Source organism: Coniophora puteana (assembly GCF_000271625.1).
Source record: "Coniophora puteana RWD-64-598 SS2 unplaced genomic scaffold CONPUscaffold_7, whole genome shotgun sequence".
NCBI classification, from domain to species: Eukaryota; Fungi; Basidiomycota; class Agaricomycetes; order Boletales; family Coniophoraceae; genus Coniophora; species Coniophora puteana.
This window is the reverse complement of record NW_006913059.1, coordinates 2,323,284-2,378,393: the sequence shown is the minus strand read 5'-3', so window position 1 is coordinate 2,378,393 and position 55,110 is coordinate 2,323,284. Positions and strand designations below refer to the sequence as shown.

At 44.5% G+C, this 55,110-nt stretch overlaps 14 protein-coding genes across 14 annotated transcripts; 9 read left to right on the top strand and 5 right to left on the bottom strand.

The window, feature by feature from the left end:
* Positions 1–6,873: 6,873 nt before the first annotated feature.
* Positions 6,874–7,405, bottom strand: CONPUDRAFT_73881 (uncharacterized protein; the record flags this gene model as incomplete). The annotated part of the gene is made up of 2 exons (XM_007770961.1): positions 6,874–7,254; positions 7,304–7,405. 2 exons carry the CDS (start codon positions 7,403–7,405, stop codon positions 6,874–6,876), a joined length of 483 nt encoding a protein of 160 aa, XP_007769151.1.
* Positions 7,406–8,619: 1,214 nt separating this feature from the next.
* CONPUDRAFT_154853 (uncharacterized protein) lies at positions 8,620–9,075 on the bottom strand (the record flags this gene model as incomplete). Its single annotated transcript, XM_007771502.1, has 1 exon — positions 8,620–9,075. One exon carries the CDS (start codon positions 9,073–9,075, stop codon positions 8,620–8,622), a length of 456 nt encoding a protein of 151 aa, XP_007769692.1.
* Positions 9,076–10,478: 1,403 nt separating this feature from the next.
* On the top strand, positions 10,479–12,185 carry CONPUDRAFT_154852 (uncharacterized protein; the record flags this gene model as incomplete). The annotated part of the gene is made up of 6 exons (XM_007771501.1): positions 10,479–10,580; positions 10,749–10,996; positions 11,064–11,130; positions 11,181–11,243; positions 11,297–11,918; positions 11,968–12,185. 6 exons carry the CDS (start codon positions 10,479–10,481, stop codon positions 12,183–12,185), a joined length of 1,320 nt encoding a protein of 439 aa, XP_007769691.1.
* A 3,684-nt stretch (positions 12,186–15,869) lies between these two features.
* CONPUDRAFT_73880 (uncharacterized protein) lies at positions 15,870–17,342 on the top strand (the record flags this gene model as incomplete). Its single annotated transcript, XM_007770960.1, has 5 exons — positions 15,870–15,888; positions 15,911–15,947; positions 16,395–16,661; positions 16,883–16,945; positions 17,018–17,342. The coding sequence occupies 5 exons, from the start codon at positions 15,870–15,872 to the stop codon at positions 17,340–17,342; spliced, it is 711 nt and encodes a 236-aa protein (XP_007769150.1).
* A 497-nt stretch (positions 17,343–17,839) lies between these two features.
* On the bottom strand, positions 17,840–18,849 carry CONPUDRAFT_73879 (uncharacterized protein; the record flags this gene model as incomplete). Its single annotated transcript, XM_007770959.1, has 5 exons — positions 17,840–17,858; positions 17,923–18,118; positions 18,200–18,398; positions 18,457–18,620; positions 18,675–18,849. 5 exons carry the CDS (start codon positions 18,847–18,849, stop codon positions 17,840–17,842), a joined length of 753 nt encoding a protein of 250 aa, XP_007769149.1.
* Positions 18,850–25,607: 6,758 nt separating this feature from the next.
* On the top strand, positions 25,608–26,236 carry CONPUDRAFT_154850 (uncharacterized protein; the record flags this gene model as incomplete). Its single annotated transcript, XM_007771500.1, has 2 exons — positions 25,608–25,971; positions 26,076–26,236. The coding sequence occupies 2 exons, from the start codon at positions 25,608–25,610 to the stop codon at positions 26,234–26,236; spliced, it is 525 nt and encodes a 174-aa protein (XP_007769690.1).
* Positions 26,237–28,662: 2,426 nt separating this feature from the next.
* On the top strand, positions 28,663–33,192 carry CONPUDRAFT_73877 (uncharacterized protein; the record flags this gene model as incomplete). The annotated part of the gene is made up of 17 exons (XM_007770958.1): positions 28,663–28,867; positions 28,932–29,086; positions 29,160–29,306; positions 29,451–29,530; positions 29,553–29,618; positions 29,926–29,969; positions 30,107–30,112; positions 30,406–30,569; positions 30,880–30,886; positions 30,908–31,085; positions 31,159–31,232; positions 32,006–32,121; positions 32,509–32,556; positions 32,632–32,654; positions 32,841–32,854; positions 32,928–33,054; positions 33,135–33,192. The coding sequence occupies 17 exons, from the start codon at positions 28,663–28,665 to the stop codon at positions 33,190–33,192; spliced, it is 1,512 nt and encodes a 503-aa protein (XP_007769148.1).
* A 2,773-nt stretch (positions 33,193–35,965) lies between these two features.
* CONPUDRAFT_154849 (uncharacterized protein) lies at positions 35,966–36,211 on the bottom strand (the record flags this gene model as incomplete). Its single annotated transcript, XM_007771499.1, has 2 exons — positions 35,966–36,078; positions 36,133–36,211. 2 exons carry the CDS (start codon positions 36,209–36,211, stop codon positions 35,966–35,968), a joined length of 192 nt encoding a protein of 63 aa, XP_007769689.1.
* Positions 36,212–37,605: 1,394 nt separating this feature from the next.
* Positions 37,606–38,396, top strand: CONPUDRAFT_73876 (uncharacterized protein; the record flags this gene model as incomplete). The annotated part of the gene is made up of 4 exons (XM_007770957.1): positions 37,606–37,612; positions 37,688–37,845; positions 37,902–38,046; positions 38,266–38,396. 4 exons carry the CDS (start codon positions 37,606–37,608, stop codon positions 38,394–38,396), a joined length of 441 nt encoding a protein of 146 aa, XP_007769147.1.
* A 4,525-nt stretch (positions 38,397–42,921) lies between these two features.
* On the top strand, positions 42,922–43,695 carry CONPUDRAFT_73875 (uncharacterized protein; the record flags this gene model as incomplete). Its single annotated transcript, XM_007770956.1, has 4 exons — positions 42,922–42,958; positions 43,007–43,260; positions 43,322–43,485; positions 43,659–43,695. 4 exons carry the CDS (start codon positions 42,922–42,924, stop codon positions 43,693–43,695), a joined length of 492 nt encoding a protein of 163 aa, XP_007769146.1.
* Positions 43,696–44,557: 862 nt separating this feature from the next.
* CONPUDRAFT_154848 (uncharacterized protein) lies at positions 44,558–44,794 on the top strand (the record flags this gene model as incomplete). Its single annotated transcript, XM_007771498.1, has 2 exons — positions 44,558–44,564; positions 44,625–44,794. 2 exons carry the CDS (start codon positions 44,558–44,560, stop codon positions 44,792–44,794), a joined length of 177 nt encoding a protein of 58 aa, XP_007769688.1.
* Positions 44,795–46,251: 1,457 nt separating this feature from the next.
* On the top strand, positions 46,252–48,737 carry CONPUDRAFT_73874 (uncharacterized protein; the record flags this gene model as incomplete). The annotated part of the gene is made up of 12 exons (XM_007770955.1): positions 46,252–46,397; positions 46,515–46,549; positions 46,605–46,672; positions 46,734–46,744; positions 46,925–47,093; positions 47,220–47,338; positions 47,465–47,484; positions 47,717–47,887; positions 47,951–48,037; positions 48,059–48,117; positions 48,168–48,646; positions 48,701–48,737. 12 exons carry the CDS (start codon positions 46,252–46,254, stop codon positions 48,735–48,737), a joined length of 1,401 nt encoding a protein of 466 aa, XP_007769145.1.
* A 766-nt stretch (positions 48,738–49,503) lies between these two features.
* On the bottom strand, positions 49,504–51,873 carry CONPUDRAFT_73873 (uncharacterized protein; the record flags this gene model as incomplete). The annotated part of the gene is made up of 10 exons (XM_007770954.1): positions 49,504–49,518; positions 49,574–49,711; positions 50,062–50,201; positions 50,392–50,433; positions 50,528–50,612; positions 50,666–50,732; positions 51,069–51,273; positions 51,529–51,580; positions 51,642–51,723; positions 51,779–51,873. The coding sequence occupies 10 exons, from the start codon at positions 51,871–51,873 to the stop codon at positions 49,504–49,506; spliced, it is 921 nt and encodes a 306-aa protein (XP_007769144.1).
* An 834-nt stretch (positions 51,874–52,707) lies between these two features.
* On the top strand, positions 52,708–53,501 carry CONPUDRAFT_154847 (uncharacterized protein; the record flags this gene model as incomplete). Its single annotated transcript, XM_007771497.1, has 2 exons — positions 52,708–52,734; positions 53,379–53,501. 2 exons carry the CDS (start codon positions 52,708–52,710, stop codon positions 53,499–53,501), a joined length of 150 nt encoding a protein of 49 aa, XP_007769687.1.
* Positions 53,502–55,110: the final 1,609 nt, after the last annotated feature.

Genomic DNA, 55,110 nt, shown 5'->3' with positions numbered 1-55,110 from the left:
CCAAATAGAAAGTTATTATTTAGTTAGAGAAATATGCTTTTAATCCCTCACTTCACAAACAATATGAATCCTAAAGTCCCATAGTACTCCCTTCCTTTTTATCACCAATAGCTGATAATTAGTCTGATCATTTAGAGTAAATAAGTGGTTTTTTATTGCACATAAAAATTTGATGACCAGCCATTGATTGGCCATTAACCCGCCATTAACCCGCCATTAACCCGCCATTGACTGGCAAATGACTGGCAATTGATTGGCCATTGATTGGCCATTGACCGGCATATGATTAGTCATTGCCAGGTCATTATCTGGTTTCTGACCATTATGGGCCAGACTTTGATTGTTGCCATCCAAATGCAGAGTTTATCCGCATTTATGTTAACTCCATTTTCATTTAAAATAAACAGTTGAGCAATGACATGGCTGACGGCCGTGAGAAACTACAATTTAAGATAACTGTCAAAACTGCGTGTCCCACCTTTAGCATAACCTGTCAAATGTTATTTAAAATACAATGTGTATCCACACCCGGATAAATCCCGGCAAGTTATGATAAAGTTATTTTAACTAACTGGGTCAGTTATTTAAAGTAAATGGGCACAAGTTATGGTGAAGATTTTGCAGTGTGAGGTGGTTGAGCAGTGTGATTTAAGAGTACAAGGAAGGTCATCACTTTGCTTTGACGGGGGGGATGTCAGACGTTGGTGTATACCGCATATATACAGTAGCAACAAGGGGAGAGGAATCAAAATTTGAAGTCTATGTGTCTAATGAGGCTTAGGTTACGAGCGAAACACTGAAATCGGCCAGATGAAATAGAGCCACCACAATTCTCGGAGTGAACTCCAAGAACCCAAGAAATGCGAGTGTATTGGCAACTGCTAGCTCGTTGGCTAATACACAATAAGGAAAATATGTGAGGCTGCCTGACACATAGACTGTACAATAGAAGAAATGGGGCTACGTTGCTCTGTACGCGAAGCTCAAGGGGGAAGGTGGGTGGGATGTGAAAAGATGTGAAGCTTGTTCTGTTGAGTCAAAACACGAGAGTGAGGTGATCAAACACTCCAACAGAGTTGTCGGGAACTTAACAGGCAGAAAACACAAGGGTGAGCTGATGTCGACTCCTCACATTTCTGCCCGTGTTTATATATGCTACCGTTTTGCCAATAGGGTGCTCTGTCATTGGAACCCCTTCGAGGATCAGACTGATCTGGTCCTCAATGCAGAGGCAAACCCACACTTTGAAACTTGAGAGAGGTACAGGATGCCCCTGTGTGTAACACTCAATTCGAGCAATGCAGAAGGTGTCCAGCGGGATCATGCTTTGTGTGCATACAGACAGTAGTATGCTGCCAAGAGAGCCAGTGAGGAGGCGTCTCCTTGCACATGCGTACCTCTGAAGACACACTGATGTTTGTGGTGCACGTGTGACGTGCTCAGAAACTGCCAGCCATGATTAGATAGCCTACATAGTACTACACTATACTACGTGAGGAGATCAGGGGAAGCAGTAAGGCTCCAGAACAGCAGCGTGGGGAGTTTAAATATCAAACATGGAGTGCATACTCAATATAGTAAAATTGACATATCTGGAAAGAGTGGGGCGGCGTAATGAGCCACTATCAGAAGAAAAAAAATGGAGGTGAACAACCCATTGAAGGTGACCATTGAATAGAAATAAATGGTGGTGCAGCCATGACGCAAGGATTGGGTGGGGCAGTGGAGTGACAATAATTGCAATGAGGTTGAGAATGTCGGGAGATCATATAGACCCCAATGATGTCATCACTAACATGGATAGTGGAGCAGCCAGAATATGTTCGGAACTGGATATGAATGACAGAGTTGGCTGAAGAGCCATGGATTGAATAGACAGTGATTCAGTGAAAGGTAGGGTTGAGACATGATGAGAACAAAAGTGGAGCAAAACAAACATGTACAATTAAAAGTCGAGGATGTGCTTAATGATACGGAGAGATTCAGTGTGGTGTTAAAATTCAAAGAAATACCTTAGACGCACCAAGTCATGTATAGACAAATGAACACTCTCTATGAACTCCATGTGGCCCTTCCGGTTTCTTGAGCTTCTCCTCCCTTGTAGACATTTTGGGGATGCCCTTACCAGTACAATAGTGGTCGACAGTGAGAGGGTGAAAGTTGGTGATGTTGTTGAGATGAGTGCTGTCTTGATGGATTTTAAAAGTGGCCAAGGTAATCATTGTGGCATTCTATCAGTCTTGGATATCATGCACACCTCATAAAAGGTTAGGAATAGGGCAGAGGTTGACCAGCCAACCGAGGCCATCCACTGTTGGAAGCTGGTACAGTGACAACTCTGGTCAGGGAAGTATTGAGTGAGTGATAGTTGACAATTGTGAATCAGAGATGTACCAGATATTTAGCCATAGTTCATAAAGCAAATATGTGTACCAAGCAGTGACTGATCCATTGATTCATTAGTCACCTGACTGAACACACATTGCATACCTGGCTTTTTACATCCTGATGCAGACACATGTTATGAACTCAATCTGCACATGTCCAGCATTCTCCTTAATGTATTTTGGTAAGAATTAAGGTGAGTAGGCCATTGTGTGTATGATAAACTCAGTCAGCCTCCCACACTGTACATTGCAAATTCATGAACACGAGACATATCTTATCAAAACTTTGCACTATGCTATTCCATAAATTCACAAAATTCAGACCCTTGTATCTGGACAGCTTCAAACTTATGATCAGACTTGTGAGTTAGAGAAAGCTACTCTAAATCATTGATATGTAGCTACAAAATTGTATATGTGCTAATCCTCAATATGCATCCCATCAAAAAACATGCCAAGCTGAATATGTTCCTTGCTATCAAACTCAATATCCTCACAATGCAGCACATCTACCCTTGCTGAAGTTATGGTATCCCTTCAGGAAGACAGTTCATACCCGTATTCCCATGCCCAACCTACACACCAGCTCCTCAAGGCCCACAGTAGCCAGGGAGTGACTGAGTCTGATGGATTTGCCAGCTGGAACAAAAGCTGCACCAAAAAAGCAGTCAACATCAGCAGTTTTTTTTTTAGTTTGGAAGCATCATCAATGTCAATGATTTCAATGTTTTATCTGACAAAATAAAAAAGCAACACAGAGGTCTGGCCATCAGGACACGTATAGATAGGTACACGTAATACAGTTGATGCACCACTTTCAATATCAAGGCTTGAACCATCATCTTTTTAAGATCTGAGTCAAGAGACTCATGTGAACAATCTAGATATAGAATTAGGCAGAATAACAGACACAGAAAATTAGTGACTCACTATTGGCTTTTCTCTGAGGCAAGCATTACTCAGGAGCCTTATCAGGACCACCCTTACACTTTGCTGGGGCCAAAGGTCCAGGGAGTCATCACATGCAAAACAAGGACAAATCACCTCTTATCAATGTTTGATGAGTGCTGGTGCCACAATATTTTTGGCTGAGCAACATCATCCTTGTCCCTAAGTTTTTCAGAAATGCAGGCTGCCACTTTGCACACTCTGATAGCATAGTCCCCATTGGATAAATTCTGCAGTCAAGGGTTTAAGTTTCAGTATCACACTAACGGAAAAGGAAAGTTGATGTTTTACCTTAATTAGTTAAAAAAAAAGAAAGGAGTTGCTGAGATTTAAGCAGCTCAAGAATGAGCTTTTATAGTGTCCAGCAGAGTGAAAGATGTGTTTAAGCAGAGAACATGAGCAAATATAATAGAATAAAAGATGAGCCAGAATATTGCAATACTAGCTAGCTCATGTAGTGCTCATGTTCTTGTAATTATGATGTCAATTAAACACCATCAGTGCTACTGATTGGCAAAGAACGTCAAAGAACATCAAAGAACACCACCAGCTGTTGATTATCTAGCAGCACTTTGCACTGTCATCACAGATTACATACCAGTGCTTATGTGGCACTTTCATCGATCAAACCCTTACAAAACAACTGTATATTTTGTGTAAACACCATGGACATAGATAGTTTGATAAATGTTGGACACCTGAAAGCAGGTATGCTATACTCATCCTTATGTATTCTCACAGGGTTACCTTGAAGCCCTAGCTCAAAGCCCAGCTCAGGCTTGAGGAAAGATCAAGCCAGGCTTTAGCCTTTGTCAAGCTTTGCACAAAGCTTGGCCTGGCCTGGCTCAAAAATGACTGGCTCAGGCCAGTTCAAAGCTCAAAGCCAGAGCCTTGACAACACTAATCATGTTCTTGGGTGGTATACTCCAAGTAGTTTTGATGTACTGTTGCAAGCCCTTCTGATTGTGTGCATCAACCACTGAGAGCCATTGAAGCATAGCAATATAATTATATATCATCAAAGTTAAATCATTGATCCTAGAGAAAACATTATGAACTTACATTTGTTGAACAAAAGATTTAGTTGTGTGTGTGGTACATCCCTGCTCTGAGGGTTTACTCTAGGCATTGATTTTCAAACACCTTCAATATATCATTATTGAGACAAGTTTCCTTAGTGTTGATGTAGTTGGTAACAGCTGCAACTGCAATGCTGGGGAGTCTCCCAATAGCTTTTATATGCTGTGCTACCCATTAACAGTTTTCTGAGTGGGTTCAGTATTTTTCATGATGGTAATACTGATGGAATTTTACCATCTTTGACACTGGTTTTGACACTGTTAAGTATTACTTGTATCTATTGCTTTTGCTTTTTTAGATTGGTTGCTGTGTTTGTTACATAATAGAAGTTGGAAATGCATTACTGAGTAAAATTTGAGTAAAAATCTTGAATGTACCAAAGCCAAAGCTCTTATAAGGGAGCTTTTCCTTTTTCTTGTTGTTGGAATACTCTTTCTACAATACCCAACATTAATACCAGAGGAGAGAAAATAACCATTTTGAAAACAAAGTAAATAAACTTAGAGATGTTGGCAGGGGTCCTGGTAAGAGTTAATTTTTTTTCCCTTAACAGCCTAAAACCCTGAAAGTTGTTTGTTCAAAACTAAGATTTGATGTTTAGTAGAGCTCAACAGCTCTGTTTGGTCTGGTGTATTTTTGACAATCCTTGAAAACTCAAGAGAATGTGTTGATTTTCACACCTGGTCATACTCATAACTGCCACAGGTCTCCAAGGTAAACATGTCGGACTTTCTAAATGGGGATTATAATGCTGCTTCACAGCCCCACATTATCACAGATTTTAATGCCACTAGAATGCCGTAATAATATTGCTAGGGCAAGCCAACGGCACTTGCTCATTGTGCTAACCATTTGAAACTCATTTTAATACCATTGGATTGCAGTTGACAACTGGTTAATAATGCTACAAGCCCCCCATTACAACATGTGAAAATGAGCACTTCATTATAATGTGCTAGAATTCAAAATTTTGTGCCTGAGATTTTTCCGACACAGCCTCTAGTTGATAGAACTTGGCAAAATAGATCTGTAACTTTGGAAAAAGGATTGGCTCTAAGGGTTGTGTACATTGGGCCTTGTACAAGAAGCAGGCTTACAAGCAGGCTGGAGATCACAAAACCAATGTAAAAAATTGTAGGACTCTCAAAAGGCATTAAAGTTCTGTTTTGAAAAGTTCTAAGATGATCTGTTTTTTCACATACAAAAGATTTGTTGTACTTTGTTATAGCTACAATGTGTACTAGCAATTCTGACCAGCTAGATCATTGTTATATCATCTGCATGACTTTACAGCTGTGTTATCTTTTTGTTGTCTTCATAGCTCCAATGTTAGTATCTGGCATTTTATTTACACTTCTTGTTTATTCATCTGCTCTTTTGTCTTGGAGTCCCCTTGTCTTGACCCTACCTGTCACACCATGTTGGATATTTATATGCTAATAGCATTATGAATTATAACTCTATTTTTTTTCTTGTATATATGTTAGTATTTCCCTGTGTTTTTCCAAGGGAACCCCCCTGTAGTCCTGTAAGGAGTGCGTGCTGGCTGTGCCTGAACCATACCCATAACACCACTACTTTGATGCAGCCCTGATCAACATGCTTATGAGCCAATTAATTACAATACCTACCAGAACTATAACCATAGCTATGGATGGACCCCTCCCACAGAAAGGTCGGGCTGGCAAAAACATCCTCCTGTTTGTAGTCAATGTCAGGCCATTCAATTGCACCTAGGATGTGGAGGGCCCTCAGAGCGCGAGACCATCTAAGGTCAGAGAGTGTGGGTGTGTAAGAGGTGTTATTGACCGCATGTGAGTGGTGACCTGAGATGCCTATGGTTGCCATCCTTGTAACCAACAGAGATCCTCACCATCATGGACATTCTTTTGTCTCACTGTGCTAACCCACTTTGACTTGTTCTATTGTTTCAACCCTTGCACTATGTATACTGCTTGGACCTCATCCATGGATAGATGCTTACTCATCTTGAACTCACTACTCTTTACATTGATTTTCTAAAGTTTTATTCACCTCTTGTTATCTTACATGTATGCACACTTTAATGTATGTTCCTTACCTGTTTTTTTCTTTGACTCAGCCTCATCTCATAGATGCTCTCAAAAATATATAAATACCCTTGATATACTATACTCAAACTCCAGTAAAATCCACCTCTACTTGAGCTCACTCACACTGAAAACTCCCACTGTCACCTGCTGCCTTCTGCCAACTGTTTGCTGTTGACCTCTGAACTCACTTTCACTTTCATCTTTCATTGAATTCAACCTGAGCCTTACAGTCCTGTGTTATGGAAGCGCAGTGTTAGGCACCGGCGTCGGAATACAAACTCTGCTCAATTAAATAAACTCTAAAGCTTCGTCTCAGTGGCTGAAGCTCTCGGACGCTTGTACATCATTTCCGCGTAGAATATCAATGAAATAACAATAACATAGAACTACTCAGCCTCATTGGTATCTATATCAGGCTTATCCTCATCCTCGTACTCTGCAAAATTAGCTATGTCCATCCCTGGAGTTTCAACCATAAAAAAGCGAAGCTCCTCTTCTCCTGAGAGCAATGTCGGCTTGTGTGGTATCATCGCAACCACGTCAACAATCTGCTTCAAGCAGATCACGTATGTTGCATCATTACCAAGCGACTTGCAAGTGCACATAGTTCCAGCAGAAAGCCCGAGAAGACTGTGGTCTAGTTCTGAATAAAGCCATATAACAGCAACAGCTTCCCAACGCAACCCAGAAAGCTCATTTGCATCGTCTACGGCAATGTGTGCAAAATACTGAACCTCCCCAAGAAGGGTCTGGCCTCCCTCAACAAACTATATGGTGTAATTAGTATTATAATGACGCTCTAAACAAAATAATAACCTTGACATTGCGTGAAATGCAAATGTGCTCCTGGTCATAAGTCTTCTCCATCCAAGCAGAGCGAATGATTGCTCCGTTTGGGAGTCTGGCACATCCCCACATGAAGAAAGGCTCGGGGTTTCAACCAAGGAATGTTGCCATAGCGTCACGCTCCTCACCTTAGGGCTTGTCTTCGCGTCTAGACTTTTTATGAAGCAGTACATAACTGTCACCAAAGTCCATAGAAGGTGCCTTTGAAGGGCCAGGGTCAGGAGAAGGAGAAGGAATAATTGCCTTGAGACAGTTTACCTGACAGCGACGGACAGCTTCTCGAGAAAGATTGGCATAAACCTTTGATGGCTGACAAATTTCTTGCCCCAAGTTACCGATAGTACACTCCATAGTCCACTGAGAATAGATGATCAGTGGCCCTTTTTGAATCACCTCCGAGATGAGGTGTAGGAGTTGATGAAGGCTCTGTCAGCAGAAGTTGAGACACTCCTCTCAACGCTCATAATACATTAGCTCAAACTGCAGATAGAAATCATTGATACACTTCTTGGCCATTCGAAGGTCCTCCTGGCTGATTGAGTGCTGGCATAGAATACAAAACCCTCGGACTAGTAAGCAGTAGTTCTTCCAGTATTCGAGCGGCAGGACTTCGTAGAGTAGCCCAGGACCATAGCCATAGTAATAGACAAGCCATTCCCAAGATTTGTAGCCAGAAGTCAGAAACTCGGCAAGGTTCCATGGTTTCTTGTCCATTCAACAAGGTGTCCAGCATCCAGCATGCTCAATCTCAAGCCCATGAGCCTCCCAGAGTTCTTTGTCCATGAATACAGCAAAGTTCCAGTCCTCAGGCAAGTTGTTATCTGCATGGTCAATCATCCCGTGCCAGAAAGAAATAAACAAAGCACTGATTAAGCTTGCTAAGTGCATGATATTGGGTGTCATGCAATGAGGGACAGTCAAAGTATGCGGAGGATCGAGACCTAGAAGTATACTCGGCTTATTTATACCAGTTTCCTTGTGTTGCTTCTTGTATGCAGTGTCAGAGCATGCAGAGACAATCAAGAGCAGGTTATTGGCATATTCAGTTGACGCAGGGAGCAGTATATTGGGTACAGAGACGTCTGGATGATCAGAATTCTTGGAGGCGTTGTTGGGGCACAGCAGAGCAGGGTAGTAGTGATTTTTTTGGTGCTTGCTCGCCCAAGAAGGCCACAATAGAGCCTGCAGCTGTTCTGGCCACAGTGGCCACAGTGGCCACACATACCATTGACATGAACGAGTCCAGGGCCATCTGCAGTAGCCAGGAAGTGATGGAGATATTTTGTTCAAATCTCGCGCATATAGCCATTGTATACCTTGAGACCTTTGTGCTGCAGCACTGCGAGATGATGATAGCTTGGGAAAAGGAAAGAGTCGATGTCTTTTGGTGGATTAGGGCCAGGGATAATGCAGCCAGGAAGTACGTGCTTCTTTTTGTAGTGTTTGTCCGGGGAGTAGTTGAGAATCACCCAGACAAGAATATAGACTTTGGACTGCTGATATCTAAAGAGCTGGATGCCGTCAAAAGAGGACATGAGTAGAATGCTATCTTCGTCGATTGTACCGTTGTTTATAGCAGATAAATATTCTTGGTCCATAATATAGTCATCATAAAATGGAGGTTTGCCACCATTAGCTTTGATCAGCTGAAGGACCTCTGCAGTTCGCCGAGAGTGATACTGCAGATCCTCTGCAGTGTCTGGGTTGTTGAACTGAGGCTGGAGCAGGAGACTGAGCGGCATAGTGTCAAACTGCCTCGTCACTTTTTCACCAGTAGTAGCAAGGCAAAAAGGATCATATCTAGGGAGATGACAGTAAGGACATGCATCGAGTTCTGCATGAGCACTGGTAAAGCCACAGCACAACTTTCAGCACATATCCATCTTGATAGAGTCAACACCAGTATACCCTTTGATGAAGGTTTCGACTTCATGAAATGCTGGCATATTCTCAACCTGAGGGAAGCACTCTGCATGCGAAGAGTCAACAGCTTCATATGCAGCCTGTGACGAATGCTCGAGCCCTAGATAAGTTCTAATCCCATGTTTGATGCCAGGATCATTGAGGCCAAGTGGTCAATTTGTGGGGTTCCTGAGCCAATGCAGAGATGATTCGGTTAGCCCACAGCAAGTGTCGTCAAGAGAAGCAGCCTGGAGTTGATTGATATAATCCATAGATGTCTTCATGTTGTCTGTACTGGCAAGTCAAGTGAGTTCATCAAGATCAATCTCGGGATAGATTTGGGGTGGTGGATACTCAAGATCTGGAAGGCCTGCCTTTTTCATAAGATGGATAGCTCGCTGCAGTTTGGTCTGGAGTATCCAGTAAATCAGGAATAGTTCAGTAACATGGGGAGGATTGAGAACGTACTTCCTCGTCTTGAGGACCGTTAGACTGCCGATCATTTGGCAGGGGTGTTTGGCTATCAATCCGAGGGGGGGAGGGGGTGTTTGGCTATCAATCTGAGGGGAGCTTCTTCATCCTCAACTTCCTCAACTCGAGCTCGTTTATCTGTATGCTCAGAGTCTGTTAGTTCGTCCTCAGAGCCTTCTGGAGCTGTGTCGACATGTAGACCACACATTGGAATTGTTGGTACATCGCCAGTGTAGTCCAAGTCCCATGAGAATGACTTGATAAGCTCTTTTACTTCATCTTCAAATGGTGCCAGATGCTGGTGAAATTCCGAGTTAGAGACAATGTGTCGCCAACCATTATTATGGTTAGGACATATACAAAGACGTTTAGTACATGTTTGCTTCAGCATTTGCTGTGTATATGCATTCAACTATGCATGTCATAAGGACAGGGGGTATTTGTTACCTTTATGAAGGGAGTTCTGGACGGTTTGACTTGGTGATTTGACACAAGGGAGTCAGGAGGACATGGAAAAGTGACTTATTCTATCAAAACATAGAGATCTACCATGCAAAGTCATGTTCTATTCGAATCAATGTACATTCTATGTTATTCCATACAATTACATGCAGACGTGTCTTGCCTATAGATGTGTCTAATTACGTGTCTATGATATTCTTGATCACTCTTGGAAATCCACAATTGGTCTATTTTCTACATGATCCCATGCAGATCCCATCAAATCCTTGCTCAGTCTTGAATTTCGCCCGGGGGGTTCTTACTGGGCCTCATGCCTCAAGACCGCGCCATCCACCCTGACGCCAATGTTCCCCCTCCTCCACCACCTTGGTCGTCCGTCACCAGCCACCCTGTGCCCACCTCTGCCACCAAGGTGCAGCACTTCGTTGACCAGTTGCACCACCAGCTGGGCTTGCAAGTCCAGCTGTTCCCGATGTTCCTGAGCAACATCTGGTCGGGGGCCTCAGAGCCAAACTGGTGAGTCATTCCACCTTCCCAGCCTCTGCTGACACACATCTCTGGTGCCGCTGTTGTTCTCTAGGACTCTACGTTTGCAATGCTTGCGTACATCTACGTGCATATGCCAATGTGTGGCGGCGACTGGGACATCAAGCTCCTGCCCTCTATCAAGTGGCTCCGCACAGAGGAAGGCCTGGCGGCGATGTTTGAGACGTGGGGGCGCAACGAGGAGAGGATGACACCGCTCCTCAACTACCAGACCGCGTCTGGTCTTGACATGGACAATCATGGCGGCGACGAGTGGTGGGAGGAAGTCTTCCAGCTATACCAGTGAGTACTTGCCCATCCTCATTGTCCCTCCTCCATCCAACTATCCTAAAAATGAACGTGAATCAAGTGTCAGCTCCGGCCAGTCTCAGGGATCACAACAAATAGACCACATCCATGTTCCACTGGTCAAAGGGGTGAGTCTTGACGTCCTCTGCCATTGCCATGTCAGATTTTTCCACCACAGATCAACCTCAAATGCAAGCGACCACGCAGAAACAGCAATGAGCAGGCCGGAAAGGCGCAAAAGGTATGTCATCGTCAACTTCTCTCCGGTATGCTCACCTTATGGGCAGTTTGTAGGCGGCAGAGGGGTCAACGTTGGCGGACGGAAGGTCCAAAAGGACCAGGAAACTGACAGAGCGGGCGGGAGGTGGTGAGGGCAGTGGTGAGGGCGGTGGTGAGGGCAGCAGGAAGGCGAGTGATGAGCATGGTGTGAAGGGCAGGAAGGGGAGCAAGGGTGGGAAGAGCAGGAAGAGCAGGAAGAGCAGGAAGAACAGGAAGAGCAGGAAGAGTGCCAAGGGCAAGGAGAAGGCAGACGACACAGCAAGAGTATGCGGACCACCGCCTCCGCCCATGCCCAGTGATGAAGACCCCCTGAAGACCATCTTCGTCGGTGGCAACCGGTGCACCCCATGCAGGAGCCACGATCTGGCATGGTGCATCCAGATCAACAACCAGGCCTGTACCTGGTGCAAGGCAAAGAAGACCAAGTGCAGTCTCCCCAAGTCCCACAATGCGATGCGACCCCAGTCCAATGCCACCGCCGCTTGCTACTGTCTTGGGTCCACACCATCCAAAAAGATGACGCCAGTGAAACCTTCTGGCACCAGTACCTCAGCCAGTGCGGTGGCTGGCCCCTCAGGAAGCATGATGTACCGTCCGCTCCGTGAACCTCCCAAGGAGCGCAAGTACATCAAAGTCGGTAAGCTGGATTTGTTCACTGCTCCTCTTCCCCATCTTACCTTTGTTAGATTCTGATGACGAGGAGTGGGTTCCAAAAGATGCTCCGGTACCAGACACCGGAGACAAGGACGCAGATGGAGAGACAGACCGGGAGGAGGAAGATGAAGAGCAGCCGGAGGAGGCCAACACCGTCAACCAAGTGCAGCTCAATGCAGCTGAAGCAGCAGAGGTCGATGCCCAGCTGGAGGCATTGGCCAGGCTGACTGACGCCCTTGCTTGCTGCTAGGTAATTTCCCCCTCAATCTTCCAGAGCCGTAGTTAGATGATCTATGTTACAATCTTACATGTCAAATAAAGCACTAGTAGTCTACTAATCAATTGTGAAGTGTTTCATATAACTAACAATGTGTGATAAAGTTTAATCTGTGTCCTATTGCATATGTTTTTAAGTGAGCTAGCACTCTTCCAGCCAGCATGACCACAAGTCCTTCAATACAAGTCCCTTGCATACAGCCGGTTCTGGTCAAGCAAGCTGTTGTTATTGTTTATCAGGGCAGTAATGACACTGTAATGTCTTGCTATTCACCACTACAGTACTCATGTTACATACATCTGTTTCTGACACCTTCCAGAGTCAACACTAGCTGTGCCTACTGTGAGAGACAGAGATTTTGGCTGGCCTCAGGCCAGTATGTGAGATGAGTAGCTGTGTGCAGGAGGGCTCTTTGTGGGAACCCGGCATCCTAGTAATACATATTCCATACTGAAGATCATGTCAGGTCTAAGTGCTTTCAGAGGCACCTCAGCACCTCATATGCATGCAATAGCCATGTTAATTGTAAAGCCTTGGTCATTTACATTACTATCCCATATACTAATAAGCCATGACCATTAGATACATGTATTCAATACCAGCTGGTTGCTCTAACATATCTGGCTCCAGACATGATGGGTATCATCCTGACCCAGTATATGCTGGCTCTTAACATGCACCAACCACACCAACATATGCATGCAGCCTATTTGAGCTTTCATTAGGTTGACTCACTGCTGAGCTAAGGCTAAATGGGCTATCCAGAAGAATTCACCTCAGGTCCCATCACCCATCTGACACTGGCTACATAGGCCTGGTCAGAGCCTCCTTCCCTACTGCTATGACTGTCTTAACATGGGCTGGGCATCCCACTCTGGAGTCCCTCCCCTGTCACCCGTGGGCTACTCTGAGATCCACCAAATGCCCAATCCAGAACCTTCTCCTGGAGTCATAGGGCTGCCCTGACATACACTGCATGCACCACCCAGAGTGCTTCTCCTGTGGTACCATGGCTGTCCTGAGATGTGTTTTTCTTATAGTTTAAAGCCTTACAATTGCATACTTCTTATAGTTTGAAGTGCCCCATAGTGTACTTCTCATCATTTAAAGTGTTGTCATTGTGCATGTCATATCTTTTGAAGTGTTGCCATTGAGTGCTTCTTATAATATAAAGTGATGGCAGTGCACACTTCTTACACTTTGAAGTTGTGCAATTACATACTCCATAATTTGTTTCAAAGTCTACTTAGTACTTGCCTTGGGAAATAAAGTGATCAAAGCTGTCATGGACTTAGACACAAAGGTCCTCTAGCAAATGCTGTAGTTATTTTTACAAGATTAGGGCCTACCACTCCTGTTTGTTCCCCTTGAGCCTACATAGGCAGCACAGCACACTTTTCTTCCATCTCTCATGGCTGCATGTATAAATATCGCTGTTATGTTTGCTCATCATACATTACTGGATGGTATGATCACAAACACAAGTCAAAGGAGTCCATTTGGTCTTTCAAGCATGCTTTCTTCACCCTTATGGCCACACCATCTGGAATCTTGAGGTGCAATTGTTAAAAACACCTTCTGCTAGCCCTAACTTGGACAAAAAACACATTATTTATTACATTTGTTTTTGACATGGCCAGGCTTTGGCCTCATCTATTATGAAAGCAGGCGCGTGACCAAGCATGTGATGGGTCTGGACCATGACATCATATGATGCAAGGATCATGTAATATGGTGTGCTTGTATTACTAAGTACTTTGTATTCCTAATTAGGCAGGAGTTCTACCTTTAGTTACGTGGTCTGTGCGCAGCTGCCCAGTATTATGTGAGACTGCTATTGATGACCCAGAACTACAAGAGGGTTCTTTTGGGATTTCCCCTTAGCTCTGTTTGTAATCCTAAGTCTCAATCCTTCAAGTCGAGGCATCTACTTCTGCCCAAGCCCCATCTAGGGTTAGGGTTAGTCTTTCTCATCATCATCACTCCTTGTTTGCATGTGCAGTGACTCCCCTAGTTAAGAGTTGCTCACAGCGATAATTCAGGGGCTTCCACCCATGTTACGACAGCACCATCAGCCAAAACTGAAATCCAGCTTGACATAGAGCATGTGCATGTTGAGGTAGACCCTCAGCCTTGTTACACCGTCAGAAGGTGAGCTTATTTCTAACTCTTGCATTTCTCTAATAACATTATTGGGGAATAGAGCACAGCCCTAATCATCATATCCAGTACATCAGTAGCAAGTGTGTCAGTCAACATCCAGAATCGTGAGTTAACATCGCTTTTGTGCTGGTTGCAAGTAGTACCTGAACTGCTGTTCCCTCTGCAGTTGCCAACAATCAAATAGAATTGTAGCTGTATGAAACAGGTTAAAACATCATTTTGGAGCCATCCCTATTTGTCCTTGCTCAAGGCAACTTCCCATTACTCTGGAGTGTGCTTAGTGAAATCAATGGCTGCAAGGTATGTTCACAACATCCTGGTCCTACTTGCACTTGCCTACCTTCACACTCCAGCTCATGTATATTACCTCGATCACAACAATTGCGGTTGCATCAGCTATAGTAGCAATTTTGCAATCAATAAACCTTGTTGTTGGCTTGCGTGTCCTCCATGGAGCCAGGTGCATCTACTCAACAAACACTGTTTCTCCGCCCTTGTTATCCCTAACCTACATGTGTATTTCTACTTTCCAGTTCATCAACATCTACTAGCCAAACAAGTGTGGTGCCATGATGGGTATGCCAACCACCACCAGGTTGAGGAGACCATGCCCCAGGAGGTAACACCCACCGGCCAAGGTATCCAGTAGGTGTCAGGAGGACCCTAGGGTAGTAGGCATACCATTCAGGCTAGGGTATCTACTCCATGTCAGGGCAGCCCAAGGGTGGTAGGTGACAGGCTCCAAAGATGGATAGGGTATCAGGATGACTTTAAATAAAGAAAAGTAAGTCACAGCAATGCTTTAAAAAGAAAGAAGAGTTCTGTAGCACAACTTGAAAGAATAAGAAGTCAGCCATGACAAAACATCAGAATAAAGTGACACCAAGATTACTCGTATCATTAAACAAATGACCGTTCTTTTGTTTGTGAATATTTGTATTGAATTTGGTTTGGTGCGCAATGCAAAGCTACTGATATGAATATGGAAAAACGTAGCGTGTTAAAGGCGGTAATCCAACTTCTCCGGTTGTGGTATACCTATTTAAGGTAATTTGTCGGAATGGAGTGGTAGAATGAAGGCGGATTTTGATAATAAGGAAAAAAGGAACAATGTTGAGGGCAGTGTTTTTTGTCGATGGTCATCATCAGCATAATAATAAGTTGCTAATTAGGTGAATTGGTTGAGTTGAAGGCAGTGTTTGGCGATTCCTCTGGTACGAGTGGTTTTGAATGAAATCCGCTGTTATGCCTTAAAAGGGATAATATGCTTATTCGAATAGGGGCGTTGACTGTGATTATTCATTCAACTCGTTCATATAAATTGGCATCGATTGAAGTCAAGTTTTGGTATCGCCCTCCGTCACCGCTTCACAGTCGTATATTTCACTGTCTCTCGCAACATATCGTCAGCACGCCTCTTTCTTCATAATCATCATCATCATACCACATACCATATCACATATCATCATATATTGGCTAGTGGTGGTATCACTCATGTTTGCTATTATTGTCAGTGTGTTTTGCTTGGTAAACAGGCGCTGAGTTCAGCAGCCATCTGCCCCTGGTTCTACGGTCACGATGTTTCACTGCTTTTACAATACTGCCTTCAATTGCGACAATCAAAATCGACCTGCAACTGAGCTTCGCGTGTATAGTCCATTCAGGGATCAGCCTGTGGTTAACGGCGGACTTGCACTGGTGTTTGCGAAGCCCTTTTTTGTTCCAGGTTCTACTATACAGCTCGATTCGCAGCCGCAGCAATTCTTTTGGATTCCCGGGGACCCTAGTCTTTCGTCTTATTTCGAGCAGGCACCAGATTTGCAACATCCGTTCTTGCTCGCGGTTGGACAAGTGACGGAGTCTTCCGATGTTACAGATGGTCTGACAGTTTTCAATTTAACTGTCACCGAGTTTGTACGCAATTCTCGCTGTACTTCTGTTGTACAGTGTGTCATGATACTTTTGTTTCCGTTGTCTTTGCTGATTGTTGATTCTTATTGTTCACGTTTTATTTTATAGAATTTTTTACGATAGGGGTACCAGTCGTTGGGCGAACGTGCAATTGCCTCAAAGCAATAGCAATGTGGCGGTGTTAGCTATCGCAGCTGGAGTATTGGCCAGCGGTGTTATCCGTTTTCAGCTTGTTCAGCTCGCCAATGTTGCATCACCTCCTCAGGCTGGAGGCATTGGTGGTTCAGGCGTCAACAATGATACTGGGTCAAGTGCCGGTCCGAAGATTGCTAGGTTTTCCCCTTATCCGGTTACTTCTCCTCGCAAAGCTACAATGTGCGTTTTTTATTTTGTTTGTTCACGTGTTCACTACCCGATGCTTACTTTGCGTTTACCTTGAGTATATATGGGTATCGTGTCTGTGCGGGCTGTTCAAAGCAGTGGCATGTCTATTTTAAATGGTCCGGTTGTTGAAGATTCTGTGGAGTATGTATTTTATTCTTTTTGTTACCGTTCTGCGGAATTGCTGATGCGATATGCTATAAATTGCTTGGTAGGGTCGAATCTGTCGAGCCTTCGGGCGAGGGATCACTTCAATCCGGAAAACATGTTGCTGATGAGTACGTTGTGTCAAACTCACGAATATGTTTGGTGTTTTATGTCTTGATTTACTGATTGATATGTCATTTTAGTGCACCCGATGATGTAGATGAATGTGCCAGCAACGACGGTGCTCAGACATCCCAAGAGTCCTCTTCTGCTTCATCAAACACACTCAGGTCCGTAGATGCAACCCGTGTTGCTTCTGCTGAGGCGCCTGCGCTCGCATCTGTTTTCGCATCTCTTGATGAAGCTCAGATCATGGCTCTTCTCAATGCACGTACACTGATGCAGGGCGCGTCCATTGGTGTACCGGAGAGTTCTCGTGACGGGTCCTCTGCTGTTCCGCCCTTTGAAGAGGATCAGGGTGGCAGGACTAGGAAAACACGGAAGTCGAAGAGCACGTCCAAGAAGTAGTCTAAGTCGCTATTTGTTGTGTGAACATTATTTCCAAATTCTCTGTGTGTGTTGTTGTACGTCATTACATTGAATGTCTAGCTGAATCGATCGAGTTTGATGTGTTTTGTTTGTTCGTTGTACTTTCATATACAGAATGTGGTCTCCATATCTTACCATAGTAAACATATGTCGATTTGAATTAACGTGCTCCTTTTGTTCGATGTACCCTATAATAACAATATGCAAACAGTGTTACCTGTACAAAACGATTTGTACACGTGTATGTATCAATGCATTGCATGTGGTCAACGGCTGTTTACTGTTTTTGTCCTTGATCGGACATGTGCTAAGTAAATGTTCGATTGATCGTAATGCTGAGTCGATGTTAATATACTGGTAAGTGTTTTTCTTATTCATTCCTTATATTGTTCTTAGATTGGAACCTGATTGAGTGATATTGGCACATACTGTGTTATACCAGTGAAAGACAAATGAGGAATGTAGTTTCTACTATTCTAAACTAGATGTACATGCCTGTTCAAAGTGTAGATTATTCAATATGTATTATGATATTGTACAGCATGATATAGCAACTTACTCTGCAGCTGATAGCGATTCTTCAATGGCCTGATGGACTTCGTTCATATCAGGGCGTTCGGCGGCATGTGGCTTTGTGACGCAATGCGTTCCGAGCATGAAATAGCTCGGACTGTTCCGGCGATCCACGCCACTGCAGTGGAGTACGGTATCTCTAAAAATGGATCCGAATGACGTTTTGGCGAGTACAACGCTGACTGTATAGTCAGATTCGCATCCGGTCATGATGATGCGATCGATGCATTGCGACGGTAATATCTGTGTCAAGGCATAATTACTTTTGACATAGCAAGTTGCGAGTGCGTAGCTCAGTGCAGCCATGTGGAGGTCGACATTGCAATAATTAGACGAGTTGACGTGAAAGTAAATGCAGTAAGGTGTTCGTTCATCACTGAAATGATCGCCTTGAGGAGTTGTGCTCCATACAAGCGTGACATTCAATGGGAACAGAGATCGCGGCACGTTGAATGGGATGTACTACCGGTAGTCAGCATTCTTAGTCAGTTGAAGCACCGTGCAATCGCTACAGACATACCGTGTGAAGTGCGAGTAGTACAGATGCCGCGAAATCGAACCAATGCTTTTCGTAGCTAGGGTTCATGAGAGTATTCATTTCCCATACGAGGACACTGGAACGTGTGTTCTGGTCATCCATGAACCGGAGAATGCCCGTTGCTTCGACAGGGATCACACGTATTTCTGCATAAGAAGATTTGTCCATAATCGATTATTGTTAGATATGTTAATGCATACCTTCCTCCTGTGGGAAATCATGTAGTTGCAATTCGCTGACACTCTCAAGCAGGGGCATGCCATTGTCTGAGTTGGACGAGCGGCTTGAAATTGTAAAGTTCATATTGGAATGTGTTGCATCGTACTGTGGGATATTGGAAGACGGTAGTAAATGGGTATTCCATATCATAGGCATAACAGGTGAAATGATGTGAGTGTGGACTTTGCGCCGCGTGCTGATTACAATGGTACGGAAGAATGTTTGTGTATATTGGTGTTGGAATTGGCATCCGCTGATATATGTGTACGTTGAGCTCGGGGCATTGACTGCTATACTGGTGTATGGTACAGAATACGATCAAAATGGTGACAACCGGGAGGGAAGTCAAAATTCAGTGTTGTAGATTTACTCAATTGTGCTTACGTTGTTTCCTTTTTGCGTCAGTGCTGTTCGTATGTACATATATAGGCAATGTTATACTTTATGTCAATCATGAAACAATGTTTAATCTATTTGCGGGCAGTTCATTGATTTGTGAATAGTGCCGAGGACATGAACGGTCCATCGCATTTACATGATCATACCATTTCTAAACAATAGGCTTCGGCCAGTTACACTTACTTATGAGTTCGAGTCCGGTGGCTTTATAGTGAACCGACATTAGCGGAACACTGTAATTTGGAATGTATACATACCGTGTTACGTTGTTCACACATACTTCATGTAGGTATCTTTACCTTCATTGGTAAGTGGGTTGAATGGGAAGGTACACAGTCTGTTTACCATAACAAGTGGTAATTGATGGTGTGGTTAGTGCACGGATGTGTTGGTGCTAAGTCGGTGTGATGCTGTCATTGAGCGTTGCGTGATAGGGAATGCGCACTCAAGATATTGTGTTCTGTTGTGTTGTCTCTGGGATATGGTGATAGTAGTAGTTTTCATTATGTTGCTTATTGCAGTAAAATGCGATGTATTGTTTTGCGATCTAGTTGACAAACGGGGATGACATGTGACGTATGGTCAATGTTGTACATGTTGGCTGTTTGGTTGTGTTCCGTGCATTGATTATCTGTGTATGTACATGCGACCGTCATCAGTCATACCGCCTTCGTTCCTCCCCTGTGTTCGCTGAATCCCTATATTGATGCATCCATTGAAATATTTGCGTATTTATTCGCAGTCTACCGCATGCCAACATTGTGATACTGCATGTTTGAGTATTGTTTTTGATAGTAAGCCTTTTTCATGTTCTGTGTTTTGTCCTCTTCTGATGTAAATTGCAGTATCTTATCACAAGATCCTCAGAGTACATCGCGTGGTTACTGCATCTGCTGTTTTTGTAGCTTTTTATCCTCACAGTTTGGTCCACGAGGTCTGTGCAGCTTAGAGTCGACTATCTTCAATGTTTATGCATATACTTACCCTTATCCCGACCCCTACAGCTTTCTATCGTCCTTCACATCAACATCTTTATTGGTGATTTCTTTGAGTCCCTTGCGTATTGTTCTAGGCTCTTTCAGTAAGTCGATTTGTGTGTTTTGTGTATATTGTTGGCTCTTACATGTGTCAGACTCGCTATGTCTCTTTCGCATCCAGATTGGGCAACCGGCCGCATTTCCAGTACTACTCTCATTTGGGGTAACATACGGAATGGTCGCCGTCATGCGTGTCCTACGTGTGGAGTAGTACTCCTTACTGGGGAATGGTGAGGTTTCTGCTGTGGCCCTAACGGCTCTCGCTACGCCGATGTTCCTTTGTTGCCACCCCTTCCCAATGAATATGATGTGTTCCTCAACAATCCTGACATATCATCCAAGTCACGTATTTTTAATCTCATCTTCTCGTTCGCTGCTCTAGAAACTACGCATGCTTTTCCTGTTCATGATGGACCTCGTGGTTTTGTGGCCGTTCGTGGAAGGGTATATCATCGGATCAGGCCAAATCACACTAACTCTTCTGTGCACTGGCTGCTTTACGATAGCTTTATGGACAACATTCTGTATCCTGAATGGGCTTCTCTCATTCCTTCTACTTGGATAGATGCCGTCAGGTCTTCACTTGACAGGGTTAACCCTTTCGTATCCGGCCTTCGCCAGCTTGCTCATTTGAGCGCAAATGGGATGCCAAATGCCACACTTACGCTCAATGATGCTGGTAGCGCTCCCAAGATCGCGGCAATTATGTCGTATGATAACACGTCTGCGAGTGAAGTCAGAGCACATCGCTTGACTATTACCCGCAGTCATGACGCGTCCAACCAATCTATTCGGACCGTCAGCCGTTTATGGGAGCCACTCGCATACCCGCTTCTGTTTCCGCACAGTTCCTTGGGATGGGGGATAGTTGATTCTGGAATTTCCCGAGGGGAGCTAGGTTCTGATGTGGCCGATACTAATAATGTCACTTCTCAGATGTGGTTTTATCGTGCCAGGTTGTTGCGTGAACTGAGATTCAGCATTTTTGGTCGGCTTACGAACGAATATGCTGTAGATGTTTTCAGCCGGGATCTTGAATGCCGATTGCATTATATCAGCCGTAATCAACATTCCGTTCGTTCCAACGATGCCGCTCTCATGGGAGAGGATGATTTGGAGTTGACCGAGAACGTGTACCTTCCAGCTTCGTTTTTGGGTTCTAGGGTGTGGGCTCAGGATCAAATTGCTGATTCTCTGGCAATTGCTGCGGCTTATGGAAATCCTACTTTCTTCATCACAATGACTTGCAATGCACGATGGCCAGAGATACAATCCCAGCTTCGGCCCGGCCAAATATTCACAGATATTCCAATTGTTGTTATGCGAGTCTTCAAGCGTAAACTGGCAATGCTCATCAAAACACTTTATTCGCTCTTTCCGAGGATCGGTCGGCCTGTTTATGTCATACATGCAGTAGAGTTCCAGAAGAGGGGTCTTCCTCATGCTCACATTCTAGTGAAATACCGTCGTGACTGTGCTTCTCCTTCCGCCATCGATTCTGTTGTATCTGCAGAGGTTCCCGCTCAACCCAATAACGCTTTGCTCGTCAACGCTTATATGCGCCACAATCATCCTTCCAATAGCAGACCTCCTTCTAAATACTGTCAGCGCGAGCTCGCTGACGGAAGTCATGTGTGTCGGTTCAAATACCCACAACCCTTGCAGGATACTACTACAATTGATAATGATGGAAGAGTGCATTATCGTCGGCACCGTCCAGGTGATGAGATGGTCATGGCTCATTGTTTGCCTTTACTTCGCAAGTTTCAGTGCCACATCAATTTCGAAGTCGCTAGTGCGTCTCATTTGTTTCAATACTTATTCAAATATATTCACAAAGGTTCGTTGTTTGTCCTTCTCATGTTCATCCGTTCGCTGACTCTGTGTCTGGAACAGGACCTGATACTGCTCGCTACCGACTTAATGATCCTACTGCTCCCGTTGATGAGATCGCAGATTTTTGGAACGGTTGCTATCTTTCTGCGGGGGAAGCTGTGTGGCGGATTCTCAGTTTTCATGTATTGAAGAAGACTCCTGCTGTTACTTCTCTTCCGGTTCACTTGCGTGTCCATCAGCGTTGGCGGTATCATCGCACTAGTTCTGTTGCTTCACTATCCCTTCTCGAGCGGTACTTTATCCGGCCGTTGGGAGACTTCACCATGCATGGTGCGCGTTGAAGCTTCGATGATCTCTCTTATGCAGATTACTACACTATGTTTTGTTTGGCGAGTGTTGGTATAAGCACAGGGAATTCTGTTACGTTCCGCAAATCTGATTCGATTCAGGGATGTCTGTCAATGACTGTTGTTCAACATGAAGCTCTTCGGCTCCACCTTTCTCGATGGGAAGCTGTTTCTCCATCAAGGGGGGAGTTATTCTATTTGCGGTGCATCCTCAATGTTCGTGCAGTTCGTTCTTTTGACGATGCTCTTTTGGTCGACGGCGAATGCTACGAGATGTTTCAAGCGGCTGCCTCGGCTATGAGTTTGTTTGCTGACAAGAGAGAGGCTGAACTTGCACTTCGTGAATCTGTCACAGCGCGGAAGACACCGAAACAACTTAGATTGTTATCCGTTCATATGCTCGTCAATGATTGTGTGTTGGTGCCAAATGATCTCTGGGAAAAGTTTTCGGATGCTCTATCCTATGACTTCTATTTACGGCTTGGGAATAACAATCTTATGGCGGTTCGGTGGGCTCTTGACGACATTTCGAAGGTTCTAGAAGGACATGGAAAATTGCTCGCCGAATACGGGCTCCCCTCCCCCGAGTTCGTGAGTGGCGAAGTTGAACACGAGCTTTCAAGATGGAGCTCTGATGTCAACCTTCTTAGATCTTGTGCACACACCGCTTATGAACGAATGACATACGAGCAAAGGCAGATCTTTAACGACGTCGTGAATGCCGTTCTACAATGTCGATCTCTGTGTGCTTTCGTTGACGGTAAAGCTGGGCATGGTAAAACATTCGTAGTCAATGCGGTCGTGGATTATCTTCGTTCTGATGGTCGGATTGTGTTGCCTACTGCGACTGCTGCTTTTGCTGCGCAACTGTACCCAGGAGGACGTACAACTCATTCAACGTTTAAAGTTAGTAGGTTGTCATACATTCGTGTTACTATATTAATGTTAATTCACTTAGGTTCCTGTTAACAAAAGGTCCGAACTTCTCGAATCATCCATCAAATCAGGGAGCCAGCGTGCTGCATTGATCAGAGCAGCTGCGGTTATATTCTGGGACGAAGCGCCCATGGTAAACAAGGCCGTACTTGCATGTGTGGATGACATTTGTCGTCGTGTTATGGGCATAAACAAACCTTTTGGAGGCAAGCCAATTATTTTCCTAGGCGATTTTTGGCAGACGTGTCCCGTCATTCGGAGAGGATCTCGAGCTCAAGTCGTGGATGCTTCCATTTGATCTTCTCATCTATGAGCATTGTTCCAAGTCTACTCATTGACTGTTCCTATTGGGAACGCAGAGGACCCGTCCTTTGCTTCTTTTGTTGATTCGATAGGTGACGGGGCCGGGCCTATTATCGACCTTGGGGACCTTGATCGCGTTCAGTGCCAGGATGATCTAGTGCGCTTTGTATACCCTCGCCATATCATTGCAGATCCTGCTTCATGTCTCAAGCGGGCTATATTGGCTCCTACAAACCGACAAGTCGATAGTTACAATGACTCAATCTTGGATGATGTCGTTGGTGAAGAGTGCATGTACATTTCTGCTGATTCCCTCAAGGAAGCAGATGATAGCGGTGTAATACCACCTGTCAGTATTCTGGATTACATGGCAAAGCACTGTCCTCCGGGATTTCCTCCTCATTTTTTGCGTCTCAAGACTAACGGCGTGTTTCGGCTAATGCGTAATTTCTTGGTTGATAGGGGTTTAGTCAAGAACGTTCGCGTAGTTGTTGTGGATTTAGGTGCGAGGGTAGTCACCGTACGGATTCTCCACGGACTGGCTGGTGTCAATGCGGTCAATTCTGAAGATATACTCATACCCCACATCATATTCGAGACTATGCTTCACTCTGGTTATAGTGTTCTTCGAAGACAGTTCCCTCTGGCACCTGCTTATGCGACTACATTCAACAGTTGTCAAGGTTTGACTTTAGATGCCGTGGGAGTTGACCTTACTCGTGAGGTATTCTCGCATGGTCAGTTGTATACTGCTTTATCTCGTATTAGAAACAGAAAGTGTGCTGTTGTTCTACTGCCTCCTGAGAAAACGGAAACACTTAATGTGACATATCACAAACTTCTCGGTAGTACTATACCAGTAGGAATGTAGCTAAATGATTTCCAATTATGTACTGTCTTTTTCTCCTTATTCTGTTTTTTTTCTGTATGTGATACTGTGTAATGTCTTGAAATGTCTATTTTACTAGTTGATATCGCTCGATCAGAGCCGATAAAGCCCATCAAAGGAGCATCACATGGGTGTACATCGAGTGAGTGCGTAAACCATGCGTCGTGATTGGGTATGCTGCAGCAGCATAGGGTAAGGGCAGCGAGTTCTCACAGTGTGGTGGGTGTGCCTGTATAGTAGTATCGTGTTGGTCTGCTCTGCTCGCATTCAGCGCTAGTCTCAAGATGGTATGATACGTTTGTATCTAATCGGATTGTCCCCTGTTACTATGCTAATTCCTTGTTTTCTTTGCCTCCCTTTCCCAGGAGGGCGGGTACTCTTGGTTGCAACCTGAAAGATGGCTCCATTTTGCGCTTTTGGCGCTCTACTCTACTGGTGCTGACTAAGTATCTGCTGTGTCCCTATTTGGATGTATCCCTATGTCATTTGGTCTTCGGCCGTTTCTCTGAGTCCCACTGACCAATTATTCCTATCGCACAAGTCAGTTCATACGAAGGTTCAGCGAGCCAAAGATGTGAGAAGGGTCTTACCAGCCAAGGGATATCTGACTTAATTGTAAGGAGTTAGTTTCAGATCGGTCATTTTCCAAGTCAACTTTCTGAGTACCCGTGTACTTGGGAATTTTTCTAACGCCGCAGACTGTGTGCATGTCGCATTACGAAGGCTTCTATTGATACGAGTATGCAATTGATTGTGGCATATGTTAGTTTTGATAATCCGTTGACGTTCACGAACCCTTTGGTTCCACACTATGTCTGTGGTAATTAATAGCGTGCGAGATATATGAACTAAACAGTAACATTCTAAACTTCTATTACCACCTATTACCACATATTCCCATGTTATATTTTATTGCTTGCCTTAGTGTGACTGAAGAAGCAACTTATTCCCTATGTACTTCCGAGGGCCGCGAAAAGTCAACGCACGTGACCAGCTATTGATTTGCAAGCACTACCATTGTTCTCTCGTACACTCTTCGTACTCGTTCACTCAATCTCTGCTTTTCATATTTGATCCTTTTTTGAACACAATTGGACTACTTCCTCGGCTTGTCGCAGGCGTCCTTTGGACTCGGAGAAACCCCCCGCGGGCAAGCGCGCGAAGTGTATGGACACAGAGCTGGATGCTCCTGCCACTCCTGTTGGCCCTTTTGGGGGTATTCTCAATCTCCGCCTCACCATTCCAGCCCGCTGCAGCGTCCACTTCGTCTTGCTCAGTAGGGTCCCGAAGGTCCCGGCCCGTCCTGCCCATGCTCTTGAGGGGACGTCTCACCTGCGCGCTCATGGCCCGGCTCGCTCTCACTCTGACGCAGATGGGTTGTCGGGGGGTCTTCACCTTCAGGTGCCTGACCTATTGCAGTGGTCGGACGAGTTGCCCGCCCACTTGCGCCAACAGCTGGCCATGCGCCTCTCCGCACCATCCCTGATGGGCCTTGCGGCGTCGACGTCCGCGGCTCTGCAGTGCTCCACCTGTATTGAGTCCATTCTTTTTCCGGGGAGGTGTCGATGTTCAGACTGGTGATTCTGTTTCTCCATGTTCACTTCCGTCCTGCTGATACTTCCCTTTCCCTGTCAGATGCTGTTCGTCCTTCGCAGCGTCTCGGCGTCACGCCCGTTCCGCCTGCGCTGCAGCCCATTACTCCGCCGCTGCCTGTCCACCCGATGGCCTTTTGTGGTGACGGCGTCCTCTTGCCTCAAATTTTCCAGGCCGGGGATTCAGCGCATTCTCATGCCTGACGGTGACCAGTAGGTTCTCCTTTTCACGATGATCTGTGTATGATTAGATTATTATGTATTAGTTCTGGTCCATTGCATTCCCATCATTCGATGGAATGAACCGGCTGGTGAGTGTGGTCGCATTCTCCCGATGTAAGCAGATTTGACTCAATCGCTTTCCCCTTTGTTTTTCGAGATGGGTATAACGGATAAGCATATGGCTTAAAATGGACAACACGAACATGATTCGAGTCGCTTTGATATGACGTTGTCTCTGCTCATACTACTGCATATTTTCGTCGCTCGGTGTATGGAATGCAGACTCAATTTGATGTCTATACACTGCGTATAGCAACGATTGGATATGGTGAGCTCTTGATTCCTATTCTCGTCTCTTTGTGCTTCTGCATTTGCTGACTCTGAATGGCTGAAGGTATTGTGATTCCGATGTGTTGGCAGTGCGTGGTGTCATGGTTTGGTCTATTGTGTTATCTCTGGGGCATCGCAACTCGATTTCATTTGACTTGATTTGCTTCATTTCTTATTACAGCCGTAAATCTATATAACACTGTTCCCTACATCGGCATCGTGTGTTGTTGTCTTTTGTCCATGACTTTCTCATACCTGTTTGGGGTGTTTGTACTGCGTAAACCAATGAATGCTGATGTTATTCCTGTGTCTTACAGAGCTGAATTCGTCTATGCCGGCGGGTAGTTGGTTGTCGGGCAGCGCAACAGTCCAACTAGACTGTGGAGAATCTGTCCAGCACTCGTTTGCGAACATGATTGTTTTCATGCTGGCCAAAACCTCCTTCTTCAAACACGGTGTGGTTCTGGAGACATGGCGCCAGCTGATTCTTCCTGTTATCAGTTTGTCGTTTACCAGGTGGAGTCCTTTATCCACGTTTCAAATGCATCCACCTTCTCTGTACACTGTTGGTCGTATCATCGCTTTATCACCGGGTACGTCGACGCGGGTCCCTGAAGAGTGGTTTAACCTGGATGTTATGGGCCTTGGTGTACATGGATCGGTGAGTTCTATTGTCCAGTATGTGGTATTTCACTCAGTTTGCTGTGTCTATTAATCTTTTGCTAGGATCGTCTATGACAGGGCCTCACATACCAATGTTCCGTCGAGTTCTCTGTCTGTGTCTACTGTTGTTGCGGTCTTCGGGTCTTTGATTGGACTATCGCTGTGCGGGCTTCAGAAGTTCGAAGCACATTCAATTGCAATATGGCCCTCTTAGTACGTTTTGTATTTCGCATGAGGTGTTCGTTCTCATTTGTGAATGTGTGGTGCACTCAGTTCGATCTTGACTGGTTCTGATTATTCTATTAACATATAAGTGCTCAAGCATATATCAGGATTCTGCGTGTTGACGTTTTACTAGTACAATCAGTGGTACAGCAGAAACTCATGTTCCCGGTTACAATTGTCGTTTGCAATTGCCGTAAGTATCTTCATTGTTTTTGTGTTGTTATCTGTATGGACGAAATTCACTCATTCTTCACAGTAGTCCAGTTTACTTAGGTCCTCCTCCGTCATATCCGTCCGTTCTTCCCCCTGAGGCTTGGCACCCACAAACACCTTATCTATTCTTTCCCCGTGGCGAGCTAGAGGAAAATGCCAGAGCACGGACTTGTATGGAAGGGAAAGAAATGACAGGACAGATAACAGGACAGAGACTTATTAGAGAATACGGTATCAAATTGAAACGCGTCAAGAAATGAATCACTGGTGTACTTATGTGTTTGTGCTGGAATTGTAACGTTAGCATAGAATAGAATACAATTAGCTGTGATGTGATGTGTATATGCTTGGTTGGTCAGTGCTATTGGCTGCGTATTATTTGCCTTCGTGTTGTTTCCAATCTAGAATGTACACTGGTTTTGCCGATCAACGCTAGAACAGTTGTATGTTGTCTTATGTTGTCTTATATGCTGTGTTATTATGGATGTTTATGTATTTGCAGTACATGACATTGGTACCGAACATTCAGTCTCTATTTTGGTGTTTTTGGTAGTTCCCAGTTTAATCAAACACCGTGGATTCGATCATTCCTTTGTAGTATTTTGAATAGCTTGGATTCATATTGTTTTCCTTTACATGGCGATAATGTACCAATCCATTCTGTTTCATTGGATTTGTGGCGCTTGCTAATGTAAGATCACCGTCACCATCGCTATTCTTTTCCATTTAAGTAAACAATCTGCTAAAGCTAATGTGCGGACTTAGTTCGTATTTGGTAGGATAGTGTAGACCAAAACAGGTAGCATGTATTGGGTCGGATGCAGCATTTCCATATTACATATATGGTCGATTCTACTAGTATAGCATAGTACACAACGTGTTGTTCATTTCTCAATGCTATATTACCAAATACATTCTGGTGCTGTATATATGTTGCTTCCTTTACCACTCTTATTTACCACTCTTCCGCTGATATCATGCCAGATCGTGTTCGGGATTTGTCCCTGGGGCCTTATCAGCCAGATCATCCTTATGCTGTTTACAACATTTACGGCCGCAATAGTACCTCAAGCGTTGAAGAGAGAACAGTTTCACCCAACGTTTATACCGGCAATACTGCAATTAGTGAATCAAGTAGCAACGTGATTAACTCTACTCGTTCTTTAGCAGATACTCTTGACAGTATGTACGTTCTCGTTACTTGGTGGGGTCTCAATAACTGAATCCTTGCATATCATTATATTAGAAATCCGGATTACGCGTCTTAGATACGCTGCATTGATGAAACGTTTGCGAGGACCAGTCCTTGCTCAATGTATGGGCGTCACATTCGACCTCATGGCAGAAGGACTAGTGCAGTGGAACTCGTATCTCAATTTGATGAGCTTCATGACTGGTGAGGTACGTGAATTTACGGTGCCGTCGTGTCATATGCAATGGTATCTTCGGTACTTATCTGTCGGTTTGTTATTAGGAACTGCCAGTTCCTCTACCTTTGAACAAGGATGCTATTGGCATGTTTCTCGTTTGGCATGACACATCTTCTGACTCGCCATTGTTTGAAGAGAGCCTGATATCACTTCATTTTTATCTGACGTCCGCGGTTGGAGACCCGTTAACAGTGCGCTTGGCCGGATTGGGTTATTTTATTGGTTTGCGCCATTTATATACTCATTACATTGTCTGCGACATCGTTCCGAGTTCGTGCATCGCCCTGTGTAACGTTGCACACCAGTCGGTTTACCATTGGGATGATATATTGTAGAGAATCATTCCGATCTCAAATGGTCGCTGTGGTAAATGGGTGTCTGGCTCATCCATCCAATACTACTTTAATTCACTCTGGTGAATATATCACATTGAATAGCGGGTTCCTTGCGGTTCACTCGGATGAAATTACGGAAGTTTTGTCCTTTACCTTGGCAACACTCAGGTGGGTGATCTGTTCATGTCTTATAGGCAAGATGTATTGACTAAATTTGGCTCAGTACTTGATATATATCTGCATTTCCCATAGCGCGTTCAATCGAACAACTTCCACTGTATCATTTTTAAATTTGTCTGATGTCATTCAGTTGATTAGTAACTTGACTCACTGGTATTCGAATGTATAAATCAAACCAACCTTATAAATGATAGAGTGTCAAATGCTCGGTTACTTCTTAGCCTATAATAGATGATTTGCCGTATTTCACATATCGGTTTGTGTTGCAATAATGACCACTGTGGGAACATTGCAGGTTCTTACTGAGTATGGATTCTATGCAATACAATAATATGGAATGTATGACCAAGATTGCATACTGCTTTTTTTGGGAAAGATCGATCACGCAACGCCAGCATTGGTATTGATTTCTAACAATGTGCTACTTTATACTACTTTAGGCATGTTTCGTGTTATATTAAAATGTTAGTCCATAGTTCATGGTAAGTCATCTAGTATATAATCCCGTGTGTTGTCAACTATAACTCTGAACGAGATTTGCATTCTTCGCAGGTGAGCCGTGTTTTTCTTTGACACGGGCACTCAAATTACTGATTCTTCTGAGTTTCTTGCTCAAGCTCACTTTTCCATGGCGTTGAATACTGTTTCATCCGAAAGTACACGGGATTTGCCGGAATCGGGAATACAGTCTAACACTTCAGTCGGGCGTCCAGCAGTTCGTGGTACAGCTTTCCGTTTTAATCCTGGCCTTTATCACTTGCTGATCCTGTTGTAGATCGTTCATACATTCGCCGCTATCGCTTTTTGAAGCCTGCAGTAATAAGGCACATCAACAGTCTCGCTTTTAACAAGCGCTTGCTTCAAACATTTAATCTCATTGCAGATGGATTAAGTGATTGGATTACATATGTTATGCTATTGTCTTTGATGACACAAGAGGTATGTCTGCCCCGCCGTCCTGTGTCAATATCAACATCGGTGTCTTATTCCAGCAACAGCAGATACCTACTTCATTTCCTTGCTATGCAGAGGACGTGCAAGTGATGTTTGTCTGGCAGCGTGCCCCTCGTAAATGGACACAACACCGTCCTATCTTATTCAGTTCCAGTTAACCGGTGATGGAGTGTATCATATTGCAACTCGCATTGCGGGTTTGGGCTATTACCTGACTTCTCAGTTTCTGTTGTCTCTTTGGGACACCATGCACGTTCTACCCACTTCATGTGTTTGAGGCATATCCATCACACAGCATACAGGTTTGTGAACCATTGGTACAGTGTACTGCACGAGTGCCATCCAACCTTTGTGGGAGTGCATTACTGTTGCTGCAACAGAGTTCCCGTCTTCTACGCAATTCGTGCGGGATGGTAGATATGTGGTGATTAATAGCCCCTATATTGCTATGACCAATGCCACCGTGTCTTTGGATATATTACGCATCTTCACGGCTACGCGGTGAGTTTATTATGGTTTACTTTGTCGCTCTTTACTAGTCATTAATCCTGGCATTCGTTACTATGTTTGTTAGTTCATCTTTCCCTCCTGCATGGTCCGATGAATCGTTGTTTGGGATACCCACTGTCGGTCTCGGTTATGGGAATAGTGAGTTTACTATGTCATATTTGCTCGTTCAATTACTAATGTTTACATGTCTGTCTAGTCAACATGTTAAACAAAATAGATTGATCGCATATCAGTCAAATCGATCTGTTTCGTCGATTGCGGTTTTCGTTGGATATGTTTGTGGAGAGGTTCATAGATTGGTATGCTTGGTCTCTTTTTGTGTGTCTCTTGACGCGCGAGGTATGTCGTTGTGCAATTTTTCGTGTTTAACGCCGATGCTTAAAGCGCTGTAGTCTATTCCACAAGTGGTGCATGCTTTCCCGGACGGTGTTTGCTTAATGTTTGTTTGGAGAACTTACACTTCGGTTGCCACTTGTCATTTTCCATACGCTATCCAATTTTGGGTCAGCTGTGGCAATGGTAAACTATCTTCCCAGCTTGCCGCGCTTAGTTATCACCTCGCTTTTAATCATTTGCTATTATGTTGGGTCTTATTGTCCGCTTTGCCCAGCCAGGTGATCTGCAGGGTGGATCTTGCTTTCCATGGCACGGCTTTCACGTCGGGTACATTATGGTGCTCGCGCTATCTCAAGGATGCATATGATGACATAGTCATTGCGTGCTCTGACAGCACAAAGGCCCTTGCTTCAGTCCGTGATAGCAAATGTGTTACGATCAATTCCACTATGCAGTCACAACATGATTCATTCTTGCTATCGGCATTCACACAGATCTCGGATATCGTGAGGTGTGCATCCTCCGTGAAGTGTTGATAATGCTTGATGTTACTAAATATGACTGTTTGGATGTAGTGATGATATGTGGGAGTGACGGAAACGGCGCATCTATGGTGGGCGGAAGGCTTCATATACATTTCTCTTTAGTTCCTTCTTTAGATCACATTGCGGCGTTGAATTTCAACCAGTTAGTAAGGTTTACGTTCGCGTTCAGCCAAAGCATTGAATGTACATTGGATCCGCCTTTTCGTAACGGAGTTCGCGTGGTTTTATGTTGTGATGAGGTCCACCCATTAGTTACGTTAGATTCTCCGTAATTTGCGGGTATTGCGGCTCTGAGCGCTCGTCGCGATGCGGAATGTTATGCACGCGGCGATTCGGTGTTCCAAGGTGTCTAATGGTGCTCGTCCTATCTGATTCAATGCCGAAGTTGTACTAAATAAGAAAGTACAACCTGTCAGGATTGCGTAAGCTCAGTTTCCACCGAGTGCGATCTTCTCCTGAATCAGTGATATGCGGATTTTGCAGTCTGTAAACATTTTGACATTCTGCTCCGTTGTGACTATTTTTATCCGAAGCTTTCTTATGGTAGGCTTATCCTATTGAAGCACTCTGTTGTGTACTTTGTAAGTCTCGTGCATATTGATGATGCTTGGAATCACGCGTGCACTTGAAATTCTATTGAGTGTTTTTTTACATAGACATTTGACATGCCTGTTGTGGGGTGTGTGCCTCTTTTGTTGTTGGTTGTATGTCAGGGTCGATCGGGTGTACGTGTTCAAAAGGCAGCGTTGCGAGTATAAACAACGGATTAATTCGCTCTGAGTTGTTACCTGCTGACTCGTCGTAATCCTAGTTTTCCAGCTGCAAACATGGATACTCACAACTTTTCTATGATTTCTGTTCACAGTGTTCTAACTGATTGTAAGTGATCATACATCCGCGGCTTTACCGTGTACTTTTATTTTGTGACTGATGATGAATGCATTGTATACAGTGATGGGTGGTGACATGAGTCGAAGGCGCATGAGACTTGCGAATTGCCGTCCTTTGCATATGAACCTGGCTTTTTGGGCGGCTCAATCGACTGGTTTTACGGTGGATCCGTTGGCGGAATGGCCTATGTACGTTAGACTCTTTAACTTCGCCGTGACTGGGGTATGTTCATTATATTTCTCTCGCCGCATGTGTTCATCGTTTACAGGATTTATCTCCGTGCGGGGACGACCTCTGGGAGCCCGAAAAACTGCGAATCATATTAGATTGGTCCGTCGTGTCTGGCACGTCTAGGTTTCGGGAGCATGGTCCTTTTTCTATCAATTTTTGTGTGTCTGGTGGAGGCTATGGCCCGCGTGTTGGTTTACATCTCGCAGGGCTATTGTGGCATTTTTGTGTGGAGTATGTGCCCCATCGCGGTGGTGCATCGCTTGGTCTCAATGAAACCGCTCATCCTTCGGATTACATCTATGGCGTGTTCGTTACCCGAAGTTCTGCTTACTTTACCACAGGTACTATTGTATGTAAAGAGGAGTTTCGATCCCGCTTTGTGGAGGTTACATCACTTTGTTCAACGAACAGTTCCACTACTGTGTTTACTTACTGGACCCGTCACGTTACTGCGAACCGAGCCTTTAGCAATACACATTTCCCATCTGTTGGTGGTCATTTGGGTCGCACGTTGCGTTCAGCCAGGTATGTGGACGTACTCTGGTGCATTTGACTGGTACTCAAACGAAGGTCAATAGATGGTTCAATCTGATTTGATATGTGCCACATACTCTAAATTCGTACCATCAATACATGTTTCATAGCCTTCTATGAGCAATCCGTTATGATATTACTATGCCATCTCGTTCTCATGTCCACGGTGGCATGGGTATAGCTTACAAATATGCTATTTCCTAAGCTGTATGTCCCGCCAAAAGGTTCCTGGTGTTCAGCGCGGGTGGGACAAAGATTCTTTGTTTATCGACCGACTGGAGATGTTCGAAACAAATACCGGTACCCGTGACCCTGATCAGTGCTTTCACTGGGCTCCGCGCGCTCACCATCACCTCGCATTCACCCTGTCTCACTCATCCTCGCCTACCTTCCGGTTTTCCTCGTCCATTTGCAAAAACATGTGTGGTCTAGGGCTACTTCAATGTGAGTTGGCTGTGTTTCACACCAGGTGCTCATGTCACTAACGTCAATTGCTCTACTTCCGGGGCTGGGGTGGACTCATTTCGCAACGGCAATGAGTATGGTGGATGATTGCCTTCTTGGAGATTTCTGACATAAGATCGGAAAGGTACAGTATGACCCCTTACAAGGTACCGGTTGAATTTGTTATAGTATGATTGATCGTGTTTCCTATCTGAGCGTGTACATTGTTCATTATGTAAGTGATGTCATAGAAATGAGCGGAGGTAGATAATCGCGCACGAGTGCCAGGCATGTTACGTGTGTAAACATGTTGCTTTGGTTGAGTTCCATATTGATCAGGTTACGAGTTGCCTTGACATCGTTTCTGCGGTCTTTCCTATATTTGTATAAGATTGCATCCAATCCGTATAGCCCTCATTGTTTCGCAATCATCCCTTATGATCGGGATCTGCCGTTATATATATTGGCTGGCATACGGGCGGTTTCTAGTCTTCGCAAACACTTTTCAGTCCACATCTTGCTTTGTGAAAGACCTCCTGATAGACGATCTGAACCCGTACTACTTCGGCGAGTTCACTCGTAAGTTTTTCGCTTTTTTCTTAGTCAATGAGTTTAGCTCAATTGTAGTAGCGTCTTCTAACAATGATGAGTGGACTCCAGTCGAAGATCTCGCCCTCGGTCTGCCTCTGCCACTTCCTCAGCAGCTGGCAATCACTATGAATGTTTTGGGTGCCGATCCATCCTCTTGGTCTCCATATTGTGCTCTCATGCATTCTATTATGAATGAGGTACTGGTATCATGTTGATGTACGGCCTGTGTATACTGATCCATCTCTATGCAGCCAGTACCTGTCATGCCCACCCATCCTGATCATTTCCGGATCGTTCTTGTATGGGAACGTGTGCCTTTTGAGTGGGGCATTCCACAGCCTTATCCGTTTTGTGTTCACTTCCACGTCTCAGGTGGTCCATGGGGCTCTCAGATAGGTTCTCGTGTCGCTGCTTTGACCCATCACTTTGCTCTCGAGCATATCCGACCTATCTTGACTGACACCTACACTCACCAATCGCCATCTGATTATGTTCATGGAATATTCTTTTCGCGCGTCACAAGCTGTTGGTTAACAGGTGCTATTGTGTGCACTGAGCGTTTTAGAAGTAGGTTCAACAGCGTTATCCGTCTTTGTGCGATGAACTCCACTCCAAACACGTTTGTTCGTTGTGCTTCTTACGTTACGGTTAATGGTACCACCTTACTGCAAGAATCCTGTCGCATCAATTCCAGTGTATGCTCGATATTACGAGCTTATAACAGGTTAATCAATGTTCTTATGTCGTGAGCAATTGCTGATCCGCGACACAGGTTGATCTTATGATACGCGATGTTCCTATCGGATGTATACGATACAACATTACGTGTTCGTTCATGCCGTGTCACATTGCAGTATTACTAGTATAACTTGAATGAAGAGTTTGACTGATACATGTTTCCTCTCTTGGAATGGATTGGACTACTATATTCACGTTCCAGTTGCAATTCTTTCTATGGTGGACAGTCCAATATAAAATACAATATCGAGAGTATAGTGTCGACCATTTCCCTTAAAACTGTAAGATCACATTGATATGTGTATGTTATCCTGCGCTGTACGTGTAAAATGGGTTGGGTGCCATAGGTTGGAGCTCGCCAGAGTCAAAGGCATCAAATGTCCAGCAGAGTGCTGCATAGCGTACTTTTGTGCGCGTTGTTCTCGCCGCACACCAATCTCAGGTGGAAATAGGTGGTGATCGACCGTGACATGGACGGGAGGCGCTGTGCTCTCCTAGACTTTCCGTCAGCAAAAGCTCCGCGCAGGCGAGACACAGTCAGTATTTACAACCATCCAGGACCTATTTTGCCCACTTGGCGCCCTCCAACACCTCGCCTGTGTGGTGCCTGCAGCTCGAGAACCATTCTTCTCCTTGCACCACAGGCGTGTGAATATCTGCCTGCACACCAAGGACTTGGTTGGTTGGTTGGTGTATCATTCACACCAAGGACTTGCCAAGGACATCACGGTCAAACACTTCAACTACGTCTTCCGCGCTAGAAGTTGGGTCAAAGCATTCGGGGACTTCTTCCGCATTGATGGGCATCGTATTACTTGGTGCAAAATAACACCGTTAGCCCCGAGATTGTCCAACTAGCGGTAACATATAAGTCTCTCGCCCACCAAACATACATATGAGCGTTTGAACAGTTTGCTTCTAGCCATCTCAGCAACCTGCTCGCGATAACGAGTGTTCACTTCGACACCATGCAGGCTCAGGCTGATCGCATTGCCGTGAGCGTGTTGATTCAGTTAGGTAAGCGGCTGTGCGCGTTGCCAGTCTTCCCCAGTCTTGCCCAGGCTCCACCCAACCCTTTGTTGTTCTATGAACTGAGCGATTACATCATTGGTTACGCCCGAGAATCAGTAATACAAAGCTGGACGCTGTGTTCATAAATCAGCCATCATGACTCGAATGTATTGAAACCGCGCCATCCAAGTCTAAGCTCTCTCACCCCTGCCCCACTCCCGTCAATGTGAACCCCGCGCATTCTGATGCAATAGGCTCGGTGTTGCGACGAGTTGACTACAGCCTATGCTGAGCATTTCTTCTACTGCAATTCGCCTTATGTCTTTTGAAAACGACGTCTCTGTTTTCCTTCCTTCGACTCCCCGTTCAACCCACAGTCTGTAGATGGCAAGCGATGTACGGATCATCTTCCCCTCAAAGGCGGTGTGACACATATCGGACTCCAGATGTGTTTGTAAGGTCATGTAGTGGAGTCGCATTGTTCCGGTATATGCGTGCTTACTGTTCCCCTTTGCCCGCTTCCATTGTCGGATTGAAGAACCCTGACGTTTCTATGATCCGGTAATGGTCTGATTTGCTGATTTGGGTTGCAATTTCTATCTATACAGATTTTACTGCATTGGGTACTCTAAATAACGCATCCGCTGCTATGCGAGTTATCTTTTAGCGCTGTTCACGGTGTTTTCTCTTGCTATTGAGTTCCGGGCGCGATCCGCCCCTCGAGTACGTACCTGGCTGATCAGCGATGTGTTCTTATATGGTTATGGCACTATAGATGATCCTGCACATGATTCAACCGTGTGGGTTCTTTTGGCGCATTGTTTATGTGTTGTATTGTGGACTGGATTCTGTATTGTTGCTGTGTCTATTCTCTCCTCGCAACCTTATATGTCATGTCTCATTCATGTTGATTTTAGGTCATGTTATCATTTTTCAAACTGCGGTGGCATCATGTCATAGACTCATCGCCGTCGTTATTATCGTGTATCGTGTACGCAATTCTTCTCGAGTGGTTATTCTTTGCGGCTGCTTTGCATGTTCTGCCCGTGTTTCTTAATCTGTTTGCGCGGATCGGGAATACCTTATAGTACCTTAAAGTCACCGTTCACGCTCATACGGTGTTGCAGTCAGCGCTCTGTTTACTTCGTGTTTGATATCATTCGATATCATCGCAATTGTTGCAGGCGACCATGAAACGTGAGTACCTACATATCCAGCCAGTTGAACATGCTTGCCTCTTTGTTTCTATTCCTAACTATTAACATTTGACAGGACCTGTTCCCATGAGGAGCAATCACCTTTCTATTGTGAATGCCTGGCCTCTTCCTATGAGCATTGCTCTTCGAACCGTGTTCAGTCTAGATGAATTGTTGAGTGGCGCAGTGGTTTGGCAAGTTTACCTTCTGTGGTTGCACAGAATATGCGGCGAGGTGTGTTCATTATTGTTTAAAACCGCTTATAAACGTATTGTTCTAATGTGTTTCAGTCCCTTTCTTCTAGTGCTCGTTCCTTACCACCCAACAATACAAATGTTATGCTTCTGTGGGAGAATGCATTGGCTACGTCTCGCTTTCGGGATATGGGTCCGTTCTCGCTTCAATTTCATGCGAGTGGTGGGGGTCTGGAGCAGCGTATGTCGACTCAACTTGCCGCTGTTTGCTATCACTTTGCCACTCATTATGTTGAGCCTCTTTCTACTCGCGAACCATATGTGCTTCCTTCTAGCTATGTATATGGTTTCTTCCTCACTCATTGTGCACCGTCTTATATTACTGGTACTATAGTGTGCACTGAGAAGTTTTGTGAACAGTTTGTGGAGATAACTATGAGATGTGCTGCTCATACTTCAGCGACGGAGTTCATGTACGGTGACGCTAGTGTTACTGTTAGTGACGGGTACATTAACCATCACAGTTTTTGCATTCTAGATGTTTACATAGCTCGTGCATTGTATGAATCGAGGTGGTTTAACCTAGTTTGATATACATACAATTAATATTTTTCTCTTGTATTCTGATAGCTTGATTTGTGTAATATCCATTACACACAATGCATTGGCCTGGCTGAACTATTGCGCTGTCGTCTGTTGTTCTCGTGGCCAGTGGATACAGCAGTACAGTGGTCACTTCATATTCAAAGAAATCTGCTGATAGTACTCCGACGTCGGCTGTCTTGAGGTTTTAAACGTATTCTATCACTAGCTTAGTATCCAATCCAGCGCCTGTTTGCAAGCCATCCACATTCCGACACTAAATAATTGGAATCCGGAAGTGACGGGACAAGTTTCCGAATTCTGAGTACTTAATTTGGGCGCGTGTAAATGGTGACAGACTAGATGAAGGTAATGAAGGTTTCCTCACCATTCGCGACACTACGCTTGTAAAATCACAGTACTTACTGAATGTACGTTGTATCCTATTAGTGGCACGAGTACCCATGCAAATGTATGGTGTGAAACAAGCTAGGTTATGGTCTAGATGTGAACCTGTGCTAGTCTACTTTGGAATTTCTGTAAGCAAGATTTGAACATGTATGTATATAGGCTGTTTTGTGTCACCTGTTCTTATACTATGCAAAGTCGTAATTGATTAGTATTCGAGTTGGCCAGTATCAGTTAACATATAAGCTGTAAGCGCTTCAGTATACTAATCCTTGTGTTCTCATGTTGGTGACAATACTGCTCATGTTATTATCGACTATACTTAAAGCTTTTATCATATGTGTGGTCTGCAGAATTCAATATATTCCGCGTGTAGTTGTACAGATGTTGTAGAATGGTAACTTCTATTGTACTATAGGTACAGTAATAATCAACCGTGAAGTATTTGGTATTGATGTATACCGTGAAGTATTTGGTATTGATGTATACATTATCGGGTGGTTCAATGAAGAGCACTCGACAACAAATTAGTCGGATGTATGATTCTCTATTTATATGGTCGAATGTTCACTATGACAGGTGCTTACGGCTACCGCTAGATGAATTGTAGAGTATTATCATATAAATCTGCAGCAATTGCTATGATCACATGATTTGTAATGTCTTCTTGAGCTTGGCGTTCAATTTGTTATAGACTGTTCTGATTCCAAATTTGTTCCTTTTTCTTATTTTTGCAAACCAACGTAAACCGGATTACATTGTCTCTGGAACAATAAAAGCCGTGTATCAGTATGTATCAATACTTCTAAGACATCATGTACATTTAAAAGCCAATGACACCGCCTGAAACAAGTAAAGGGATGCGAAGCGAAGCAGGATATGGTTAGCGGTCAAATTGATGCCTTTGTAAGTAAAGTAAAGGGGCATGGTGTTTTGTGTGCACTCTAGTTGGGTAGCTGTGAATTGGGCACTGAAGTAATTAGTGCAGAAAAGGGACCCAGTGGTGTGAGTATCGCAGTGGGTTGTAACCCAGATATAGTACACGCAGTCACTTGGTTCGCAAGACCAATGGTCCATATGGTCTACGAGAAACTCATTAACGAAGTATTGAGCAAGTCCCGCTAGTGCAGATGCCATGGTGGTACCAACTTTAGAAGATATGTAGAAATCTAATGTGTACGGAGCTTTCGAGTAGAACGCAGAATCGGGGTGAGTTTGTCTCCACATGAGATATATGTGAAAGTGCAAAGCATCCGCTGGGTACGAAGCAGCTTTCTAAGGGCAATTCAGCAACGCGGGTATAACCAACTTGAAGATATCCTTGCCTCGCTAGTTGTTTCGTGCATCACATCAATAAGTTCGGTCCAAGTCAAGCCTTCCTCGTTGATACGGTCAAATGCCGATCTTAACCTTTTTGATAGTGCTTCTCGGCCATATTCTGTACCTCGTTCAGATTGGAGTGTATCCATATATTGCCTGGATGAAACCTGCGTAAATTTGAATACGGGACACAGACCGAAGGTATACGCACAGTAGACGCGTTAATTGCGCTTAATATTGTTATGGCGGTAGGTATATGTATAGTCGTAGCTCTGGTTGCCGGTGTTCTTGCAATCGCTCGTCGTGGTGTTGCGCCTGGAGCGTAGAATCAGGTACCTAGCTACGAGGATGCGTTCGTTGTGAGAGATAGCGAGGAAGAGGGATAGAGGCCGAGAAAGAGACTGAGGTATAGACATAGCTGATAGACTGAAATCTGCTTTATATTACACTTCAAGCGCTCACAAATTACCCTAAGAGACTGTTGAGTGTTGTATTGTATGTTGGGTCTATCTATGCATATGCATGTTTATCATGCCATGGTTGACCATTGATCTGATACGGTGTTGTGCCATGTATGGCGATGATTCAGCTTTTCTATATTTCTATGTATGGAAAATCACTGTCATGGAGAGAAGGCAAGCTCTGTGTTCAAGTTTGGAATCCGGTCAGTAAAGATTAGTTCCATTCTCGGAATGAGTAAACGGTACCGCTCGGTACGCATGTCTAACTCGGTACATGTTTGAACATCTGCATCAGAATCGGAAAATTCAAAAGAGGTTACATAGTGATAATAATAGAAACACCATCCATTTGCCGCGGCAGCAACTTCTATTTCTGCTGTATAGAACCTTCGATCACTGGGATCATTCGAGTTTTTCTATACTTAGTAAAGATGCATGCATTTCGTGTACATGATGTGATTACCATATGTGCTGTGTTGCTTCGACACACACGTGGAGTTGATGCTGTGTGGCGTCTATGGCATTTCTCACTGTGTTCGTGTAGGTGTCCGGCTGACTGATTTTATCGTCTTTCGAATTCTGGTACGATAAGGTTCAGTACATTTCTCCTTGCCGGTTTGTGAGTGACTTGTGTTCAGATTGTGAATGATACCAGTAGCTGAGCCTTTTCCTGTTAAGCACATGTACATTGGTTACTAAGCACTGATCCGCCTGTGTATCTCTTATAGTAAATCTATATTTGGACTTTGTCTATCAAAAAGGAAGTATTCCCGTTCACAAAGTCACCATCAATGTTGTGATGATGGTGTAATGAGTGGTTGATGTGCTTTCGTTGCCTGTTTCCTCTCGCGTGTAGTACATGTGGCAACAAATTACTATGTATCGACTCGGAGATACCGACCAGGTTTTCTATTAGTGTGCAGCGGTTTTCCTGCCTCATATAAAGGTGTGTATGTTCAATCATTTTCAGTACGAGACTTATACACTCGTACTCGCATTAGACTCGCCTCATTCTTCATTTATCTTCGATGCCAACTCCTGTTCCTCCCGGTTCTATTCCCACTGTTCCTGGTGTTGTTGATAGTGGGCTTGGTGCACATGTTCATCATCGCCTCAGACAAGGTACGTCAGCATATCTGTAACATGTCGAAACCATTGCTAATGATTTATTGATCGGTTGATGATCATACCTTTGGCTGCATTACATTCTTATGTGGGTTATACATGGGTTGCCGTCGTTTCATATAGTTCTCCGACTTGAGCCCATTCTGCACCTGGTTTATCCTCAGCTGACAGCTGATAAGATATCTCAACGATTCATCATGACTGTGGGCTTTGCTATCGATGCCCGCCTGAGATGGGAATCCTTAGCAGCCGTCATTTGCATAGCTCTTGAGTTTGTGCGTTCTTTCTTTCTTCATTTCTTTGTTGTTTCATATGATCTCTAACATTTGATCAGAGACTGCCGATTTCCATTCCAATCGATCCCGTTGAATATCCGTTTTTTTCGTCTGGATTCGTACACCGGATGACCATCCTATCTCTATTTCTGTGCCATATGTCATGCTCTTCCACGTTTCTGGTGGTAGTGGCGGGTGTAGCGCAGCTTTGCGTGTGTCTTCATTGGCAGCCGTGTTGTCTAAAATGCTAGATGCCAGCGTGCTCAACGAGGTTGTTCAATATCCGGATGAAGCAATGGCATTTGTCGACTTGAAGTGTAACAATGCGAGACGCATGGTTGGTATGATTCATTTTCGGGAAACTTTTGCCCCCACTTTTGCGCGGATTCAGGATGATTGCCGGTCGGAATGCATAGATAATTGCTATGGGTTTGAAGGCCGTTTCATTACTGTTACACCAGGTAGAAGCGCTCGTTCAAACCATTATATGCGTATTACGTTAGATGACATACACGAACATTATCCGCGGTACTTCATCGGTTCACGTGAATAATGTATCTGCACCATTTGTTTTGACCTGCTATAGACATGATGTATATGCAATTAATGGTGTCTGCGTACCATCATAGATGAATCATATATCCCGTTCTACATTTCATGGTACATGCTATTTTTGGTGGTATACGTGTGAATTGAGTGCTCCGAGTGCCACGGCTGACTTCAACGGATCATTAGTTTTGCCTGCTGGCTTTTGAATGTTCCTCTATTGCGATAAAACCGGGTGTTGTCACGGTCTGTTTCGGCATTGCGCCTCTCTAAAATCCTCTTGCATTCGTGCCCTTTTCAATATCCAGTATATCTCAGCTGCTATTTAAACAGCATTAGTTATCGCCCGGAATACAGTGTTCACCCCACCAGTTTACGTGGTCCACCAGATTACCAACAATGAGTTCGAATATAGCAACAGCATCGCCCCCATATCGTATGTTTTTATTTGGATTTGAAGTACAGAATTACTAAGTTGTGGCAGGTCTTGGTGGTGATATGAGTTCCGAACGTCGTGATATTGGAAACGCTCGTCCTCTTGATATGTGTTTGGCAACTCAGATCGCGTTAACACCGAGTGTTGTTAATAATCACTGTAAGAATCAGGATACAAGTAAGGATACCAGTGAAGATAACAATTACAATGACAGGCTTGAAGTTGAGGATGTGGGTATGCAGAATTATGGGTCTATGTCGTGGGTCATGTACAACAAGGTTATTCACAACTATACTGGAGAGGTGAGTTTTGAGTGCGCTTATGTTGTATACTATATTAATATCCATTTCTTTCATGGTATAGCCAATTCCCTCTCCTATTGATACTTTACCGTCCCCCGAAAGCTTAAGAGTCTTACTCGTTTGGGACGAGTTGTCTGGCGAATCTCGTTTTCGGGAGAACGGTGCTTTCTCCATCAGTTTCTATGTCCACGGTGGCGGTCAAGGTCATCGCAAGGCGTTAAGGTTGTCCGTATTGATGCATCATTTTGTTCAGAAGTATCTTCATTCAGAGTGTACGACTCATCGCGATTGTCTTGACATGGATTGCAGTTCGAGGATGTCGTTACTTGATACCATGTACGGTGTCTTCGTTACAAAGCACACTAGCTCTTATCTAACAGGTACTATTGTATGTACAGAATTGTTTCGTCAGAGATTCAATATGGTGACATCTGATTGCTCAACATTAACATCTGATTATCAGAACATGTATTGGGGTCAATTTGTTACAGCTAACACTTTGCTATCTGATTGTACTCTTCTGTCTGTAGATGTATGTTTGTTCCGTACCTTATATGCTGCTAGACGTCACAACTTACTGTAGTGTTACTGCTATGTACTGTATTGGTGTTGGGCTTTAAAGAGCGGTGATCACTGTTGATGATTCATATCAAATTTGTCTTGAGCGTTGTTCTGTGGGCATTCGGCTAATCCCCCGTGTGAATCACAATGCAAGCTACGTGCGAATTCTTTTGAAAACACGTGTCGCATTCATCTGACTTTTAAATTGTCGTGCCGCATCGACATTGCTGTACATTCCAATTTGGGTCTCACGCCGCGTTGGAATGTTAGAAGCCCAATATAATAGCCCCCGAAACCCGATTAGCCGACGCAGGAGGCCTTGTGCCTATGTACTGTGTCTCGCGCGGAAGCGCTCTTTAAAACTCACCTGGTACTGTTAACCGGTTCAGCAGTGAGTGGCAAGTTTTGTGTAGGTTTTCTGACACACCGCCCGCATCGTGAATTTAAATGGGTGTAACTACATTGTCGGGTTAATGATCACCGCTTAGAGTCATGTCGACGGTTGAAATTCGGCTCAAGTACATAGTTTCTTTGAGTTTCAGTTACGGTATCACCTATTCTCAATTTGGAACAGGATTGCCTTTTTTTACTGCTGACTTATTGTTCCATTTGTACCCGTTATCAAACTACGTCTCGTTATTCTATGCCGTTGTTTGTTGTTCAATTTGCTGCATCCCTCCATCACATCGTTAGAATTTCGTTTTGCGACAACTTACTTCTCAAGGGCCTTTGAGATATGAGCGGTATGCATGCTTTTTGACTTTCTTATTATCGTAACCCGTGTTTGTTGATTCTACTTGCAGAAGAAATGGGTCACAATGAGGCGTTTACTCGTGTTTTTCATGGTCTTCTGGACGCTCTTGGTGGGGACTCTGTACCGAAAGTGCCGGCCGCGTCTGGTGGTCTCGCCTTTAGTGGTCGTGCCATTCCTGGCTGGGAACATTTCGCTCGGTTTATGCACGCTATGCATTGAGAGGTTCGTCGACGAACGTACGCATGCGTTGTAAGCTCACTAACCAAGCATAAGCCTGCTGGGTACCCGTCGGTCTTACCGCCGGTCGACTCATTCCCTGTTTTGTTAGTGTGGAAATCTGCTGTGCTTCCTGGTCGCTCCAACGTACACTTCTATGTCGGATGCAATGGTGTACGCCTGCTAAGCGTACGACTTGCGGCTGCTATTTCCTCTTCACCATGGATCATTTCCAATCCATGGAGTCCAACCGTATTTTGAGTGTTGATCTCGACTCCGTGGAGGTTCACGTTAACCATACCGAAACTGATTGCTTGATGGGTACTGTTGTATGTTCGGATGGCTTACGAAGGTGGAGAGACGGTATATTGCCTCGAGGCGAGGCAAATCCTATTGATGCTGAGGATTTGTTTCGGTATGAGGGAAATGGTATTCTACATTGAATTAGAGCTTGGTGTTTTCCCCACGAGACAAAGCTCATATGTGATTGGCTGGGAACGAGACAAAACGGACATCTGATTGGCTGATTCCGCCACATCTCGGCTATTCCGGGCTGTTGCCTCTTTTGCACTTTTTTCTCACACTTTACTGCTGCGTCTTGCACTTCAGCTTCAGTGCTTCATCTTCCTTGATGATCCGTAGCAATATGATTGTAGCAAGTGTAGGGTGAGCGGCCGGGGTGTGGTATATATATACGGGTAAGTGTGTTCAATCCGGGCGGTACATGTACAAAATTTAGCAGTCCACGGGTGTTCTGAAACATATAGGAAGTAAAAATTCAAACATACTAAGGCCTCGGTGTTTGGGTGACTTGGGGTGTGTATAGGTGAATGGAGAGATGTACGAGTGGACTGAGAGCTGTACGGACAAGCTGAGAGATGCATGAGTGAGCTGAGAATTGTGCAGGTGAAGTGAGAGATGTGGATGGGTGAATAAATCATGAAGTGCTTGCGCGCAAACTGTTTTACAGTAACTGCCAGGCACTATCCCGCTGGAAACTTACTTGATAGCCAACTACAATAGCATAATTATGTTTACAGAACTGTATCGAGAGCTTTTTTGTCCCGTGGCTGTCCACGGGTCACACAGCTAGTACTCGTTAACAGTGCGTTCCGTAAGTATGCTGTATACACCACAGAATTGTATGTCCAAGCTACGCTTAATGCTGCTCAGTTCAAGGCTCTCTGATAATTAGCTTTCTCCTGTTTCTCTTATCGAGTTCATTGTTTTTATATATGTCGTATAGAAGCTACTCCTCATAGGTCCAGTTTTGTTTGAATAGATTTGAAGTATCAAACCGTTGCTGTTGAACGAACATGTGTGTGTTATTCTCCATGAATGCTCAGTGGACTGGACGTCCTTATGGGTCTTAACCTGGCAGCAAAGTGATAGCATACATCCCTGCATTAAAAATCAAAATTAAAGACAAGACAGCTTACCGGTCCTTTGGTTTTGGCAGCATGTTACACCGTGCCATTGACCGAGTAGGAATCCTTCCGTCGGAAGCATACAGCATTGGCGTGTTTTCTGCACTGAGTAATCTCATTATTCCATTTTTGTATTGTTACAGTTTTGCTTCACCTATGCCTGTAGGCCGTGACACACGGTTTGTTACTGTCACTTGGTTGGACTCTGACTCGAGTTAGCTGTGCATGTACGCGCATGTTTTCTGAGTCCCACATCGTCCGTATCCAATTCCCTTGAAAACTTACATGATGGACAGCTTTATTCCCCCGTCTTCGTTCCCAAATGTTGGTAGTAAGTTACCCATATCTGTGGTGTTTTCTTTCCTGAAATTTTAACCAACGTGTAGGCACGGACAACGTCGTTATTCCGAGTCAAATTATGGACTTTCCTACGTCAGAAGTGTTGGTGGTATCGGTCGGTTTTCTGGGCAAAGGATATATTGGATGGGTGTCGTATGCTAAGTTCCTGTATACAGCCTTCGGTGAAGTAAGTGATATAGTATCGGTTCTGCAAGAACGCTAACGCGTATAAGCTATCGGAATTTCCTCAAATACTGCCACCTCCTGAAGCCTTTCCCTTTCTTACTGTTTGGCAACATCTCTCTGCCAACGGTCCCGTTGATGTTCACTTTTACGTCGCTGGAGTTATTGATATTGAACACTTCAGCATTTGCCTTGCCGCCGCCATATATCTCTTTGCCAGAGAATTCGTCAATGTTACCGGCGTGGATACCTCGACGATCCCAGCAGACTTAACCCTGGACCATGTCCTAGCAAACTATGTCCAACACGTCCACGTCATGTCTTGCAATGGCCAGGACTTAACGGGTACATTCGTGTGTTCTTGTTTCCTGAGACGGCATGCTGCTGAAGTTCTGTGCGCGAGTGAAGAACACCCCACAGCTTGGATGTTTCGATACTTAGATTGTGCCGTTGTTGCCAATCGCTCATTCTTCGGACAGCCTTTTATTGGTGCTGAAGGTTGTGCGGCGCATGTTATAAATGCTGCTTGGTTCGTACGAATGCTCATTTCCTTTGTCACTGTTAGCTTAGTTTTCGCACAGGCATTTGTTCGCCGACAGTGTGCCCATAGAAAATGCCTAATCACTATCTTCTATAACTGTTACATAGTCGATGCTTAGTACCACTAATTATACAGCCTCTGTTCTAAGTAGGATTGTGATTAGCACGACTTATTTTCCTGTAGAATAAGTCAATTTGTCAAAAGTATATCCGCTCTCCTACACTTCTAAAACTTCATGAAAATTACAGACTCTAGTCATTCTGTTTACATTTTGAAAATCGAACGCTTGGGAAATGACTGAATGAATTTAGGGCCGGATCTGACAAGGTGCAATGCGTTCTGAAATTGGTATATGGAGCCCTGTACTAGATTGTTCTAGGTTGCTGTGGAGAAGTTCACCCTGAGATTGGCGCCTCTGCCCTTATTTATATCCAGCGGGGATTAAAGTAGGGGTGTTTCTTCGGCTCTCGCTTCTTTGTGCGCCCTCTTTCCTTGGTTTGAATTCCCTCCTCGATATTTTACGCGTACAACGACTGAAGTCTGAGTCACTAGCAACGCTCGGAATGACTGCCATGCACCCATTACTAGCCCTTCTGAACTGGTCTCGTACGTTCACTGTACCCATCGAGATGCATGCATGACAGCTTACCACTTCTATGCCGGCTTCAGACACAGGTTACACTAAAGCAGATGATGCTGTTCATCACACCTTCCCTCCTCAACTGTTAGACGACATTCCTGTTCATGAGGCTATAGGTGCGACCGTCGCATTTGTAGGAAGAAGTCACGAACATTGGCAACCGTACTCGGATTTCATGGGCAAGCTTCTGAAAGAGGTCTGTTATGCGCTCCGAGTATATAGCTTTGTTGCTTATTATGATCCTAGCCTGCTGTACATCCTTCGCCCCTGCCTGATGTAAACTCTTTCCCTTTCCTTACTATATGGTCGGATCCATTGCTATTGGGCCACCCTACTATCCATTTCTACGTTGGCGCTAACGGTTCACAGTCGCTAGTGCTCCGTCTCGCAGCGGCTGTATTCCTGTTTACTCAGGAAAACATATATCCCCTTGTTGCTAAAGATGCACCATCTTCGCTTAGTAACACGTCTTTCAACCATCATCTAGCAAACTACATGTTGGCTATCAACGTCACCCAGCATGGCGAAACTTACATGATGGGCACGTTCACGTGCACGGACAACTTTAGGACACGAAGCGCCGAAGTCTTCGAACGCTGTAGGTCGGAGGGTAGTACAATGGCGTTCCAATACAAAGGGTGCAGTGTTGTTTCTAACACCGTGTTCGCGCATGGCATTTGTACTGGAATAGAAGCCTATGTACAAGCTACAGTACACGCTGCATGGTACGTTTACTTGGTTTAAATTGCGCTCGCATGTATCTTATTAACAATAATCAGGCTTCATTTCGTAGCCAATGGTACTCAAGGGAAGTAGTGCAGATCTGACTGAGGTTAGTTGTTTGTCGTTTGAGTATAACAATGTTACATTTTGGTTTCGTTCGCGCATATTAGTCTGCATATATAATGTTACCATCATCCAAATCGATCGAATTGCATGCGCGAAATGTCTCTCTTTCCATAATGTTTACCATGTTTGCATCGTGGGAACAAACCCGTAGCAGAGCGTAGGTGCAGGCCTTGTGTAGATTAAGAATCATGCAATGGTCAGCTTCATAAATAGGAGATGGGAGCCAATGAAGCTACAAAATAAGCTTTCAGTGCAGGATTAAGTAATGAGAATAACAGGAATACAGAGAAATAAAGTAGACAGGTATGATTAAGCATGGTACAGTAAGTGGAAAGAAGGATATTGCAGGTATACTTCCCTATAAAGCAGGCACAGATAGCCTGAAAATGTGTGAGAGTGCATCAAGAAATTGTGTGATGGTAAAACTAGTATATGAAACCATCAGTAAGGATAAAATACACAACAAGGACTGGTACTTACAATTATTTGCTCTGATGAAGCGGCTTGACAGCCAAAACCTTGGGGCAGGAGATGCACCGCACTTGCCAAGCAACTTGGGAGCAGTGACAGCCAGCAACATGTCATCAAGGGACATTAAATAATGATGATCTTGGGGAAAAGCCCACTTGACATCCTCAACAGCCTCAAGAAAGGCTTCAGTCTCAAATGGGGACTTCTGGCAGCCAGACCACCATGTGAGGGTGAGGATGACCAAGAACAGGCTGTTTGTTAATCAGGAGTCACAGGTCTAATAAAATAACAAGTCAGCTGTCATCATATGAACCAAGTCAACAGATACATACTGGTAAGGTTTGGCCACCATTAACTGCCTCAATATACATGATCACCTCGTCAACCCACTCAGGGACCTCAAGCTGAAGAATATGTTTTGGCAGTGGCCAAAACGAGGGCGCAGGTGTGAGCAATGAGATGGGAGTATGCTGATGCAAGATTATGGAATCCAAAGGCAATGTAACTAGTGTCTGTGGGTGCAATGCTGTGGGAGCCAAGGGCAATGTGATTGGCATCGGCAGGTGTGATGCTGAGGAAGCCAAGGGCAATGTGACTGGTATTGGCAGGCACAAGACTGCAGGAGATGCAGGCAAACTGGGGGTACAGGCCTGATCTTCACCCACAGTGAGGGACTGGACCTGGCATGATGCTGCAGTGGAGTCCTTGTTCACTGAAAGACATGGGGCCTTGTCAACAGGTGAGGAAACATCTTTGTCTATAGCATGAGCAGAGCCCCCATCCATGAGTGCAGTGTTGTTGTCTGTGCCTGTGCTCACACCTTGTGCCATGGCTTTGACACTGGATGCTGCTTGAGCTGCTGCATTTGTTTCATGATACGTTCAGACTGTTGAATAGGAGATGATACAATTGGGCCCGTAGGCAGGAAGTGCCAGAAGCCACGGAAGGAGAAGTAGGGTTCTGCTTCAAAGTTTCATCATCTATTGACTGGGGATAAAAACACTCATATGCAGTGAGCCAGGGATGGGTCTTTGCTTTAGCGAGTGAGATGCCGCAGCGAGGAGTGTGTTGAAGCAGCCTGCTGATAAAATTCCTTGCTGGTGGCAATCTGTTAGGGAATATCTGATGCACAGAATGCTAGAGTGCGCACCTAGCTTGCTGGGGCCCAAAGCATCAAGGGCATCCCAGTCAACTACATGATTTTTGATATGGGAAAAAAGCCACAACAAAATATCCTCAATGAGTGCATGCTTGCCCGTTAACATCATGAATAATGCAACGCCAACAGGAGTCCACAAGATGGCTGTATCCCTTTTGCCTTTTCCAGGCCAAAATCTTGGGAGTGAGGTATAATGGTGTACTGCAAAAAGTCTATGAAAAATGTGAATCAGACCAAACATTCCTTTATAGGCAACCAAACAAACCTTCAAAACTTCCTTGTCACAAATAATCCTGGCCAGCCTGAAGTCGGCCACTTTGACTACTGGCGGACTATTGCAGGTAAGTAGTATATTTTTGGGCTTGAGATCACAATGAACAATGCCTTGATCATGAGCAGACTCAGCATTGATACAGTAAGGAGTGATCTAGGTCAGTGTTAATGAGAACTATACGCACGCTCATGCTGTTGACAATTTGGTATGTGATATGATACGCTTCAGGTTTGCCTACGAGCATGTTAGCATGCGCACAAATATACAACTATGTATGTGTACCAAGAATTCCATAACAGTGAATGTACTACAGAAGATTACTGCCATCAATGAGTTTGAGGACCAGATCTAGCATGCTTAAATATACACTCGCTCAAGAAATTAGGGCACATACTGATATCGGACGGATGGTAGAACACCTGCTTCAGTTGACAGATATTGTTGTGCTGAATCTTCGAGAATGCTGATATCCTCCATAAGCTGACAATTTCCGGTAGGGATGTGTTTGAGGTTATCACTGAGGATGACCTTGATGGTGTACCAACACACATTTGCGTGTGCGAGGCCCTTATAGACAGTACCAGATGTGCCATGTCCGACTTCATGACAGAGCTAATATAACAAATGCAGGCCACCTTGGAACGGCTTGTAAAAATAGGCATGTCAGGTGATAAAGAAAGAAAGAAATAATAATGTACAATGATCTTCCAATGGTATATCCTCTAGCAAACAGGGCTGCCAAAGGTGATCTCATCCCCGTCCTTCAGAAAGTCGACTTGTCTTTTGCCAATCTTGAAGCCATTCATCTGATGTGCATGTAAGTGCCAAGTGGCAGCAGCTACTGGAACGCATACCCAGGTTCCATTTCTTCCCTTCTATCCCAGGTAATTGTGCAATGATGCTCGCCTACATATCAAACATGGGGTTAGGATGTGTCTTTATTACAAGAAGAATGATACATACTAACCAAGGAATCCAAAAGGAAGATGCTCTCCTTAGCATCCTGACCGACAGAGATGGTTGGCTGCGTCTTGAAGAGTTCAAAGTGCCTGAGTGTGGTGTTGCATGGTTCAAGGACACCCCAAAAGCAAGAGGAGTGGTCACTGTTGCTGGCCGAGGGGTGAACTGTATTGGAAGTTGTGTCTACGATTGTGTTTGTTCCCAATGACCTCGACCCAGGTTTCTTTGGTGGTAAGCATTGTTGAAGTCACCTTGGAGCAGAGGCGTGGTGGGTAAGATAGTAACTCACTGGAGACAAGTGATGAAAACAGGTTCATATACGATGCCAAAACAATCCATAGCTTAGATTCCCATAATGGGAGACTCCCAAGAGAAAGTCACCTAACACTTTGTCCAGGAATTAGCCTAGCTCCAGAGAACAATGTGAACATGCTTACCAACAATCCAGAGCTCAAGCAGTGTTTGATGCAACCGGAGTGACCTGCTCAGTACAGTAATGGGCTTGTCAAGGGCTACATCATGGTATTGGGTGATGACTTGAAACTATACAATCCTTTGCTTACCTTGCCTTTCGCTCTTCTAGCAAATTCAGTTGTATGAGGTCTTTCCTTGCAACCAGAGAGCCAAGTTTACAGTCTATTCATTTGTGACTATGGAGAACCTGGTGAGCCGAGGGAAATGGTAGAGGTCAAAGCAAAAAAGAGACAGGCCAATGCACGAAAGAAACAGTCCAAAACAAGAGACATAAGGACTAGCAATGTTGATGTTCCCTTGCTGATCAACACTCTACACAATCAACTAAGTTGCAAAGTGTTTGCATGATAGGTTTTCCACACAGCACTTTGAGGACTAAGCTCAACCATGTCAGTCTTCTTTGGAAGGAGTGTCAGACAGATGTACCCATAATCAGCATTCCCAACCCAACCACAAATGCCTTCTATCTATCTGCTGAGGGTGGTGTGCTAATCCAAACCAAGTTTAATGGAATGTAGCCAGCAAGTTTAGGTTCTTCTGTTGAGTTTCCTTGTCTCCGCAATTGCAACAATTCTGTCTTTGGCCATCTTAATTGGACCATGGTTCTTCTGGTGATCCTTGCGCAGGTGAGTGACACGGGATTTTGAACCTTGCAGGTATTGAGGATGGTTCAGGGACAAGGAAGTAACAGTTCAAAAGGTAATGAGTGAAACAGAGTAGTACAGTGCCGCACAGTGGTCAAAGATGGATGATGGTCAACAATTTCTCATGAGCTTACCACCCACTGAATGCTGAGCATGAGCGCTGAGCCTGCATGTTGCTGAATTGAACACTTATATGCACTTGAGCTGGATTTTTATGAGGCATAGAAAAATTGTTCATTGCATAAGGGAAACCATAGAGTAGCCTACTATAGAACTGAGCTGAGTACTTGAGTGTAGTAATCAAGAGACCAGATCTGACCAGATACACTGCAGGCAGTACTAATTAGGCTTCATACAAGGATTTGGCATAAGTATGTACTAAACATGTGCAGCGGTGTGAATCCCAGTCACAAAGAGAGTGGTGCAATGAGCACGGCAGGCCATTTGCTCTTGCACAGCTTGCAAGGTTTACTGAGAAGAGGTTTGTTCATTGACCTTGACTATGAATTGCATTAAGTCGGGGGAGAAATCAACATGGCAGGACTTTGAACGCTGGTGCCAGTAACTGCACTTCCGACCGTCAAATTAAGGAGCCTGTTAGTAGCCTGTTGACACAACCCTCCCAGTCATCAAATCCGAACCTGGCACCAACCCTTCCTACCGCATCCATTACCACTAACAACTATTATGCCATGGCAACACTTCCTACTGTCTATGCGTACTTTGCTGCCTCCAAGAAGAACTGCTAGGAAATCCTCAACAAAGGCCCGGAGACAGTTGAGCACCTCCGAGAGGTCATGAATATGGTTGCACCCGAATGCAATTACAGGGTTCACATTGGAGACTGGCTTTACAACAACAAGGTACATTTTCTATTTGCATCTCATAAGATGTGTCCGTGGTCCTATCTAACTTATATGCATGCAGGTGCCTGATTGCATGTATGAGAAGCAATCCAAATTTGGTCACCAAAGCCTTGCCCTTGTTGATGCTTTAAATTATATGCAGCCCCACCCTACAGCAGCTAGCCCCACCTTTTCAAGGAGCATGCTGCATGGACGCTCCATTTGGACGGACCTGCTTTTTGGCAGCATTCAACTCCGATGTAGCACACACAGCAGCTCGGGTGCGATAATCCACACTACAAGTGAGCCCCTGCTCTATCTTACCCCCACCTTGCACTTATCACATTTCTATCTCACGGAAACCAAGCAGATTCCTGTGATTGGTTTTCATCAACAATATCATGACCTCAATTGTTCACAAGATGACAGGCTCACACCTTTGATACACCCAGCCAAAGGATGCAGTGGTTCTCACAATACTCCCTGTACGTCTCTCTCCTTAACTGGCTGTCATTTTCTAATAAATGCCCAGGTTGAATGTTCACTCAGTGTGACATGCAGATGTGCTTGTACAAGAGGCTCGAGACAGCGACTCATCAGTACCCAAGCTGTTGATGGGGTCGCGGATCACCGCTGGCCAGTGCTCCTCAGCACCTGGGGGTTGCCTTTGGTGCTGACGTGGATCAAGAAGAGGAGAGGCCTGAGGAACCTGTCACGTAGTAGGTTTCACGCGTCTAGTATATTTGTCTTTACAATCTATTGCAAAACCCTCTATGGGTTCATGCTAGTCTACTCCTCTAATCAACTAGTTAAAGGATATAGCAGGCTGTTTTCTGCTAAACAGAAAGTTACTAAGTAATATATTGGGTAACAGAAGATAAAACAACTCAACTCACCTACAAGCTCTTATTGCATCACTCAACACTTTCCATTGCTCTGAAGAGAAACACTTCTTCAAGATCTCCCACCTCTGCTCTGTTGCAAAACACTCAGATTGAAATTCAACTTGCTCTTCAAGTAAAGCATCTGACGGTTGTTGGAACCATCTGTGACCCTCTTTAAGAGCAAAACTGTCAGAGTGCGCCCAGCACCTCTGCATCGCTCCTATGCCCTTGGGACAGCAGCCCAGTGGCCTTGGTACGCTTTCCAGCATTCCAGGACACTTGGGTAAAAAGAGGTAAAACTTGCCTGTTGTGTGAGTTGAACCTAGAGCCTTGTGGTAGTGCCCAGAGCGCTGCAACCACTCAGCTATTATGTGTTGAGGTATCCTTCTACTTGTGTCTTGTTTATACCTTCACCACCTTCCTATTCCAGTATCTCGCGACTTTGCCCCTATTTCGCTTTTCTCTACTCTTTGGCTTGCTATGGAGAATGCTGAGCTACTGTACAGTTCCCAAACCTTATTTCTTTTCACCTATATAATCCTGGTGTCCACAGAGTGTCTCCTTACTTGCTCACTGCTAGACACCAGGTCAGTACCCTTGTATTTCGTCTTTATCAATACTACTTGCTC